Below are 71,584 nucleotides of genomic sequence, written 5' to 3'. Positions count from 1 at the left end.
TTTTGCTTTTTTTGCAGCAGCTCCAGATTGCATTAAATCTCAAATAAAATAAAATATCTGGGTCCATAATGACAATACAGAACCACACAGTTGTTGCAGATTTTTAGCTTGCACATCCATGATGTCACCCAATATCCGTGTCCACTACATCCCAAAGGGGCTCTTTCAGATTGAGATCTGCTGAATTTAAAGGACACTGGAGTAGAACTACTTGTCGTGTTAAAGACAACATTTTGAGATTATTTTATTTCGTGACAAGGTACATTATCCTGCTGGAAATAACTTACGTATCAGAAGATGGGGTACTTAAAAGGGATGGACACACATGATCAGCAATTTTGTAATCCAATGGGAATAGAAAAGGAAGTTAGTAAAGTTTGGACAATAATGATTTTTTTTTTCTTATTAACATCATATACAACAAACATAGTGTCAGCATCAGATGTACACAAATCTGAAAAACCTGAAGAAGCCAATCCAAATTGCTTCCATACTTAGAGAGAGAACGAAAGAAAGAAAAAAAAAGAAAGAAAAAAAATTAGGGGTTTTCCATTAGTTTCAAATTGTTTATCATATTATACAGTTCTGCATCTTGTTCTTTGTCCATGAATTTCAGAGATAAGAAGAGGTGGCAGAGTTCCTTGTGAAAAGTGGGGAAAGATGGTTTGACTTGACAATAATGAAAATAATTAATGGGATAATACAAGAATACGGCATTAAATAATTGAGTTGAAAAACAGTCTTTCTAAAATAAAATAAAAAGTTTACCACCGTTGAATTATTACAGAGAAGTTAAATATCTGACAGCACTCAAGCTTTGATAAATTATCTCAAACAGACTCGTATATTTGATAGGAAAATGTTTTTTTTGTGCGTCGGTCCAGTCTGCACTCCAAACCAGCTGGGGGCAGTAACGCGCTCCCGTTATCCCGTTATGCAAACCGTCCAACAAATATCTAACAGAAGAAGAAGAAGAAGCCACAGCGCTAGCCGAGTAGCATGGATGGTTAGCAGTTGTAGAGTCCACTCCTACCTACGTTTGACATGTAATGCGCCCAGAGGCTGAACTGTGAAGCGCATTTACTGTCTGGCTGTGTGACAGCGCGTTTTTGGCGGCAGCTGGGCGAGAATGAAGGTGAAGATCTGGCAGTGGAGCGGAGTGGCCTCCTGGTCCTGGGTGGCTAACGACGACAACTGCGGCATCTGCAGGATGCCATTCAATGGCTGCTGCCCGGACTGTGAGTACTCCGGGCTTCTCAGCTTCCTTACAACTCATAAAGCTTACCTCTAAATCCTAATTTAACCAGTGTGCGTGTTAGACAGAATTATGTGGCCACGTCCATGTGAGGAACGGCGAGCTTACACAAAAGTAGTACACTAGAAATAACGCTGGGGTAAATATGAAACAACTTGGGCATATTTTTGTAAAATCAGTAAAGTTAAAAACACTGTGCAATCTAAACATTTATAGTGAACTGAGGTCTTTGTGCTTCTCTCGTGTGTTCGTGAACATATTGTGCACGACGGCTCTGAAGTGTTCCACCAGGTAAAGCTTACGTTTAGACCTGTAGGGTGATTTTTAGTTCACTTTTTCAGTTTTTATTTCTTTATGGGCGTATGTCTGCCAGTTGAGGTCAACCCACATTTCCCCTCATCCTTTTCCTGTTACTTTGTGGATTTGAGCTTCTCGATTGCTATTTCAACACCACCACAACATCATTTCAGGTCCTGCCTGCAGTCATCTAATACCTACATTGTGGGCTTCTTTAGTTTTCACACTATGACAGTCATTGTTTCGCCCAGCTCGAAATCTTTCCAGACAGACAAGGAATAACTGATCTAAGCATTGGTGATGTCCTGGGTGAAGAGTCACATCACCCATCGTATAAAAAAAAAGCCAAGGATGTTTGTCAGGATTGAATATATTGGGCCGCACTGCCTGGCACTAATACAGGCTAATGTATCAGACCAGATGTTACACCTCTGTAGCTCGCACTCTGAATGATTTCGTAATACATTTTTTATTTTGCAGGTAAAGTTCCTGGAGACGACTGCCCGCTGGTCTGGGGTCAGTGCTCTCACTGTTTCCACATGCACTGCATCCTGAAGTGGCTGAACTCCCAGCAAGTCCAGCAGCAATGCCCCATGTGTCGGCAGGAATGGAAGTTCAAAGAGTGACTCGGCTCTACCGTGGCGACAAAAAAGACAGACGCTTCACTGAGCTCCTTTTTTTTTGCTTTTCTTTTTTCCTGTAAATTTGAGTTTTCTATTTCTTTTAATGAATATTTGTTATGTTTTCTGTTAAGTTTGTAATAAAATCTTTAACACTCAAGAAATCATTGTGCACTATATCTTAATGATAACCTGGAATAATTTTGAAAAAACAATTAAGGTGTTGTCGATGTTTCTGTGGAAAGTCTACTTTTATATTTGGTTAATTAATTTGACATAAACCTTAATCAGAACACATTTTGGATCATTTTTGGCTTAAAGCTGGACAAACTGAGAAATTTAAACAAACAGACCCAAAAGAACATAACCGTGTAGTTTAATTCAGTCTAATGCACTCCAAATTACTACATGCCAATTTACTCCTTTTATCCTTTTCAGTACTGTCTGTTCCAAAATTGTTAAATGCCATGCAGTTTTAGAATCCCACACTGGATGTCACTGTTGATCTGGTTATATATTAGCCCAAGAGCTGATATCAGGAAAATAGTTGAGTGATTCGAGCACTGGCGTTCTTTTAACAGCAAATTCTGGACGCATATAGAATAAATGAGAGACAACTTCTCTTCAAGTTCAAGAATGTATTAACACAAATAAAATTAACATTCAGAAAACATCATTATAGAATGCGTTTATCTGAATTAACACTACTATTCAACCAACAAATCCTCTCTACTCGGCTAGTGAAACTTGACTAAGACTACTAAGCAAAATTAAGATAAAAAGAAGCTAAGGAACTACGTACACACAAAAGAAACAAAAGACAAAATAAAATGGTTGATCATCATCAGAATAATCCAGTGAATCCTGATTCACTGCAGATCTGCGTTAAAGAACCAAAGTTAATTTTAAAGAATGTGAATTGAGGTTAACTACTTAACTAATTTAGAACAACTTTTGGTATGTGTTTCAACCCATTCACAATGCAAATCCTAAGTTAAACAAACATTATTTAAAAAAATAAGATGTTAAAGAATGATTTTCTCAGTTAAAATCATTAAACTTTAGGAACGCTCGATTTTATCGATGTGATTATACCTCCGGGATGCGAGGGGTTGCTGTAGCAAACGGTTGCTAAAATCGGTTAATCCTAAAGTTATACGAAAACACCATAAAATCGACATTAATACTCCAAATTAATGCAGTAATAACGCGCATAGCACTATCGAACGATGGTGGCGCGAAACGAAACAAACCATATGTTTGAAACTAACCACAGTCGCGTATCCAGGAAGAATGAGCATATCAATAGGCTAGGGGATATTCGGCGCTAATTTTAAAAAGCTTCGGCTTTATTTTGGTCATATGAGCAGACTGGATAACACAAGCATCAATATCCCATCAATGTATAAAACCCTTATGAAAATAATGTTTGTTATAACCCTAAAAACACACTCGAATTACATCAGCCCTGGCATGGTTTGAAGAAGCTAGTGGGAGCTGTCCTAAGTAAACCAATGTAACTCTCCCTGTTTATTTGTCTGCCAAACCTGTCTGTGCCTCTGTGTCAGTTCAGTTCACTTTGGGCATCCTAGTAGCGGCTAGCATGCAGCTCTGCAGCTATGGGCTAGCCGGAACGTGGCGGTCAGAGCAGGCAGCTCCGGATCGTCCTAGAGTCTTTGACCCGGATGCAGCGGGTGATTTCAGCTCAGCTTTTGTTCTCAGGTTGGGAAAACAGGTTCTGGGCCGGCTGCAGGCGGGCCGCTGGAGTCAGTTTCCTGCAACAGCTGAGAAAAACAAAACAAGGCTGGTTTCGGCATAGATGGATTCGTTACTCCGGTGTCTGATCACACAGAAGTTAGACTGCAGACTGAGCTTCGATCCAGCCTGCAGTTTTCCGAGCCCAGCTAGGTCCTTTGGACGAAGGGAATTCCCCCCTTTGTCGCTCCAGGCAGGAGCAGCGGGACTGAGTTTCACAGAAAGCACATTTTACTCAGCTTGGTCGACCCTGCAGATGCCTGTGAGTCTTTGAGTCCCATGCAGCCAGCATGGGTGGCTGGTCTCCCCATCGCAGAACCTCTCCTTGAGAGTCCACAGGCAAGAAGAAAGATAAGTGAGGTGTAGCCTGGCTTCATAGCAGGGCACCGTGCTGTGAGAGGCAGTGTCATGTTTCAACTCAATCCTGATTTTTCCTCATGGCTTGATGGCACAACACCGGAATCCATCCATCCATTTTCTGACCCGCTTAATCCTTCATGGGGTCGCGGGGTGCTGGTGCCTATCTCTAGCATTCACTGGGCGAGAGGCGGGGTACACCCTGGACAGGTCGCCAGTCTGTCGCAGGGCCAACACTGGAATATTAAGCAGCAATGAATTATCACAAATGGATTTGTTGCATTGGTGGCATCCTATCACGATTGCTCCTGAGAGCGACCCATTCTTTCACAAATGTTTGTAAAAACAGTCTGCATGCCTAGGCATTTGATTTTATACACCTGTAGGTATGGAAGTGATTGGAACACCTGATTCCAATAAATTGAGTGGGTGAACAAATACTTTTGGCAATATAGTGCTCTGTTCCTCACACCTGAGAGGAACTGCTTTATCAGTTTCCACGAGCAAGAAGGCAAAGACGGCAGCATCAAGGCACTCAAACCAAATGAAAACAATTATTCAAATCAAAAATTCCAGTGAAACGTTGAAAAATATTTTGTTTTTAGCTTTCAAATTATTCGCTTTACTGTCAATGCTACTAGGACCTATTAAGACTATAAGATGAGTTGTTAAATAAAGGTTTTTACAATAATAAACCTAACTCTTGTTTTCATTCATTTACACTGTCATACATTGTTACCAAAAGGAAACGTCAACAAAAAATAACAAAATATATATATATATATAATTCTCTTGATTATGTTCACTTAGTCTATTTTATGTCTAAAAACATCCCAAACATTTTCTCCCCAACTGGCATCATTATGCATGCCGTAGAGCAGGGGTGTCAAACTAATATTGGTTTAGGGGCCGCATACAGCTTATCTGATTTTAAGAGGGCCACACAAGTTAACTCATTGCAAGATTAAATAGAACTAATAAAAGCGAACTTGTTGTTGATTTTTATATTAAATGAATTTCACTTTTACACAATATATTATGAATAACCTCAGCGTTTTTAAGAAAAGTATGTGCAATTTCAACAATACGTTTACTCAGTTAAACATTTACTTGTGCATTATGCATAAGAACTGATCACAGTGATTGTATAATGTTGAAAAACATTTATTCACATTTTTTTTGGAACTTAAAACACTGTCCTGCATGACAAAATACATCAAACAGATAAAAATTAAGAAATGATTTAAAATCAATATTCCACATGTGAAGCTCAGTGCTACCATCTGCTGATTAAAACATAGCGCCCCTCGTGGACAACATAGGAACTGCAGATTTTTAATTAAAGTACATGTTTTTTTCAATAATTGTTTTATCATTCACTTCCTTTTATCTCCTCTTTCTTTCATCTTTTCTTTTTTTCTTCTTGTTCTTCCTTTCCTCTCCTACTTTCTCATTGGTGTGTCCATATTATTTGAGATATTCCCCGCATGAATCATAATAAAACTATTCACATTTATAAATCAAGCGGAGCACTATGGCAAAAGCAGTACTGCTCCACTTGTGAAAGTCAAATCTGATGAGCTCTTTTTGGCATTAAGACAACAATTCTTATTGTCACATTGCCAGACAGGACACTGGATAAAAAATATTTTTTGTTGAATAATGATAATGCATTTAGCCACTGGGCCGGAACCGGCCCTCGGGCCGTATGTTTGACACTTCTGCTGTAGAGGATTAAAGTTAATTCATCAAATCATACAGCATATTATAACACTAAGTAATGGCTTTTTTCTGGCCGCTCTTCCATAAAGCCCAGCTCGATGGGGCGTATGGCTTATCCTGGTCCTATTGACAGATCCTCCAGTCTCTCCCGTGGATTTTCCGTCTTCATTTGTTTTCATTGCAAAGAAAAACCATAAACTATAATTTACAGGAATACACATAGTAAAGTATATGACTACCAAATATAAAAAAACTAACAACAGACATCGTATGGTGACAATATACACAAGCACTACAAAACATATGATGGTTCTCAGATCATTTAATGAAATAATCCGCATAAAACATTTTTATTTAGCAGTATAGTAAAACATGATGGAAACAAGATGTATTTCACCTGGAGAAAACAATGAGTTTGATGTGTACAAATTATGTATACGTGTGTGAAAATGTCATCTATTTTATCATCAAAAGACATTGTGTGTGAAATGTGCAAAATTTCTTGCATGCTCATGTACGAGATGCAGTATGTAAAGTTACACAGTCAAAACTGAACAAGAATACTGTCATAAAAAATGTGGGTTAATTTTCTTACATCATATTTTCACCATGTCAGTTATACATTTATAAATGTCACAGTTCCAAATTAAACATTTAATTTGAATGTTTAATTTGCTAAATAAATTCAATAGTTAGCAAGCAGTAGGAGCTTATATAGGGGCTCATAAGACCCAGCTTCTGTTTTAGCAGGCCACTTCCTCTTATCGACATGTGAATTTGCATATTAACTAAATATTTAGATGAGCTAAATATTTAGGTCCAAGCTAATTATTTACAAATTAAATGTTTCTTTTGGAAATTAAATATTTAGTTTGCACACTAAACATTTAGTTTCTAAAATAATTATTTAATTTGCAGAAAAATATTTAATTTGTAAACTGCTGTCTTGTAATTAAGTAGTCAATAAAACACTTTTAGAAGTGCAGTTTCAGCACCAAGAAGAGCTTTAAAACCAGGCTGAAACCTTTCAAGAATATTGAGTGCAATTAAAAAGAACTTTCGTAGCACAATTCCTACCCTTTTCCAGATTTTTTGATTGGAAAGGAGGTTTTTAAACAGGCCCATCTGAATTTGATGGGGACAAATGTAAAAGTTTTGTCTCACTATTCTGGAATAATAAAAAAAAAGTTATATCTGACTTGTCAGTTTTACATCAACTACGTCTGGTGGAATCAGAGCAAGTCTACAAGGAAGCTGCAGGTCAGTTGCATGGAAACACCAAGGAAAAAGATAGCAAAGATAATGGTCAAGGCTATTTTTGTCCAGCCCTTAAGAGCCAAAAAAGTAGAGGTCATAAAGTCATAAAGTAGAGGTATATATCCATTCAAATTGTATAAACAATTCAAACTTTGCCTCCTGTACAGAATGGTAATTTTTTTAACCGTCTAGTAACAGCATTCTGTCACTAGATGTCAGTTTTCCCACAACACATTAAAACAATCCAGAAATGTCCAAAAAGAGAACAAGTGATGCAGAATAATGAGACTTTAATGTATAACTCACCCCAGAATCAACTTTTTTTGCAGATAAACTGTATAAACTGGTCTAAGTGTGCTACTTTTATGTTGCCTCTGTCAGTGTGCCCCAGCGCAGCTGTAGCTACTAACATAGCTCACCACCGTCAGGGTGTGAATGTGTGTGTAAATGGGTGAATGACTAAGACTGTAGTGTAAAGCGCTTTGGAGGTCGTCAAGGCTAGTTAAAAGTGCTATACAAGTACAAGCCATTTACCAATTACCATGTTACTGTGCATTTTTTATATTTCTATGTGAACTGAAATGAAATTCTGAAATCAAAAGTATCATCTTACACGTGCAACCAGCCGTTTTAATGACTTGATGATGAAACACATCCTTGTAAATGCAATTTCATTCAATGTTCCACCATTCAATGTTCTATTTACATTACATAATAAATCCAGAATGTGCTACAGTCTTGTTTCGGCTCAGTAGTGCCAGAAACAAACCCAGAAAGCTTGGTTACAATGCTAATTAAATGTGACTGCCGTCAGATTTCTGTCTGAATGGTTCAAGACACCAAAGTGACCTGGATGCACATGTAACAGACAAAAATGTAACTAAGTAGTGGATACCAGCATCTCTGTGTAATTAAGAAGGTATTGAGCAACGGGAGCAGACAATATTAAGACCACATCATAACAAGACGAATAAGAAGAAAGCAGCACAGCTAACTAACAATGTTTTTTGTGAAGCTGTTACAGCTGTAGAGAAGTCTGAGTGCATAGTTAGAGCCAGGAAAAGTGATGTAAACGGTAGATTGCTATCTTGTGAACGTTGTTAGTGTACTTACAAGTATTGAAACCAAATAAAGTGAATGCTAACTGCTCTGCGAACAGTTTCAAAACTTAGAGAGAACAATAAAGTGATGAACAAAAAGTTAGTTCTGCAATCATCTGTTTGTGGACTAGTGCACAACCACTAGTCTGATTCCCTGCCATGTTGATTGGTTTATTTCACAAGCTGTCTGCGCATGCCTGGTGTGTTTTCCTGTGGTAATATCACAGCGCCACCAATCAGCCACATACCTACTACAGTGTTTAAGTTTGGTGCTGCGTCCTCTCTATTTTGTCTTAATCGCTTCTGAAAATTATTGAGTTTCTCTTTGTGTAGAAGAGGGCCTTACTAAGAATGGGGCACATTAAAGGCTAAGGTGTAGAAACCTGGGAGGTTAGTTAGGTATGAAACAATTTAAGTATTGTTTTTCTTTTTTCTTCCCCATTGAGTTTTACTGTTTTGAAGCTAAAACTGAAGCTAGTGCTAGCAGCTCTACAAGCTACCCGCTAGCTATTTTGAGCCTGATGCTAATGTGTTTAGGGTTGTGTTTTAAGATAATGACAAATGTTATATTCATGAGAGTTTTTAAACAATGATGGGATGATGTTTGCATTTTTCAATCCAATAATTACACTGAAATACTGCAATGGATGTGCTCCAACAGCGCCCACTGCTCCGTCTTTTAAAAGGTTCCTTTCCCCATCTTAAGCGTTACAATTAAAATCTATTCTGGAGAAATAACTACCTGATATTAGGTGCCATAAAAGTTACTGATTAATTTGGTGAAATATTATTTTCTCAAATAATGTTTCATCTAACTCTTTGAGTTGCATAGTGAATGAGTTGAACACATATTAATTGTTGTTCTACGTTAACTAAAGCTAAGTTGACCTCATTCTAAAGTCATTAAGATGAACTTAGGTTCTGTAAATTAAACCTCCACACTGAATTTTAAAATCATTGGATTTTTATGATAATAGTTTTCCAGCATTTAAATTTTTGCTTTTGTCCTTTTTTTGTGTACATGATTCATTAGCGTCTTTATCTTAATTTTGTTTAGCAGTTTTAGTTGTTTTACAAACCCAGTAAACAAAAGTTGCTGACTGAATTATATTGTTACTTCATTATTATTTCTGTTAATAAACTCTTATATTTGAAGAGAGGTTGTCACTGATATATATGTACAGAGTCTGCTGTTTGAAAACGATGGAGCTTTTTATCTATTGTCCTAATATGAAAGCCAAATTGGGCTGTTATTCATTGGACACTATATGACAGACCAAGGATTATTTGACTAAAAATGAAACCGCTTAAATGCAACTAATTGCACAACTGTAGAGAGTTCATCTTCTTGTTCCTGGTAATGCTGAATGGTTTTTCTCTTGAAGAATCCAGTCTTAGGAAAGTCACAAAAACAACCATTAGACCAAACACCAAAACATCCAAAACCTTGTCTTAATGACTTTTAGGCTCCAAATATGGCGGCAGAAATCTCACCTTCCACGGGATGATTACGAGAAGCATTATTCCCAGTACCACTACAGTCGAAATGATCAGAAGTCTATTTGGGGGAACTAAGAACTCAACCAGAACGTTCACCTGTTAGCAGAGAAAAAAAGTTATACCTTACATTAAATTTTTTTTGTATTAAATGAACTGTTACTGAGTATAGTTGTACATACCGATTTCTTTACTTTGCCGTTGCCATTCTGTTTATTCTTCTGAAATCAAAGCTCAGATTATGATTACCTTCAAAACAGTCTCTTTGAAATGGTATTACAACAGTCTAGCCCATACATACCTGATATTTGTTAGAAGCCATCACGTATTTACCATCATCATAGTCAACTTTTATAAAGCTCGTAAAATTGAACTCTCCAATGTTTCCAGTGTATTGTTTCAGAAAGGGCATATTCTTTAAAGTAAGAGCAGAACAGTTGAAGGGATGTCACAGATGCGTTGGTCGTATTTTGTCTTTACTTGTTGAAGTACATACCGATGCATGGTGTTGCAGATTTCGGAAATCCACAACTCCTTCCAGGGTAAACTGAACACCTGAATAATTCATCAATGTAAAAGAATCACATTTCATGGCAATGCAGTTCTCTTTTAGAGGGCAGTCCTGCAACAAAACAGCCCCTTTTGTCATTGAGCAATTTATTGTAATAATACAGTGGCATATAATAAGTCAGAAATCTGTTACACCAACCTCAGGTTTTAGGATGGAAATGAATGAGCACCGAGTTTTGTTCTTTAAAACATGAAAAAATGTAAATATTAAAAGCTTGCATGTAAGACCCATAGCAGCAGATGAAATGAGAAGCGTCTTTGCATTTGGACAAATTACCTTCTCGACAATAACTTTATAGTTTTTCAATTCGAAGTTGTGTTCCAGTTTACTTGGGAAGAACAGGGACACATTGATGGGAAAATCCTTAAAACCAGTGTTGTTTATCTGGAAATAACGAAAAAGTCGCATTCACGCTAAATAAGTGGATTTCCATAAAATTTCAGGTATATTTTTTGCTTCAAAGTTTGAAAACTGAATAGTGTTTTAAATCACTAACATCATATATAATAGCCATCCTTTTTGGTTCATGCTTTTCTGGAGTGAAGTCCAGATGAGTGACAGTTGCGTCATTTCTAAAAACAAAACAAAAAACATTACAAAATACAGCAAATTGTTGTGTTAAACAATTTAAATACTAGTAATGTGTGGAATTTACTTACACTGCTATTGCTAATTTGACTGCATATTTTACAGGAGAAGCTTTGGTCACAGAAACTGGCTCGCTGGAGTTTGAATTTTCACTAAGAATGCAAAGGGAAAAACATTGTGAGTAATAAAAATAAACAATAGGTTTAAATCCTTTGCTTCCGTCTGTAATAGATTTAATTTGTTTAAAATAAGTGTTACCTTTGTGCAGAGACCGACATCGACAATGTCTCATTCCACTCAAAGTCTCTGGCAACGCGAAAAGTAGCATTAAACGTGGCCTTACATGAAATAAGAGAAAATAATGTTAGATCTGGCTCTGGGAGCGAGGCAGGCTAGTAAAGATTGTTATTCAATGAGCTTTCAAAACTTCCACTGTGACTGTATGGAGGGTATGCGGCTGTGGTTTGACTCACAGAGGATTTGCTGCGATACACAGGAAGACTGATGCCACAAACAGTTTTGTCAAGCACATCTTCTAGACCAGTGCAGATGTAAGTTAGTTTCTTAGTCTGGTGGGGGAAGAAAAAGGTAAAATCAAGTTTAACTGCTTTAGAGCGTCAGGTTTCAATGCAGACAGAGCTTCAGTGACAGAGTCTGTCATCTTTAATGAAATGCATGTTGCAAAAAGCAAAATCTCTCACATCTATCTCTAAAAGAGACATTGCTTTTTTTATTTTAGTTAGGTTGTAAAAACTCTGCGAAGACAACCTTAGTGGAGTTTGGTATTTCCTCTACTTGTTCGGTGTTACAGAAAATGACGAAGTCAACATCTTGCAAACAGAACAACTAAAATTCTCTTATGCAAAGCCTACTCCTCTGTTTGCTATCTGCTTCTGAATTATGTCACTGGTTCTTTTTAACTTGTATTTGGAAGACTTCTCTGAGAAACTGAAAAAAAAAATGTAACACTGGAGGTTTTATTGGAAATCTTTTAGTGAATCATTATGTATGGAGATGATGTTGTGGTTTTTACTCCATCAAGTGCTAGTCTTCAACAGCTGTTGAATAGATGTACTGTGTATGCTATAGAGCTTGATATCAAGTACCATGCTAAGAGTGCTGTTATAATCTGTTGAAGTAAAGAGGATTCAAACTGTCAGATGATTTAGTTGGTGTGAGAAATTAATGAAATAGCTCGGTATCTTATCACAGCAGACGTGACAGATTATGATATTAGCAGGCAGTGTCGTATGTTGTATGCTCAGGTCAACATTCTCTCGTGTAAATTCAGTTTTTGCTCAGATGAGGTAAAACGTTTTCTTTTTAAAGCAAATTACACATGGTGTTAGTGGTCATTTTATTTCAAAATGGTCATTTTACCATAATAAACTTGATCAAAGCAATTATTAAAACCAGTATTGATTTCATCCACCAAAATAAGTTAAGTAAATTCAAGCTTGTGAGCCAAATCCTGTTTTAAAAATTCATATAGAATAAGTGGTATGTTATATGATTCTTTCACCATGAAAAACTAGACAGTTCAAAAAGCCAGAAAATAATTTGATATATGTTCCCTTTGTACCTTATGTAATCTTCTGATCAGAAATATTGATTATGAATTGTTGGTACGAGATAAACAGAGGAATTTCTCATTTACCCCTGTTAGCTCCATTATTGAGAAGGAGAGGCCTGGAGGATAGTGCATTGTCAGGCTGGTATTGTATGAGTCATCACCAATATTATCCAGCATTATCAACAGGCTGAATACAGTATTTTCTGTTACCAATACTTCCCCATTCCTAAAAGAAGAAAAGTGTTTTTTAACTCAGGATTGATTCAAGCAAAACTACAGCTCTTCTACGATTTTTAGAAATACTTACGTCAAATTAAAATCCACTTTAAGGTCAGCAATGCAGATTTCTTTTTTGGCACAACGCTTTTCAAAAGGAACCTGTAAAAGAAAAAAAATTGCCCAAAGTCCAAGACAAAAATTTCAAATATTTTCTTTATATAACCAAATTTTCATGACCCTTTAGTTCCTGTACCCACCTCGACCACAGCCCATCTTTTGCTGTCCACGTTAAGGATGGCACTTGCTTTCTCAGCATCAGGTTGAGAAAAGTTTAAATTGATGTGCACAGGAGATAATGTGTCTTTTACACATTTCTGAAAAACAGAAACAACAATGTGGTGACTTACTCAAATAAAGATTCTGGTTTTGTCTTTTCAGAGAAACATTTTATTATTATTCATACATTCATGTAGATAGAATAGTTGAAGCATGTTTCTCTGCCAGTCAGCTCATAGGTGTGTGTAGTATTCCTGCTCTTCTCTTTGTTTTCAATGAAGAAACCTCGATACTTTGACCTTGTTGAATCCGCATTGAGCATCACTGAGATGTTGATCCTTTTCTCTGCAGTGGACAAATGGGGCATTAAAATGACAAACAGGCAGTAGCTGTTGGTGAAACTCCCATTTTGAGTCCCCACCTGCTGTGCTGTTTGTTGCTTCTGCCATTTCAAAGCAAGCCCGTACGGTGACCATTGGTAAAATTTCATTCTCCTCCAAGCAGTTTATCTCCTGGATGCTTATCACATTAGGATAAAATGACAGGCTAGTCTTGACATTTAGTACGGACTTGGACCTGAAAGACACCAAATGAAGCAGCTCATACATGGAGGATTTCTAAATGGGAAAACAATTTTGATGCAACTTCCCTCACAGTGGTTATCGTTTTAATTGCCTGTGCAGTTTTACTAAGGCAACATTTTAAATTACTCTTGTATCAGATGTTTCAGTTTGGTAAAAACCACAACTCCTATTAAAGCATCAAATCTCTCTTCATCTAGAACTTTTTTCAAGAAACTAAGAAAATAAACATACTTTTTTCTTCTTTTTTTTCTTAGGAAGTAATGCACATTACAACAATAGAGATGTGTATCCATATGTACATCCTTTTCACATAGGGTATCATAACAATATGTACATATTGGCACCATAAAGGTACTGTGCATCTCGAAGACTTGAGAACAAGGGATATAGTCAAAGTTCCAGGGTGTTTTTGTAAATTAAGTGGTACGAACAGTACACCACGCAACTAAAAGAAAATAAAACTAAATAATAAACATCATAATAATAACAACTAAATAACAATAGATCTTAATAAGCTATAATTAAATATAAATAAAGCCCCTCAGAAAAAAATAAATAAATAAAATTAAATCTAATAAAAAAAAAATCCAAAATTTAATAAACAAAAGCAAACAAACAAAAGGGGGAGGGAGGGGTCAATCAGAAGGAAAGGACTGAGGAGAGCGAAATAATGTAATAAAGGGAAGCCATTTGTCATAAGCTCCGATATTTCACGGAATATCGGATCTTTTCTAGCTTCAGAAAAGACATGGTGTCATTGAGCCATTGTATAATAGAAGGGGCTTTAGTCGACCTCCAGTGCAAAAGAAGGCGGCGTCTGGCCAGTAATGAGGTAAACGCCAAAATATCTAGTTGGTTAGGGGTAAACCGGTTATGGTCCTCTGGGAGCCCAAATATGGCAATGTGGGGGGAGACTTTTATGAACACAGAGAGTATTTTTGACATGGTATCAAAGTAATTCAACAAGAAGGAAGAAAGTAATGGACAAAAAAAGAACGTATGGGATAAATTTGTGACAGTCGAGTTTTAAAAAAATGGAGTCTAAATAGTACTTTAAACTGGATAAGTGTAAGACGGGCGCAGAATGAGCTTGTATAAATTGTCTTAAGAGCAGCGTCCCACCATAAACATACATTTTAACATGATATTTAACTTTAAGAGTGTCATGGCAGTTACAAAGTTATACCTTAAGACAACTGCAGAGCCTTTTGATCCCACCACAATATCTGGCAGCCGATCATCTCCAAGATCAATATCTCCATGAATGGCTTGTCCAAAGAACCTCAACCTAGGGCTGAAATCTGCTCCTGTGATTCTCTGGAAACACAGGGGCTTGAATATTGAAACTGTCAGGGTCACACATTTTTATGCGGTAAATAGGTGGTTACAAAAAACAACAAATGCATTTCCCCCCTTAACATTTACCAAGCACTTTGTAGCAAAGTTGCACCACACAATTAAAATCTAGTCAGAATTAAGATGTCTGAAGGATCTTACCGAGTTCTGATAGGCTTGACCAAGTATGCAGCATGCTCCCCATTACACATGAACAGTTGTGAAGCTCTAGTGGAACAGTCTTAATCTGGTGTAAAGGAGAGCTTTTTGGAGTGTGGCCTTTGCATGTCCTCAAAACGTTTAATTTATTTATTGCATGGATTTAAAAAAGTGATTCTGACACAATGTCATCTGGATTCAGAGCTGCATTATCATATATTATTTAAAATTTTATGACAATTATCTTTACCAGGAGTGTAAGGTTATTTTACTGCTGTCCCCCAAAAAGAAAAAAAGTTTCAATAACAGATTTAAGCAGTGGCTATTCTGCCCGTTTTATACGCCACGCTTTTCCTTAGCGTGCCTTTGGGATTAAAATCTAGAAAATAAGACGCAGTTCAGCACATTTTACTAATTCTTGGTGAGGGAAAAAAATGTTAAAGCTCTTCAAGTAATTTACAGATGATGATTTTTGACCTGAGTGAAGTTGGCCCCCCCACCCTCTTCAAATCAGACAAAATTGGTGCCAAACGTTTGTGCTACGTTTGTGCTGGTTTGTGCAGCAAAAATTTTCGTTTGTGCCGCTATCATTTTAAAGATATAAACAAATGCTTTTAGAGGTCATCAAAGGTCAACCTGCCCCCCCACACACCTTCTTCAAATCAGACGAAATTGGTGTCAATCAACTCAACTCCGTTTGTGCTGGTTTGTGCAGCAAAAAATTTCATTTGTGTTGCTTTGGTTTTGAAGATATCAATGAAAAGGTAAAGGTCAAAAGCCCCCCCCCCCCCTACACACCTTCATCAAATCAAAATTGGTGTCAAACGTTTGTGCTACGTTTGTGCTGGTTTGTGCAGCAAAAGTTTTCGTTTGTTGATTGACACCAATTGACACCAATTTCATTTGATTTGAAGAAGGTGGGGGGGGGGGGGGGGGGCTGGTTGACCTTTGATGACCTTGATTTTTGGGACTTTAGAAATTTTTAAAAAATATTAGATTTTTTTATTTTATAGAATCTTATTTTTTCTGTCACCTGGCTGGAAATGTTGCGTATCCCAACACCTCCATGTCCAAGGTAGATGTAAACTGCTCCTGTGTTATCCTCCTCCAGGGGGGCTCCCACTGCAACATCTCGCAGACCATCTCCATTCAGATCTGAAAGACTGGATATGGTGGTGCCAAATCTACCCATGGATGGTGCTCGCACTTGAAACACCTTTTGTAGTTTCATCTGTAAGTAATAAGGATAATATCCAACTGAACAATAAACTCATGCATAAATAAAACTCAGTCAGACTTTTCTAATGACGCACCTCATCAGATAGAGAGTAGACGTAGATCATTCCCTCCTTTTTCTCCTCGGCCAGGTAAAACTGTGGCGCTCCAACCAGCAGGAAATCAGTGTTATCGTCTGAGTCAATGTCTACAGAGCACAGCTCTGCTCCAAAATAGGAACCAACCTGTAACGTATGGATAAAGAGATGTTTCCTGCGCTTTTTATTTCTGCAACTGCTGACATGATGATTCTGTGCCTATCTCTGATGCTTATCTCTGATGCTTATCTCTTCAGAGGCTAACTGAGGTTTAAAAAATGGGCAGCACATATTTGTTACTCATCTACACAATAGATATTAAAAAATAATTAAAAATAAAGTAAAAGTAAAAAACAAAGCAACTGGACTTGTTTTCCGTAGTTTCGCTTCCTTTCCAGGAAGCTTTCTCAATCACTACAATTCCCAACCTGGTCCTCTGTAATTCTTTGGACTGGTTTCCAGTCGTCGTCATCAGGTTGGAAAACTATAACCTGTCCCATGTGGTTGAAACGTGGTGCACCCGTGAAATATAGAGGTTTGCCATTCCTCTCTCCAACAGAGAGAGAGTATCCTGCAAGTGTGAATAGCAACAGATGTTCAAATTAAATTTTCTTGTACATTACACAATATATAACCCCAACAAAAGTAAACAGTCAATTTGAACCCGATCAAGATCATTCATTGATATCTCAGCTAAAATTAATTGTTTTTGTAAATGAGGAAATAATTAATATACCCATGTAGGAGTCATCTTGCATATTTGGGTCTAAAATCTTTTTATCTTGTTTTTGAGGCTCATTGAGAGCTCCACGCCAGCTGTTTGATCCCACCGAGCCCAGAATCAAGGTGTCCTGTCAACAGAAAGGTCCAATATAAACATAAATTTTTCATATCTGCGATAAATCATCTTTTGATTCTCTGCAAGCATCAAATAAACAAATAAATTTTACTTTAAATAGAAGTTAAATGTTTATATTTAGTTACTCATCCTTTCTATCCAATTCCGAACTTCCTTAACTCTTTTATCAAATTTTCTAAGTGACCTGATCTTTAAATCATTGTCCTTTACAACCATATGTGCCCCACATCAACAGAAATCCCCCTGTATGCATAACAAATGAGCTGGTATACTAAGTTGTGCTTTTTTCCATTGTAAGATATTATTTTTCTTTAAAACTTTTAACCATTTCTGAAATTCTATTTCTATTAGTGGAATTGTTTTTAACTACCAAGCATTTTTCACTGTTTTCTTTTGCTGCTTTGTTCTCTTAATCTGTGAAGCTCAGCAGTTTATAGCAATGAACCCAGAAAAAAAGCTTCAATTCCTCCCCCAAAATTGGGTGCTGCTGGGCTTAACAAGAGGGGTTTCAATTTTGTTACTGTGACAAGGAGACATCAATGCCTCAAATTTCAGGAACAAAGGAGGAACCCAAGGTTGGAGAAAACTGCTGGAAGATAGCCAGATAAATACCAAAACATTAAGTTTACCAACTAAACCAAAGCATACACATCACTGACCTTGTGTGAGACAGCACTGAATCCACTTTGTGACATTTCATTCGTCAGTTTATCAGCTCGACTCACATTAAATCCTAAAAAGTTACAAAAAGTAAAAAGGTGTAAATACAGCATGAACAGGAAAAAAATAATTTAGTGTCATCACTAATCAAAATTTGGGGGGTGGGTGGGGGCACAAAAATCAGACAATATCACCTTCAATAGTAAAGATCTGTTTTTGTAAATTTTCCAGTAATCCTTGGAGTCCCCAATAGTTCTCAATCTGGAAGACGTTCTTTTTTTTTGGCTCTGATGCAAGTTTTTCTAGATTGTCTAAAGCAACATTTTTGACCTGGAATGAAAAGAACATATACATCTTTTCACATCTGATGTCATTAAAACTCCCATTTGGTAGGTGTTGGCAATTGAAACAAAGAAGCAAACTTTCTCCTGTAAAGAGCAACAACTTTGCTTTGCTTGCTTTGGTATGAATTTGTTGATATTTTTGCTCTTCAGTCCCTCTTCTGCCCCTGTTCTCAGGTGTATCTGAAATCACATCCACATGAAGCCGAACAAAGCTGAATTAAGATATACGGCCAGAAAAGTTAGCGTGTAATGATGAAGCCACCTAAAGCCGAACAAGCCGTTATAGGTGTATGCCTCGCCAGTGGGTGGTGCAGCACCAAAGCAAGGGAAGTAAAGATAATCACACTGCGCATGCGCAGAGTTCTCTGCCGATGATCTGATTAACTGTGTAAAATGTTGTTTTCAAACTGCATCTTGCACTGGTGGTGAAAATAGAGGAGCAGAAGATGTTGTAAAGGCCATAGTAGGTTTAAAAGCCTCTGCAGCACAACTGCAACTATGGAGATCGCCATTTTTGTAGGCTTGCATGTAAAAACTCGTCACTGTTTAGCCGGTTATGGGTATAGGGGTTTCTAGATGGTGGTGCCACGGGGGGTGGCTTCAAACATATCCACTCTGGGAGCTGGTTTCAGATGTAGTCAGTTGTGGCTGCTTCATTGTGATGTGACCTCTGACCAAGAAAGAGGCTGGTCATATACACCCAAACTCAGCTTCATCTGGACGGGGCCTGAGAGCAACTCTCGCTGCGGTCTTTTTAAATGCAAAGGAGGCAGTTCACACCCTGACCTCCTACAGGTCACAAAGGCCGTTTCTCAATGCACGAGAACGCGAGTCTGTACACTGGTAAACCTAAGAAAAGTCAGTGCCTACATCTTCTCCATTCCACGCAGCAATGCACATACAGAGCGCGTCTTTTCAATGATGTCCTCAGCTTGGAGAAATGAGAGAAATCGTCTCGATGTAGAAAGTGTCAAGGCAGAGCTACAAACTTGTGTCAACTTCACACTGGAGTGCACAGACATGTACAGGACTTTTCTCTCAAATAAGAAACTATTGGAAGCAGCCAGGAAAGGACACAGATATAAGAAGTAGATCTTCACATCATTGGTGAGTACAACAGTGCCCTACTATGTTATAGGTTTGATATTATGTTTTTATCCTAGTTTTGCTTGTTTTTGAAAAGTGTCCTCCTTTTTGGTGTTATGAAAATGGCTACCCTAGCGAATACGCAGCCAGCAACAGGATACTAACAAGGAATGTACACGCACATTGGCATTATGTGAGCGCATCAGAATGATTGGCATGTGGAACAACCAATAGATAAAGCGGATTCCCCTGGAACTTCAGGGGCAGATGGGAGTGAGAGCAGGACCAAAACTTTTTACAGTCCTGCAGCTCCCACAGAGATCGATTTTTTAACCTCCTTTTCCTGAACACATAATGTATTTACTACTGTCATAATGGAAGGACCATTTCACCCAGTATAACAAAAACTATTTCTGAACAGGATTACCAAGTATAGTTTTCATGTTGCTCAGTTACTCAGGTAATTAGACAGAAACAAATGAATAAGCACATCAGCATCTCTTAGTCAATTAATACAGAAAAACTTACCCCAATGACAATTCGAATGATCTTTTTACGTTCATAGGTTTCAACACTCTTTAGTCTTGTATCAAGATCACTTGGATCTCCATCTGTGATTATCACCACAGCTTTAGTTGCATCTTTTGAGGCTCCTGCTGCTTCGTTTTCCAAGATTTCTGACCTGAAGAAAGGCAGACATTTAGTGTTGCTGAAGATAAACAAAACTTTATCTACAAACACTAACACATACACTTAAAAGACTTTGGCAAAGGACATGGTCAAAGTCTTCTTGTGGTTCATTGCTAAATGCTTGAAATGTAACCAAACTTACAGCGTAAACATGAGGGCTTTGTGGGTGTTGGTGAGATTGTTCATATGCTGTTCTTCATCAAGTTTCTTTATAGCAGTGCCAGCAACATAGTCGTTAAAGTCAAAGACTTTCCTGCAATCTGTCGAGAACTGAACTGCTGCAAACTACAGGAAAAAAGACATTATTGATTTAACATTACATACAAAATATACTGTTGATCATACCCTGACATACAAATACATTTAAGAAATTATTGATGAAGTAATGTACTGACCTTGAAAGTTGTATTTTTAAAGTTCTTCATTACGGTTTTTATGAATATTTTATTTTCGTTAAACTCTGTTGTAACCATGCTCTCGGATCCATCAAACAGAAACACAAGGTCTACTGCCTTTTTTATGCATTCTGAAAGAAGGTACAGAAAGTTAGAATATCACATAAATCAGCATATAAATACTAGGAACAGCATGTATTCTTGAGGTGAGACAACCTTACTTTGGAACAAAGGTGTAAATGAAGACAGCTGCTGAAACTCATTGGTGACGTTATAACACAAACTGTTCAGGTAGACGTTCTCATCGCATGGATGAGCCAGACTTGGACTGCATGCCTAAACCAGAACAAAACATGTCAAACAAATTGGATTAAACTCTTTTTTTAGACATTTGCTTTGCTCTAAAACATTGCAAACTGTGTGTGATTTCTTACAATAAATCGGGTTCCTGTAGAATCTGCAGCTATTGACAAACCGAGATGCCTGGCTGTATGTGGATATGTCTCAGAAGAATCTGTAAAAGACATTTGGTTACAGTTATGGGTTAGGGTGTCTAAAAATTCACAGTAAACAATTGCACAGATTCTTACAATTATTTTTACTTTCTTTTAATCTAAAATCATATGAACCGAAAAATATTTATGTTTGTTTATTATTAGCTTTATTTAATTAATCAATATACCATGCATTCCTGGAATCCGGTTTGGTTTGCTACGCTTTAAAGGGGTCATAACATGCTTTTCAATTCTTCCTTTTCACATTTAAGTCATTCAGTTGTGGTCCATATAAAGTGGAATTTCAATGTTTTGGTCTAAATACATCGTTATTGTTGCCCCACAGCTCCTTTTGTGTGCCTGTTCTGAGGTTCACCTGAGAGCAAGTCGTTAACGCTTCTTTAAATCTAAATGAGGAACTTTACACCCTGCCCACCTCCAGATCACAGATCATTCCACTCCACCCTGTTCATAGATTTTTGGAGTATGCCGGAGGGCGGTGTAATGAACTATATGGGTAAATACACCCAACATCCAAACATTTTGACTTATCCACTTGTAGCTCCGGCATTCTTGAGCTTGCCCTACTTGTTTTGGGGTTGGGTGAGGTGTGTGTGCGTGTGTGTGTGTGTGTGTGGGGGGGGGGGGTTCTCTGTTCAAAGGCATCCTAGCTGTCAACCGCACAGGCTCATTTTTGTTACAGCAATGTTTATGTGTAGACTTTTAATCACAATCATCAGAACAAGTCGAACTGTAACTCGCAATAAGAATATATATTATTTTTTTAATGTTTATTTCTCTGTGCTTATCAGTGGTAAAGTGTGTTATTAGTAAAATAAATTGCTTGCCCTCATCGTTGAAGTTCACACATCTGCGGTGGTGAAAATGCACAGGCTAACTGTCACCTGTCATCGCTATTCAAGTCATTTTATTTTAAAATGTATTTATTTTATTTATTTATTTATTTATTTGTATGCACCATCAACAACACGTCAAATTCCTTGTAAGTGCAAACCTACTTGGCAATAAACTTGATTCTAATTCTGATTTATCAGGAATGATGGACATTAATAAAAGCAACTGCTTTATGAATACTGACCACAACAAAAGTAAATCATATACACTGGCGCAAGGACACAGTTTGGCGCTATGGTGCAGAAACAAACCTGTGGTGTTCTTTATTATTGTAATTTGTAAGAAAGAGGTTATGTAGGCATATCTGTATTTTTGAGCGTGAAAGAGTGCATCGCATGGTGTGCATTGGGCCATTAAGTGGGTAAGATGTGCTGTTTGTGGGCTCCATGCCCATTGCTCTCATATGGCATACTTGTATGGTTGTGGAGGTCAGGAGCTTGATGAAATACATGTTGCTATTTTTTTTTGTGCACCACGCGTATGACGCGCGTTGGAGTAGTGTTTGTGTGGGTCAGGTGCGATGATGGTTTTGTGCGCACCCTCCGATAAAATCCTGAAGGCGCCAAGATATAAGTATAATAGTTAAAGGCATACTATGCAACCGGAGTTGATTTTCCAGCGAGGCTCCCCCCAGAGGGCGAAAGTAAAAGTGCACTGTCGTAAATATGCTCAGCTGTTCTCCTGGTTTCTCCCTCAAGCCAGGTGCGGTGTTTTGAGCTTTGAGCAGACATACAATCATACAAAAGTCGAAAAAACTGCAGTACAAACAATGACTAACAGTGAAAGTATGAACATGCACACAGAGAGAGAGAGAAACCATTCGAATGTTACTTACAATCGCATCAGCAGAAACGCGAGGTCCGCGTCAGCTTTGCAGCCTTCTTTTTCTTTTAGCTCTCGCAGTGTTTCCCGCAGGAATTTGTTTAGGCGAGGCGGTGAGTAGTTGGCCGGAACAAGTTTTGCGCGGACGACTCGCGGAGCGGGGGGGCTGTTTGTTCCCTGCCAATCACTGTATGCACGCACGAAAGCAACAACAAACACTGTCTCGCACTGCGGGAAACACTGTCTCGCCATTCGGAAAAAGCTTGCCCGATGTTCACCCGTGTACGACTCCTCTCTCTGTCCAGAGCCCTTTTCCTCTTTCTTGCCTGCTCAGACATGGGCTTTCGCTGTTTTCTCACTGGTTCCGCCATGATAACTGAACAAATATTGCCACTGCGCTAGCAACGAGCACGCCTTTCACTGGGGGCGTGTAGCAGTTCTCGCCGTAAAGCTAGACCGACTCTCGCGATGCACACGAGACTTCTGAGCCTGTGGGTGCGGGCCGAGGGCTCCTGCAATTACGGCATTTCCCCTACAGACCACCAGAGCGGCCGAGAAAACCAGTGTTTGACCTGAAATGACTCATTTATTCATCCAAATCGGTATGGAACACATTAATTAACTGAAAAATGTTGCATAGTATGCCTTTAACAACAAACTTTACTTTGAGGGAAAAATCAAGAAAGTGAACACAAGCATTTATTCGTTTCAATAACCGACTTCCCATTACTAATCGGGTGGTTGACTAGCACTGAGTCGCTAATATCCCCCCAGCCTGTAGGGTTCGCGTGGCTTTTAGAAGTGGAGCAATAAACAGAGACACAGATATGGAGCCAAGTTAGATCACACATTCTTAAAACAATTGAAACTTTGTCAAATTTGCAACACAGCAAGAAAATTTAAAGTAACATTTATTTCTGCCATTTGTAAGTATTTAACTTATTAGTTGATGTGAGAAGTGACTTGTGAAGTTGTGAACTCTTATACAACATTTATACAATGTTGTATAAACCATTTCATGTAATTGATATTGCTTCATATGTAAATTCTCCCAAGAATTTTCTAACCTAAAGCTTGTTGTTTGTCAGACCAAATGTCCCTCCTCAGTAAAAGGGTTGTTTGCGGTAATATGTGGTTCTACTTGGTTGACTCTGATTGGCTACAACCAACACTGCGCGTTTTGAAGCTTTCTGTGCGTTTCGTGCTGCAAATGTGGTTTGACGCGCGTTAAGTGCCTCTAAAGCAGGTGACACAAGCTGGACGCGTGGCATCAACCAATCAGAGAGACTCCACTATGTGACGTAGTGGAGGATTTTCCGACAGGACAAATATTTTTACTTCGGATCACTGATAAATGTTAACATTGAGCCAGCTCAATGTCCATTGATGGACATTGGGCTCTTCAGCTGAAATGGGGCGCCTGTAGTTGGTGTCCTGGTGGGAGATGGGAGCACCAATGTGGATCAGTAGGTTGTCAAATTGGTTGTCAAATGCGTCAGACATGCTAGTGCGACTCGCGACACTGGGGACAGGAGGGGAGTGGGACGGCTGTTTGTTTAATGGTGCGCTCTGGTTGGAGAATACAACTTAGGTAGAAAGACAACTTACGTAGAAAGATAACCTGTTTTTTGATCTGACTGTTTTTGAGCAAAGCAACAAATCTGACCACCCCTGAACACGTCCTTTGATATTCAGTTTTGTTATCATCAGTGCCCAACAGACCATATTATACCCCCAAAACCTCAGAAAAATGAAATTTGTTGTCATGGCTCCTTTTACAAGTCCGAAATTAACCAGTACGACAATAAAACAAGTTCTGTGTTGTTGGAAGCCATTTTCCTTTTCTTCTATAATGCAGTAGTGGTTAAATTTGAAATGTGGGTATACCATTAGGACTGAACCACTTTTCAGTTTCATCCTGGTCATGCTTGAATATTCCACCTGATCCATTTAGCCGCAGCGGCGCGGTGACAATGATCCTGTGAACCATAGTAATGTCAGTGAGATATCAGGAGGAACATAAAACAAACAGAAAAGGGTTTGCTCTCATATGATGAAACAGCAAAACAGCTTAAACCACAAACAGCTCTAAAGTTAGATGTCTAAAAATCTATATAACTTCATCAATGTTAGTGTCTCTGCATGTATGTCATTCATACATTTTGGCAGAACCAGCTAACTAGAGATGCAAACTCACCCTTTATTCCTGGAGGACATGTACTGAAGCACTTTGTACCCAAAAAAATCTTCAGGGTCTCCAGAATGAACAGTAGGGTTTGCTGTGTCAATGTTGAAGCCTGAAGAAACTGGGATGGTTGTTGCTGAAAAGCATGAAAGATAACTTTTACAAACTCACAAAAGAAGCATGACGAGTATTTTTGCCTTGCCCCTGTCGGTCTCTCCTGTTGGTTTCTGTTTCTCTCCTGTCTGCCTCTGTCCATTTGGAAACCTCTGCCTTGATGTGTGCCTTCTTGTGTATGACCCAAACCTGGACTACGGATTCCCTTTTTGAGTCTCTGCCTCACACCTAATCTGCCTGAAACGGATCATTTATTCAGTGATTCAGATCGCTCAGGTGGAGCCCTCCGACCCACTGATCAAGACCAGTGAAACCTCCCGGCTTCTGAAAAGTTTAGTGGCTTTTATTAGGTACACGTATAACACAGAGTTGGTCTCCGCCACTAGATTTGTTCTCCTCCTTGCAGTAGTTCCTGAGTGCGCTCCAGTCAGTTCCTGTTCCAGCAAGTATTTAAATAAACCTTTTGAAACCATTCCTGTTGGCTGACTTATCGGGTCTCCAGGTTCTGAATTATTAATTACATTAATTTGTTTGGATGGATACAAACTTATGACAAAGTCTGTTACAATTTCCGACTGATGGGACCAATCACCATGATGCAATATTATCTGTCAATCTAACACTTATTTGCATTGATATCGACTCACAAAAACCTTGTATTTGCTCTCAAGAGGAAATCTATTCCTCTTCTTTCACAGGTCATGCACCCGCCACATTGTCTTTGACCTTGCTTCTTTAAAAAGCCCAAAGTTGCCCGTGCAGCCCGCTGTAGCCTGGATTTCTTTATAATTTTTCCCATTGTTGTTTTTGCAACAATTTTCCTCTCTCTGTCATTTTTTTGAATTTTTGTATTTATTTCTGATTTCGACAACAATTGATACTTGTAATGTCTCCTTACAGCGTTAAGTGTCAGACGGCACAGCAGTGTGTTCACAGTAGTATGTGGGGATTTTTTTTACCCCTGCCATGCATTGCCATCTCTTTTCATGTTTTTCTTTCCCTTTTTTCTCTCTTCAACATGGCCTTTAGATTTTCAATCTCATTTTAGAAGTCTTCTACTCCCTTGCCTTACATTTCTCCTTCTAACAACATATTGACTAATACAGAAAAAGTATATAGTCAACATGTAAAAGTACTGTACGGATGTATCCAACAATTCTTCATCATGGGTTAGTGATCATTGGCACATGGGTTCTCCTAGCTCTGGCACTATCACTCTGTTTTCTTTTCTTTTCTCGCCATTCTTTTGTTTGCACTCTGTTCTCCCTTTCACCGAGGCCTTTCCTTCTCTGTCCCTTTGCCACTTTCCTTTTTATTTTTTTTCAATAAAAAAATAAAATGACGAGCCCTGTAGCCTTTCAGCTTTTTTGCAGCAGACAATGCCATAACCTGACAAACACATTTATATTTCTCGATTAATATTTTTTTATACTGCAAATGATGGACAAATTTATCATAAAATTGCTGTAAACAATAATTTTTGGATGAAACACAATTTCTAGACTGACTAAATTATCAGCACATTCTTCTTGTTCTCAGTATTAAAGCGTTTACATAAAATGCAGAAAAAAATAAATGTTATGATATAACAAAGTGGTCAACAGTGCACCATTTCTGAATTATCACCACATTTAAACTTCAAATAAGAGATGCTTGAACAAAAATGGGGAACTTTAGTAGCAAGCACAAGCTCTTGCCAGAGAGTCTGTTGGGTAAATCCACGAAGGTGTCATTCTGTCAGTGGAAAAGAAATTCAGGGTTCACTTTAGTGAAAACCGCTGATGCAATGTTGTACAAGCTCTGCTCTGAATATGTAATTGATTTTTTAAATCTCTTTGATTAAACTATAATGTCCTGCACAAGAAGAGAGGAACTGTCTCCCTCTGTATATTTGTGTTAAACGAATGTTCAGATTAACCAAAAGGCGCACATTAGCACATATTGGAGATTTAAAATGACATGACTTTTGTAATAAATGTTTACAACAAAAAAACACACATTTTCCAGAACCCTGTCTGCATCATTGCAAAGTATACAGAAATATTCTCATATTTTAACAAACATCACTAACCATTTAAGACCAACAATCTAATTGGTGGTAAGCACTGTAACACACAAACACACGACTTGGTGGCAGGGTCTGAAAAAGAATTGCTGGACAAAAGAAAATAGCTCTTCTTGCGCATAGTTTTATTCACAATGCCTTCAGCTGCAAATGTAATTCAATATAGCCTTTGCACACTACTTTGTTATTGTTGAGTACTACCAAAAAACTGGAAGTCACAGAAAAAAAACATATTTTTTTTTTTGACAGATGTTGTTTTATTTTGTGCTACTTAGTATTTGTGTTTAAAAAAGCACACAAAGTCTGCAATGTACCCATGGATTACACCCTTTTGTGGTGAACATTTTCAATATTTTAAATTCTATAATGTTTCCTTTCAGGCTATTAAGAGAAATCAAATATAAAAGTATAATCTATAAAAATCTGAGACTAAACCATTCATATAATTTTAAAATCAAAGTAAGTAGTGATTACGTCAAGTGTTCTGTGCTCTTCACGTGATCTTTACACATTCTGATCAAAATCCTAATTTACCCCATAGTTATGTTTTAGGTTAATCATATCAAATAAAATACTGCAGATGCCTATATATTTTTTATTTACCTGCCAAGGCCATGTAGAAAAGCAGGTAGAAGCGCTGTGGGTCGTACATCTTGACATGAACTCAGACTGAAGGCAATGTGTCTCAGTGTAAGTGTGCAATGATGCACGTTAGAAAAATGAGGGTGTGTCTTTTGAAAAGGGAAATCCTGCCTATTATCCGGAGTCAAATAATGAAAATAACAGTCACAGAGCTTGTAGTATGGAGAATTAAAAGGGAGGGGGGGGAGTGGGGGAGGCGGCTGAGATATTTCCTGGTCCTGACCTTTTCTGACTCTGAAACTTACTTGTGAATAATTGAAACTTAAGATAACCGTTTCACCTTAGTTGTTTTTTCTGTTTCATATTATTTTAACACCCACCAGAGTGCTCTGGATGTGATGAATCCTGAAGTCAATGCCCATCGTCACTTCAGGGGGACACAGAGGGAAGGGAAATGCATCACCCTGATAACCAGATCCAGCAGTGAAGTTCCTGTAGAACAGAAAACTAAACAGAACTGTGAGTCAAAAGACCCGCCCAGAGCTTCTGACTTCTCTCCTATTTGAGACCATGAAATGAGAAACAAGCCAGAGACTGTTAAAATGTGCTCAAAGCTGTGGGGAGAGGTAGGAGACATGGCTGTGGCAGAAGAAAACAGAGTCATATGAACCCAGATGTGTTTTCGCTGGTGAGAAAACGAAAGTTGGCAAGAGGAATGTTCAGTACCTGCAAAATATTGACTTACTGGGAGAGTGGAGGATGATCACGTTCTCAGCGTAACTTTAATAGTGCATAGAGCGTAAACAAAATACAAATCAGAGGTAGTTTGTATGAGTGGCAGAAGTATGAAAGTGATTGACAGCCTGCTGTAATGTTTCTGACTGAAAGAAGACTTAGACTATTGTCATTTAGCTGCACATTCGCAACGTGCATTTGAGCAATATTTCGTTGCAAGGCTCCGTGTAGAAACAGAAGACAAAAAGAAACATATGAATATTAGTATTTCTCAATTGTCAGGAATGTAAAAGCAAACTAAAGGAGACATTCTGTATGTACAAAAAAGTTATTTTTAAGGCAATAAGAATAGTGCAAGTATGCTTAGCAGCAGGATGTATTGCAATCATGGAAGGACCACCATATGATGGTGCAGACAGTAGTTACTCTGTGCAAAAGGGTTCACAGTGTCCATGTAAAGTGACTGATGTATGTATGGGTTTGTCAGTCTTATAAAGTGTGGAATGAAGCTCCAGTGGAATCTGGTTGTTGCATTTGAAGCTGAGCTCTCACTAGAGGCCAGCAGGTCATGTCCCTTTGTATTTTCTCCCCCGTTGCATTTGCAGAGTCCAATTTATAACCTCAATACGTAAATGGTAAATGGACTGAACTTATATAGCGCTTTTCCTGTCATGCTGACCATCCTACGTACCTTCCCATGTGCCATAACATATCTCCTGAAACCTCCCAGGACAAAGCTCCGTACAATGGGAGATCAGGCGCTCTGCTCAGCTGCTCCCAGTCTGTGGGATCATCTGAGGACGCCACAGACAGTGGATGCGTAACGCTTAACGCATCCACATACATACATACATACATAACGCTTGTGTGAGTAATGAACGTCTCTCATGCGTCCAGAAATCGACCCGCCTGGTGCTGTTGTGTATGAGAGTCCAGAACAGAAGCTGTAAACAGCCCTCTGTCTTGTTGGATTAAACATGTTAAAGATAGTTTCTGTTTCAAGAGTCTTTTTTTTATTTATTTTTTTGTTACTACAGAAGTCACTGAAGTCTACAATTAGAGAACACCACATTCTTCAGGTAAAGAACCTCAGAGAACCACAACAGGTTGCGGTCAGTTCTCATCAGTTGGTAAAATGTGAGTCTGCAGTGCTTTAGATGTCGTTCTGGGTTCTTTTGGATTGGAGTTGTTCTGAGTAATTTTGATGGATCAGACACTCCTACGAAGGTTCAGCACTGCTCCATGTTTTCTGCATGGGGAAAAACTGCCGTTCACTTAAGTCCCAAACCATAGAAATGTTTCTCTAACCTTTTCCAGATCAAGGTCTTGCATGTGTGGCAGCGTGACAGAGCTGGAAAAGGGAGGAATGACTGCGCAGCAACCCGCCTCCCAGGAAGCCAGCTCCCCCGCTGACTCCAACAGTCACCCCTCTTCATCAGCCACCACACCCCACAGGACACATCCAACAGCCCCCACTCCCACTAGGTGATGGTGCTGACCAAAGGAGCCCAGAGAGATTGATCTGATGTGGAGGCAGATGCTGTCTCAAGACTAATATGATCCAACAATAGTTCTCTATACTCATTGCTTCTGAGAATTGTTTTTCTTTTCCAATTCATGAGGATCGTTTTCTTAGCGATACGTAGGGCAGTGAAAGCCATGCAAACTGATTTTGTTTCCAAAGTGTTTTTATAACAAAGTTACCCAGATAGCAAACTGAGGGCGAAGGTGAAATTTTATATATCATGGACTGTGGGAGGAAGCCAGAGAACCCATGCATGCACAGCGAGAACATGCAGACTCGATGCAGAAAGGCCCAGGGTTGGATTTGAACCCAGAACCTTCTTGCTGCAAGGCAACAGTGCTACCCACTGTGCCACCGTGCAGCCCATGGTGCAGACTATTAATTTATTGTGAAATATTAGTCTTTTCTGGTGGTATTTTTTCAACTTGGACAAAAAATGCTTGTCTTCACTGCAACGCCACCTCTCCCCATGTGGGGTCACTCTAGAGCTGCTGCAGAACAGTATCAAAAAGGAGCAGTTGGTGTTGCTTAGCAGATTAAGTGCTAAAAAAGCCTCTTAGTCTAATTTTTGAGCAGAAACGTTGTTGTTTACTGGGCAGGGGTAGCGGTCAAGGTAGGTGATTCCTGGAGGAATGACTGCTTTAAGAAGACCTGGCCATGGCCGGTCATGTTTTCCAGGACAAGGAGGGGCTGCTTTAACAAGGATTACTCTGACATGCATGATTTAAGCAAAACACCACTTTGGGTATGATTTTAATGAATGAATACCATAACATAGCTAAAAGTATTAAAGTTAATTTTGCATGACATTGAAACCTCAATTCATGACAAAAAATCAATCAGGTCTGTTCTTACATATATCTTGGGGTCAACCTAAATAATCTTTTCAGCTTGGAAATGCATGTTAAAATGTATGATAACTTTCATAAATATGTCGTACTTACAGGAGACGTTGCATTTTTTTATGTAGACCTGGGGTCTTTGGGGCTCACCAGAGGCTTGTTTTTTATTCTATCAGGCCATACTGGAAAGCATCATCAGGTATTGCATGTCAGCGTGGTATGGTAAGCTGGTCAAGTAATTGCAACTAGAATCTAAACTTATTCGTCTGGTCCAGACAGCAGTGAGGGTTATAGGGATGCCTGATGACTCCCCCCTGCAGTCCATTTATGAGGAGTCTGCCCTCAGACTTGCACACAGAATACGGTCTGATTCCGCTTATATCCTCAATTCACAGTTTGAATTAATACCATCTGCCAAGCAGTATAGAGTGCCCATTTGCAAACTTAATAGATTTTAATTTTCATTTGTCCCTACCTCCATCAGATTAATAAATATGGTAGGCAAATAGTATGAGGATGCAATACTGGCATGTTGATGTTCAAGTCTGATCTGTTGGCTTGTTTTTTGTTTGGATTGCATGTGGTCAGGTGCAACATGTGTTTTATTGAGCCGTATGTGTATTTTATGCATTCATTTTGGTGTAATTGCACAATATGTGTATTTATACTATTTTATGGTGGCAGTTCTTTCTAGCACATGTCTTGGGCAAATTTCTCCTACAGGGAAGGAAACTATATATTTATCTGTCTACCCCTAACCATTACCAGTACATACTTAACCCTAACCTAAACTCGATTCACACCATGGTCCTAAACCTAACCCCTAGCCCAAAAAAAGCAAGGACCAGGAAAATGTTCTCACTTTGCATAAAATTTCCTCAATTTGCTGGTAAAATACAAAAAATGGGTTCTCAGTCAGATACGAGTAATTGTACACACACTGACATAAATTTTCAATCTTTATTTGTTTACAATGGAAGGAGATACAATAATCTATCATTTACATGTATGCACATATTATATAATATATGACCCCAAAAATCTAAAACGTGTGACATTATAAAATGACATTATATACCAGCATGTCATGAAAAAGTCATATAACTGTTCTCACTTCATTTAATCAGATAAATATGTTAAAACATTTTAACTTGCAGTATAGTGGAACGTGAAGCAAACAAGATGTATATTTGAAGAAAAGGAGGAGGTTCATGTGGAAGCAGTTTTCTAGAAAATGCCTGTACAAACAAGAAGGTAACGAGAACCAAAACCCAGCTCGTGACTAAAATTTGTGCGTTTCCACATTACTGTTGGGAAATCTGCTGCATTAAAAGATATTAAGTTCTCTTAAAAAGGGTATTTCTGTTTGAAACCATGTATATTTGTGAAAAAGCCATCTATTGTATTGTCAAACGATATTGCGTGTGTGTTTGTGTGTGAAATGTGCAAAATTAGTTGCATAGTCATACTGCATGGTTCTTGGTGGTCGTATCAAAAACTAGAGCTGGTTAATGCAGAGTTATTGACCTTCAAGAAAAAAACATATTTTTACAGATATTGTAAGTACTGATTTTGGCAATATACATGCATGAATAACATATTATTCATGTTCTTTGTATAATTTTTTCGTTATTGTCATAAGTCCACTCTTTCTGTTTTTTTTTATCCTGATGTCATTCAAGAAGCAACCTTAGACATTAAACACAGTTTAAATTCTACTCTTTGGTAAGACTCTACTTAACAAACAGCTGTTAAGCTTTCCTTTTAGAAAACTGGAGTTAGCAGATTTGGTGGGTTTCATTATAAAAAGAAAACTAGCAGCCCAAGTAAAAGGGGAAGCAAGCCAAACAAGAACCATCAACAGTCACCAACTAGCATTTTAGAGGACACATAAGGCTGAAGAAGTCTGACAGATACCCAGGTTCAATAACAATAAAACTTTAAGATCACTTCTAAAACAAACAAGAAGCGGGTGAACAGAAACAAGGATGTAACAAAAGCATGGATCACCTGGTCAAAGTTTTTAGATGAAAAGGATTTCACTTTAGATAAAAGCATCAAAATAAAAAAGAAGATTGCAGTACAATTGAACAAATCTGTTTTTCAAAGGTCAGATTAGACTAAAATATCCATCCATTCATGATCTATACCCAATTTTCTGTGCAGTGTTGTGGGGATAGTCAAACTTAACCCCCAATGTATTAAGGTGCAACTTCAGGGTCAAACTTAAGTATTTCAGTCTTGTTATCATGAAGTTAAGGATATTATGCCATTTAGGCTTTGACTTCAGTGAAACACTGGTTGTCAGCCTATGAATGAAAATAAATATATTTTCTGAAAATTAAATATAAAGGTAACTTATGATTAGAAAATAAAACAGACACAGATTCTCCATGGTTCAAAGAAGACTCCTGTCACACCAACTACTCTATTTCAGCACCTTTGACACCAGAACACAGCAATTCAGAGCTTAGGATGCTGTGGTCCACAGTGCCAAAGGCAGCTGTTGGATCTAAAAGAACAGCAGTCTTCTGATTAAGCAGTCAATAAAATATAAATAAAACGTTTAAAGTGTAGCTCTGAAGAGCTTTAAAATCAAAAATGTTAACTTTTCAAGAACATTGTGTGCATTTAAAAATATTTTGCACAAATACTATCCATTCTTTCCAGATGTTTTTTTAGGAAAGGAGGTTTTGAGACAGGCCTTAAGCTTGAAAGATCAGGAGAGTCAAAGTTAGTTTTTTTTTTTTTAAGTATAGCCTGCACTGTCGATTTTTTAAAAACAGGCTGGCACAAAACCTAAATTGAAAATACTGTTAAAATTCATGCAAATGTAGATAAACTTCTGAATTTTAAAAATCAGTTAAAGATTTCTCAATATTGTGGATTTTTTAAAAATTAAGACAATTTTGGTAATACTAATTGACCTAAAACAGGAAAAGTTTAGTTGGACTTGTCTATACCCTCTCATCCATGCAGGATCTTGGTGGTAATTTCTATTACATAATAAATCCAGTGTGCCACAGTCTCATTTCCTGCCTCAGGTAATACATCTCTAAGAGCTCACAGGAAAGGCTTTGTTCTCCGTTGTAGTCTCCTCAGAGTCTAAGGTCAAGTCAAACCTAAAGTTTACTTCATCACTTTAACTCAATCTGTATAAGAAGCAGAACCAATATGCTGGTGAAGATTCTCAGTAATCCAGGTCGTGGTCATTCCAAAAAGAGTAAAAAAAAACAAAGCAACTGGACTTGTTTTCCGTAGTTTGAAGACGTTTCGCTTCCTCTCCAGGAAGCTTTCTCAATTCAAAAAGTCTGAAGTAATGTGGAGCATCAAGCTTTATACTACTGCCCAACAAAGGCCTTGTAATGGCTTAGATAACATGCAAATTCAACAGAATTTAAGGGGGTGGACCTGTTTCTGTTGAATTTGCATGTTATCTAAGCCATTACAAGGCCTTTGTTGGGCAGTAGTATAAAGCTTGATGCTCCACATTACTCCTGACTTCTTGAATTGAGAAAGCTTCCGGGATAGGAAACGAAACGTCTTCAAACTACGGAAAACAAGTCCAGTTGCTTTGTTTTTTTACTCTTTTTGGAAAAAGCAGAACCAAGTTCTCTCTCCGTCTTTCTCATACTATGCTATACTGTATGTGTGCGTGTGTGTGGGGGGGGGGGGGGGGGGGGGCACACTTCCAACACAGGATAAAAAATATGCTCCTTTTTCAAAAAAGTTTAAATTGAGCATCCCCTTTTCATGCCAAATCATGTGATTCTATTAGAGCCTCTTTAACACTTACAACATCAACAGATGTTTAATAAATGAAGCCAGTGCCACGTCCCAAAAGAATACTTCACAATGATCCACAGTCCTGGGAGGTTGTGGTTTCTATTTGTGCCTTAAAATCTAAAAGCATAAAAACATTACCCTAACTAGAACACTTCCTCCTGTCGTCTTCACAGAGGCCCAAAAGCACAAACCCTTGATTTAAAGTGCATCACAACAAAAAGTTACCAGAAAATATGAACAAGAAGAGTTTAGACTTGGATGCGAGAAATATAATCCAGATAATATTCCTACATTGAGAAATGCTGTGCACCCTCCTCCCACAAGCTCCACTCCAAAGGTTCATGGGGTGGAGCTCCTACCTCCCTTCTGACACTGTTTTGTGGGGTACGTTTCTACTCTACAGTGGAAATGAAGAGAAGTAAATAATGGCTCTAGTAAAGTAACCCTGGTTCATAGAAAATGTTGCCTAAGTAGAAACTATGCCTAAAGTCCTGATTCATATAGTTGAGCAAATTTATGCCTCAGTTTTTTAATTAAACAAATCCGATCATTGCAAATCTGACAAGTTTACTAAATTATTCATTCTCATTTCACTTTAATAGTTAAATTTTACTCCCAACCTCCATGTTTGAATTGGTTCTCCCCAAATGATCGTGTGTTACATGGCCTCATTCTGAAATAGTTAAGAGGCTGTCCTTTTTCTCGTCTTCGTTAAGAGGCTCTTTCTCCTCTTCAGCTTGCTCGGGTTTGTTCGCGGCTTCGTTAAGAAGCTCGTTTTCCTCTTCAGCTTGTTCGACTTCATGAGATGACTCAGACAGACATCCATTCTGAGCAGAGAGTTCAGCTTCTTGTTCCTCGTAATCCTGAATGGTTTTTCTCTTGAAGAAGCCACGCTGAGGACAGTCACAAAAGCAACCATTAGCCCAAATGCCAAAGCAGCCGAAACCATGGCTTAATTCCTGACAGTCTTCAGACTTTAGGGCTCCAAATCTGGAGGTAGAAATCTCACCTTACACAAGATGAATATGAGTAGGATCAGAAGCATCATTCCCAGGATCACTCCAGTCAAAATGATCAGCAGTTTATTTGGGGGAACTATGAACTCAACCAGAACTGACGCTTTCTAACAGAAAATAAAAGGTAAGCCTCACATGAAACAGATTAATATGTGTATAAACAGGTACTGAGAATAGCTGTACATACCGATTCCTTCACTGTGTAGCTCCCCTTATTGTTCTGAAACCAAAACTCAGATTATAAACACCTTCAAAACAGCCTCTTTGAAACAGTATTACAACAGTCCAACCCATACATACCTCGTTTTTGTGAGAAGTCACTATGTATTTAGCACCATCGTAGTGAACTTTTATGAAGCTCTTAAAACTGACCTCTCCTCCGTCTCCAGTGTATTGTTTCAGAAAGGGCGTATTCTTTAAAGCAAGAGCAGGACAGTTGAAGGTATGTCACAGATACGTGGGGCGGATTCAGTCTTTACTCATTGCAGTACATACATGGTTTTTCAGATTTTGGAAATGCACAAGTCCCTCCAGGGTGAACTGAACTCCTGAATAATTCTTCAGTGTAAAAGTATCACACTTCATGGCAATGCAGTTTTCTTTCAGTGGGCAGTCCTGCAACAAAACAGCCCCTTTATGTCAATGAGCAATTTCTTTTTAGAGTTATATTTTTTAAGCCATAAAGCTGTTACACCAACCTCAGGTTTTAGGTTGGAAATGACTGAGCACTGAGTTTTGTTCTTTAAAACATGGAAAAATGTAAATATTAAAAGGTTGCAGGTAAGACTCATATCAGCAGATAAAATGAGAAGCATCTTTGCATTTGGACAAATTACCTGCTCGACAATCACTTTATAGTTTTTCACTTCAAAGTTGTGTTCCAGTTTACTTGGGAAGAACAAGGATACATTGATGGGAAAATCCTTAAAACCAGTGTTGTTTATCTGGAAATAATAATAAATAGGTGGATTTACATAGAATTTCAGGTGTATTTTTTTGCTTCAAAGTGTGACAACTGAATAGTGTTTTAAAATCGCTTACATTATATATAATAGCCATCGTTTTTGGTTCATGTGTTTCTGGAGTGAAGTTCATATGAGTGACAGTTTTGTCATTTCTAAAAACAAAAAGCAAATATTGCAAAAGATTCAGAAAAATGTTGTTTTATACAATTTAACTACTGGTAATGTGTGGAATTTACTTACACTGCCATTGCCAGTTTGACTGCATATGTTACACGAGAAGCTTTGGTCACAGAAACTGGCTCGCTGGAGTTTGAATTTTCACTAAGATTGCAAAGGGAAAAATATTGTGAGTAATAAAAATAACAAACTAGTTGATCGACAAATCCTTTGCTTCCGTCTGTAATAGATTGTTTATAATAAGTGTTACCTTTGTGCAGAGACCGACATCGACAATGTCTCATTCCACTCAAAGTCTCTGGCAACGCGAAAAGTAGCATTAAACGTGGCCTTACATGGAACAAGAGAAATTATGTTAGATCTGGCTCTGGGAGCGAAGCAGTAAAGATTGTTATTCAATGAGCTTTCAAAACTTCCACTGTGACTGTATGGAGGGTATGCGGCTGTGGTTTGACTCACGGAGGATTTGCTGCGATACACAGGAAGGCTGATGCCACAAACAGTTTTGTCAGGCACATCTTCTAGACCAGTGCAGATGTAAGTTAGTTTCTTAGTCTGGTGGGGGAAGAAAAAAGTTAAATAAAGTTAAACTGCTTTAGAGCTCCAGGTTTCAATGCAGATAGAGCTTAGGTGACAGAGTCTGTCATCTTTAATGAAGTGCATGTAGCAAAAAGCAAAATCTCTCAGATGTGTCTCTAAAACAGACATCGGTTGTTTTTGTGGTTGTAAAAACTCTGCACAGACACCCTTAGTTGAGTTTAGTATTTGCTCTACTTGTTGGGTGTCACAGAAAATGATTAAGTCAACATCTCACATACAGAACACTTTAAATTTTAACAGATTATGATGATATTAGCAGGCAGTGTTGACCAGAAATATTTATCATGGACAGTTGGTGGAAGATAAAAAGGAAGAATTTTTTATTTACCCCTGTTAGCTCCATTATTGAGAAGGAGAGGCCTGGAGAGTAGTGCATTGTCAGGCTGGTATTGTACGAGTCATCACCAATATTATCCAGCCTTATCAACACGCTGAATACGGTATTTTCTGTTACCAATACTTCCCCTTTCCTAAAAGAAGAAAAATACTTTTAAAAGCACAGGCCAAAGCAAAACAATAGCTCTTCTAGGTGTTTTAGAACTACTTACATGAAATTAAAATCCACTTTAAGATCAGCAATGCAGATTTCCTTTTTGGCACAATGCCTTTCAAAAGGAACCTGTAAAAGAAAAAAAAAAATACCCAGAGTCCAGGACCATGGTAAATATGTCAATTTTTTTCCCCACATATCCAAATTTTCATGACGGTCCCCAGAACCCTTTAATTCCTGTACCCACCTTGACCACAGCCCGTGTATAGCTGTCCACGTTAAGGATGGCACTTGCGTTCTCAGCATCAGGTTGAGAAAAGTTTAAATTGATTTCTACAGGAGATAATGTGTCTTTTACACATTTCTGAAAAACAGAAACAACAATGTGGTGACTTACTCAAATAAAGATTCTGGTTTTGTCTTTTCAGAGAAAGTCTAAGTTCAGTACACGTTTTATTATTATTCATACATTCATGTAGATAAAATAGTTGAAGCATGTGTCTCTGCCAGTCAGCTCATAGGTGTGTGTAGTATTCCTGCTTTTCTTGTTTTCATTGAAGAAACCTCGATACAGCGACCTTGTTGAATCCACATTGAGCATCACTGAGATGTTGATCCTTTTCTCTGCAGTGGACAAATGGGGCATTAAAATGACAAACAGGCAGTAGCTGTTGGTGAAACTCCCATTTTTGAGTCCCCACCTGCTGTGCTGTTTGTTGCTTCTGCCATTTCAAAGCAAGCCCGTACGGTGACCATTGGTAAAATTTCATTCTCCTCCAAGCAGTTGATCTCCTGGATGCTTATCACATTAGGATAAAATGACAGGCTAGTCTTGACATTTAGTACGGACTTGGACCTGAAAGACACCAAATGAAGCAGCTCATACATGGAGGATTTCTAAATGCGAAAACAGAAGCAACATTTCAAATGACTCTTGTATCAGATGTTTCAGTTTGGTAAAAACCATAACTCCTTTTAAAGCATCAAATCTCACTTCGTCTACAACTTTTTTCAAGAAATTGAGAAACTAAATGTACATTTTAACATGCTATATAACTTGTGTCATACCACAGTAACAAAGTTATACCTTAAGACAACTGCAGAACCTTTTGATCCCACCACAATATCCGGCAGCCGATCATCTCCAAGATCAATATCTCCATTAATGGCTTGTCCAAAGAACCTCAACCTGGGGCTGAAATCTGCTCCTGTGATTCTCTGGAAACACAGGGGCTTGAATATTGAATCTGTCAGGGTCACACATTTTTATGCGGTAAATAGGTGGTTAAAAAAACAAAAACAAATGAATTTCCCCCCTTAACATTTACCAAGCACTTTGTAGCAAAGTTGCACCACACAATTAAAATCTAGTCAGAATTAAGATGTCTGAAGGGTCTTACTAAGATCTGATGGGATTTACCAAGTATGCAGCATGCTCCCCATTACACATGAACAGTTGTGCAGCTCTAGTGGAACAGTCTTAATCTGGTGTAAAGGAGAGCTTTTTGGAGTGTGGCCTTTGCATATCCTCAAAACGTTTCATTTATTTATTGCATGGATTTAAAAAAGTGATTCTGACACAATGTCATCTGGATTCAGAGCTGCACTATCATATTTTATTTAAAATTATATGATCATTATCTTTACCAGGAGTGTAAGGTTATTCTACTGCTGTCTAGAAAAAAAAAGAAAAAAAAAACTTTCAATAACAGAAGTAAGCAGTGGCTATTCTGCCCATTTTATACGTCACCTAATTTCCACGCTTTTCCTTAGCATGTCTTTGGGATTAAAATCTAGAAAATAAGTCGCTGTTCAGCAAATACATTTTACTAATTCTTGGTGAGGGAAAAAAATGTTAAAGCTCTTCAAGTAATTTACAGATGATAATTTTTGGAACTTTAGAAAATTTGAAAAATATTATGGATTTTTTTTTTTTTATAGAATGTTAACTTTTTGTGTCACCTGGCTGAAAATGTAACGCATCCCAACACCTCCATGTCCAAGGTAGATGTAAACTGCTCCTGTGTTATCCTCCTCCAGGGGGGCTCCCACTGCAACATCTCGCAGACCATCTCCATTTAGATCTGAAAGACTGGATATGGTGGTGCCAAATCTACCCATGGATGGTGCTCGCACTTGAAACACCTTTTGTAGTTTCATCTGTAAGTAATAAGGATAATATCCAACTGAACAATAAACTCATGCATAAATAAAACTCTGTCAGCGCTTTTCTAATGACGCACCTCATCAGATAGAGAGTAGACGTAGATCATTCCCTCCTTTTTCTCCTCGGCCAGGTAAAACTGTGGCGCTCCAACCAGCAGGAAATCAGTGTTACCGTCTGAGTCAATGTCTACAGAGCACAGCTCTGCTCCAAAATAGGAACCAACCTGTAACGTATGGATAAAGAGATGTTTCCTGTGCTTTTTATTTCTGCAACTGCTGACATGATGATTCTGTGCCTATCTCTGATGCTTATCTCTGAATGAAAACAAATACCTTCAGTGGCAGACTGAAGTTTAAAAATGGGCAGCACATATTTCTATTACTTATTTATATAATCCACTAAAAAGATCACTACAATTCCCAACCTGGTCCTCTGTAATTCTTTGGACTGGTTTCCAGTCGTCGTCATCAGGTTGGAAAACTATAACCTGTCCCATGTGGTTGAAACGTGGTGCACCCGTGAAATATAGAGGTTTGCCATTCCTCTCTCCAACAGAGAGAGAGTATCCTGCAAGTGTCAATAGCAACAGATGTTCAAATTAAATTTTCTTGTACATTACACAATATATAACCCCAACAAAAGTAAACAGTCAATTTGAACCCGATCAAGATCATTCATTGATATCTCAGCTAATGTTAATTGTTTCTGTAAATGAGGAAATAATTAATATACCCATGTAGGAGTCATCTTGCATATTTGGGTCCAAAATCTTTTTATCTTGTTTCTGAGGCTCATTGAGAGCTCCCCGCCAGCTGTTTGATCCCACCGAGCCCAGAATCAAGGTATCCTGTCAACAGAAAGGTCTGATATAAAAATAATTTTTTCACATCTGTGATAAATCATCTTTTGGTTCAGAGACTCTGCAATCATCAAATAAATAAATACATTTTAGTTTAAGTAGAAGTCTTTCTATCCAATTCCTAACTTCCTTAACTCTTTTACCACATGTTCTAAGTGACCTGATCTTTAAATCATTGTCCTTTATAACCATATGTGCCCCACATAAGCAGAAATCCTCGTATATGCTTTACAAATGAGCTGGTATTCTAATTTGTGCTTTTTTTCATGGTAAGATATTATTTTACTTTAAAACTTTTAACCATTTCTGAAATTCTATTTCTATTAGTGTAATTGTTTTTAACTACCAGTCATTTTTGACTTTTCTTTTGCTGCTTTGTTCTCTTAATCTGTGAAGCTCAGCAGTTTATAGCAATGAACCCAGGAAAAAAAGCTTCAATTCCTCCCCCAAAATTGGGTGCTGGTGGGCTTAACAAGAGGGGTTTCAATTTTTTTACTGTGACAAAGAGACATCAATGTCTCAAATTTCAGGAAAAAGGGAGGAACCCAAGGTTGGAGAAAACTGCTGGAAGATAGCCAGATAAATACCAAAACATTAAGTTTATCAACTAAACCAAAGCATACACATCACTGACCTTGTGTGAGACAGCACTGAATCCACTTTGTGACATTTCATTCGTCAGTTTATCAGCTCGACTCACATTAAATCCTAAAAAGTTACATAAAAAGTAAAAAGGTGTAAATACAGCATGAACAGGAAAGAAATCAAATAATGTCATCATTAATCAAATTTTGGGGGGGGGGGGGGGGGGAAATCAGACAATATCACCTTCAATAGTAAAGATCTGTTTTTGTAAATTTTCCAGTAATCCTTGGAGTCCCCAATAGTTCTCAATCTGGAAGACGTTCTTTTCTTTTGGCTCTGATGCAAGCTTTTTCAGATTGTCTAAAGCAACATTTTTGACCTGGAATGAAAAGAACATATACATCTTTTCACATCTGATGTCATTAAAACTCCCATTTGGTAGGTGTTGGCAATTGAAACAAAGAAGCAAACTTTCACCTGTAAAGAGCAACAACTTTTAATTGGTCTGAATTAATGGTCTGATTTAAAGGGGACATGTCAGGCTTTTTAATGCATTCCTTTTAACATTAAAATCTTTTAGTTGTGGTCTTTATATAGTGGCACTGAAATGCTTTGGTATGAATTTGTTGATATTTTTGCTCTTCAGTCCCTCTTCTGCCCCTGTTCTCAGGTGTATCGGAAATCACATCCACATGAAGCCGAACAAAGCTGAATTAATATATACGGCCAGAAACGTTAGTGTGTACTGGTGTAGCCACCTAAAGCCAAACAAGCCGTTATAGGTGTTGTAATACGTATGCCTCGCCAGTGGGTGGTGCAGCACCAAAGCAAGGGAAGTAAAGATAATCACACTGTGCATGTGCGGAGTTCATAATTTTACACAGTTGATCTGATTAACTGTGTAAAATGTTGTTTTCAAACTGCATCTTGCACTGGTGGTGAAAATAGAGGAGCAGAAGATGTTGCAAAGTCCATAGTAGGTTTAAAAGCCTGTGCAGCACAACTGCAACTATGGAGATCACGATTGTTGTTGTTGCTGTCTATGTCGGCTCGCATGTAAAAACTCGTCACTGTTTAGCTGGTTATGGGTATAGGGGTTTCTAGATGGTGGTGCCACGGGGGGCATCTTCAAACATATCCACTCTGGGAGCTGGTTTCAGATGTAGTTGGTTTTGTGGCTGCTTCATTGTGATGTGACCTCTAACCGACAAAGAAGCCGGTCCTGTACACCCAAACTCAGCTTCATCTGGACGGGGCCTGAGAGCAACTCTCGCTGCGGTCTCTTTAACTGCAAAGGAGGCAGTTCACACCCTGACCTCCTCCAGGTCACAAAGGCCGTTTCTCAATTCACGAGAACGCGAGTCTGTACACTGGTAAACCTAAGAAAAGTCAGTGCCTACATCTTCTCCATTCCACGCAGCAATGCACATACAGAGCGCGTCTTTTCAATGATGTCCTCAGCATGGAGAAATGAGAGAAATCGTCTCGATGTAGAAAGTGTCAAGGCAGAGCTACAAATTTGTGTCAATCTCAAACTGGAGTGCACAGACATGTACAGGACTTTTCTCTCAAATAAGAAACTATTGGAAGCAGCCAGGAAAGGACACAGATATAAGAAGTAGATCTTCACATCATTGGTGAGTACAACAGTGCCCTACTATGTTATAAGTTTGATATTATGTTTTTATCGTAGTTTTGCTGGTTTTTGAAAAGTGTCCTCCTTTTTGGTGTTATGAAAATGGCTACCCTAGCGCATACGCAGCCAGCAACAGGATACTAACAAGGAATGTGCACGCACATTGGCATTATGTGAGCGCATCAGAATGATTGGCATGTGGAACAACCAATAGATAAAGCGGATTCCCCTGGAACTTCAGGGGCAGATGGGAGTGAGAGCAGGACCAAAACTTTTTACAGTCCTGCAGCTCCCACAGAGATAGATTTTTTTTAACCTCCTTTTTCTGAACACATAATGTATTTACTACTGTCATAATGGAAGGACCATTTCACCCAGTATAACAAAAACTATTTCTGAACAGGATTACCAAGTATAGTTTTCATGTTGCTCAGTTACTCAGGTAATTAGACAGAAACAAATGAATAAGCACATCAGCATCTCTTAGTCAATCAATACAGAAAAACTTACCCCAATGACAATTCGAATGATCTTTTTACGTTCATAGGTTTCAACACTCTTTAGTCTTGTATCAAGATCACTTGGATCTCCATCTGTGATTATCACCACAGCTTTAGTTGCATCTTTTGAGGCTCCTGCTGCTTGGTTTTCCAAGATTTCCGACCTGAAGAAAGACAGACATTTAGTGTTGCTGAAGATAAACAAAACTTTATCTACAAACACTAACACATACACTTAAAGGACTTTGGCAAAGGACATGGTCAAAGTCTTCTTGTGGTTCATTGCTAAATGTTTCAAATGTAACCAAACTTACAGCGTAAACTTGAGGGCTTTGTGGGTGTTGGTGAGAGCCTTCATATGCTGTTCTTCATCAAGTTTCTTTATAGCAGTGCCAGCAACATAGTCATTAAAGTCAAAGACTTTCCTGCAATCTGTCGAGAACTGAACTGATGCACACTACAGGAAAACAGACATTATTGATTTAACATTACATAATAATAATAAATAATAATACATTTAATTTATACTGCACTTTCTATCAAACGATCTCCAAGTGCTACAGGGAAAAAAAAATATATATATAAATAAATAAATAAAAAAAATAAATTTAAAAAAATAAAAGCGTTAAAAAGCATTAAAAATAAAACATCTAAAGGGGACCAAAAGCTTTGCTAAAAAGAAATGTTTTAAGGTCCTTTTTAAAACACTCAGTGGACTGAGGTGCCCTCAAGGTGTCAGGGAGGGCATTCCACAGATGCGGGGCAGCAGCACAAAATGCCCTATCTCCCATTGTCCTGAGTCTGGTTCTGGGAATGTGGAGGAGGTTTGAGTGAGTGGAGCGAAGGGACCGGGTTGTGTTCTGTGGGTTGAGAAGTTCTTTGAGGTATACAAAATATACTGTCGATCTTACCCTGTCATACAAATACATTTAAGAAATTATTGATGAAGTAGTGTAATGACCTTGACAGTTGTATTTTTAAGGCTCTTCATTACGGTTTTTATGAATATTTTATTTTCGTTAAACTCTGCTCCAGTCATTCTTTCGGATCCATCAAACAGAAACACAAGGTCTACTGCCTTTTTTGTGCATTCTGAAAGAAGGTACAGAAAGTTAGAATACCACATAAATCAACATATAAATACTAGGAACAGTATGTATTCTTGGGGTGAGACAACCTTACTTTGGAACAAAGGTGTAAATGAAGACAGCTGCTGAAACTCATTGGTGACGTTATAACACAAACTGTTCAGGTAGACGTTCTCATCGCATGGATGAGCCAGACTTGGACTGCAAGCCTAAAGCAGAACAAAACATGTCAGAGAAATTGGATTAAACTCTTTTTTAGATATTTGCTTTGCTCTAAAACATTGCAAACTTTGTTTGATTTCTTACAATAAATCGGGTTCTTGTAGAATCTGCAGCTAATGACAAGCCGAGATGCCTGGCTGTATGTGGATATGTCTCAGAAGAATCTGTAAAAGACATTTGGTTACGGTTATGGGTTAGGGTGTCTAAAAATTCACAGAGAAAACTTGGTTTGAGAATGAAAGGCTAGTAAACAATTGCACAGATTCTTACAATTATTTTTACTTTCTTTTAATCTAAAGTCATATAAACTGAACAATATTTATGTTTGTTTATTATTAGCTTTATTTAATTAATCAATATACCATGCATTCCTGGAATCCGGTTTGGTTTGCTACGCTTTAAAGGGGACATAACATGCTTTTCAATTCTTCCTTTTCACATTTAAGTCGTTCAGTTGTGGTCCATATAAAGTGGAATTTCAATGTTTTGGTCTAAATACATCGTTATTGTTGCCCCACAGCTCCTTTTGTGCGCCTGTTCTGAGGTTCACCTGAGAGCAAGTCGTTAACGCTTCTTTAAATCTAAATGAGGAACTTTACACCCTGCCCACCTCCAGATCACAGATCATTCCACTCCACCCTGTTCATAGAGATTTGTAGTATGCTGGAGGGCGGTGTAATGAACTATATGGGTAAATACACCCAACATCCAAACATTTTGACTTATCCACTTGTAGCTTCGGCATTCTTGAGCTTGCCCTACTTGTTTTGGGGTTGGGTGAGGTGTGTGTGTGTGTGTGTGGGGCGGGGGGTTCTCTGTTCAAAGGCATCCTAGCTGTCAACCGCACGGGCTCATTTTTGTCACAGCAATGTTTATGTGTAGACTTTTAATCACAATCATCAGAACAAGTCGAACTGTAACTCGCAATAAGAATATATATTTTTTTAATGTGAATGTACTCTTTTTCCACAGAAAGGAGCGGAAAGGTATTTCTCTGTGCTTACCAGTGGTAAAGAAAGTGGTTCCGCCTCTCTGCCTACTCGGACGCTCTTTTCTCTGCTCCCTGCTTGCTTGCATTTTCCTCCCCTTTTTATCTCCTTTTTATCTCTTAACCAAAATTACAGAAAGTTGGATTTAGTTATTTTATTTTATTTATTTTCTGTGATTTATTTTTGATTTAGATTTTTTCCCCGTGTGGACTCTTTTAGTTTTCAGCTAATCCACACAAGATGCCTCTTTACAACAGCCCAGAGGAGGCAGTTCTCAGAAAAAATGCTCTTATGGAAAGACTTCAACATGAAGCGGATATGAAGGAGAACCACCCGATTCAAAGGATACCTACCTTCACCACAATGGACTTTGACAAGCTTTTACAGAAGATAGCTTTTATGGAACTGAAAATCTGTCGACTCGAAGTGAATTATGATGTAAACGCCACGCATGGAAATGAAACAACCCTGCCTGTGATTCTGAATGGTGACCACCAGCCCAGCGACTCGGCGAACAAACAGTCCCCGGAGGAAAATGAGAATCCCTGGATCACTCTGGGTGCAAGACCAATGGATAAACGAACCCCGCACCCAGACAAAGAAAACTGGCCGAGACTACAGAGAGATGTCCCAAGACAAATGAAACAACAACGGGCTGTTCTCAAAACAAATGATAGGAGTAAACCTGCTGGAAATGCAGGAATTCCATTACGAAACAGATTCGCTCCGCTCCAAAATGTGACCAGGGAGGATCACGACAACAATCAGAGGTATGTCAACGATTTTCGTTCTAAGACATCACAGAAAAGACATGCCACGGGGCCAAGGACCCTGATATTATGCAATGGATCTGTAAGGGGGATTAAACATTTCTGTAACAAAAAAAAAACACAGAGGTGTTGATTTATAACCCTTCGAACTTTGGCCTGGTGTCTGAAATATCAGACAACCTTCAGAGGATCTTGAAAGAACGCCCGACCTTGGAAAAACTCATAATACAAGCTGAAGCCCTGGGCGACATCACCCGGATAAGAAAATCAGAAGTATTGAAAGAGGATTACATTCGTTTGTTGAACTTAGTTCATGGCCTTAATGTCAAGGTTTTTCTTAGCGGGCCTCACGCACCAGTTAACTGTGGAGACGAGATTTTTTTCCAGAATTCTGATGTTAAACAAATGGCTGGAAAAAACATGCAAACAAACAACTGTAACCTTCATAGACAACTTTAACATCTTCTGGGAAAGAAGAAATCTATTTAGCAGCAATGGCTTCTCTCTAAATAGGTCAGGTGCAAAACGGCTGATTTCAAACATCTTCTATTCTGTGAACCATACGCCATCAGCTTTGTCCCAAAACAAAGTACATCCAGTGCCTAAACAAAAGATAAGCCCAGTGCAGCCCGAACAAGCCAAGATAAACATGGCCAGAAAGATGACACAGAAAGAGGCTTCGTCAGAGCTACAGGAGGATCCATCCCAGATCTCAGCAGGACAAAGAGAGGACCAAGAAAATCCATCATCACGAACACCGGTCCGGACTACACCCGCATCGCCTTCCTCTCCACAAAGCCCAGAGGTTCCTTTTCTGGAATTTTCTCCCAACATGAACAAAGTATTTAAGATTGGCCTACAGATGACATCCTCTCCATATAGCCACAGCTCTGTGACTAAACCAGCATCTTCCAAAGGCCGCAGAGCCCCAGATCCTCCTCTACGTATCACGGAACATGCCTGTCCTCAAGACCTTCAGATTACTTCGCTGTGATACACAGCGGGCCCTCGCTGCACGTTTATCAGACAAGACAGTTTTGAGAATCAACTTGGGTCTTTTCCCGGGAATTACGGAATATCTGTGATGATTCGTGGCAGAAAAAAGAAAAACAAAAGGATAAACAGGAACTTTATGCTGGTGAAGATTCTCAGTCATCCAGGTCATGGTCATTCCAAAAAAAGGTAAAAAACAAAGCAACTGGACTTGTTTTCCGTAGTTGAAGACGTTTCGCAAATTCAACCGAAAATTCGGTTGAATTTGCATGTTATCTAAGCCATTACAGGCCTTTGTTTGGAATGGTATAAAGCTTGTTACTCATCATTACTCCAGACTTTTTGAATTGAGAAAGCTTCCGGGAGAGGAAGCGAAACGTCTTCAACTACGGAAAACAAGTCCAGTTGCTTTGTTTTTTACCTTTTTTTGGAATGATAAACAGGAACAAATACTTGAAAGTCATTAACTGTCAGATGCAACCTGCCACAGAGACATCATCAACCACCAAATCATATAAACTAGGTTTATTAAACATTAGATCTCTGTCAGGAAAATCCCTTTTAATTAATGACTTTATTATTGACAACAATCTTGATGTTATGTTTTTAACAGAAACATGGTTACATGAATCTAATGAAGCAGCCATTCTGCTGGAGTCGACTCCTCCAAACTACAATTTCCTTTGTGAGAGCAGACAGCAAAGGAAAGGTGGAGGAGTAGCAACATTGTTTAATGATTCACTAAAGTGTAAAAAGGTGTTTTTGGGAAAATTTGACTCTTTTGAACATTTGGCTCTCAAGGTAAAGAGCCCGGTATGAACTATGTTTCTGAATGTTTACAGGCCTCCTAAGTCCACACCAAACTTTTTTAAGGATTTTAGTGACCTCTTGTCTGTGATATGCGTTGATTATGACTGTTTAATTATTGTGGGAGACTTCAACTTTCACGTTGACAACCCTGAAGACAGAAGTGCAAAAGAACTGTGTGACACACTTAGAAACTTTGGTTTAACTCAGAATGTTAAACAGCCAACACACAAGCAGGGGCATATTTTAGACTTAATCATCACTAAAGGTCTAAACATTTCACAGGTCAATGTAACTGATGTTGCCTTATCCGATCACTTCTCCGTTACCTTTGAATGTATCATTACCAGTGACTCATTTAGCCAAAGGGACATCGTAAGAAAACGCACCTTTAACGACAATGCCACTGAAACTTTTATTCAAGCTTACTCTGCTACTTCAACCATGGGCTGCAACTCAGTAGATGAGCTAGTAGATAACTTTCAGTCTAAAGTCTCAGACATCATTAACTGCATTGCTCCAGTTAAAGTGAAAGTTGTTTCCGGGAAGAAAAAATCTCCTTGGAGAAATGCTCCAGCAGTTAGAAGTGAAAAAAGGGAATGTCGGAAAGCTGAACGCAGGTGGAGAAAGAATAGACTCCTGGTTCACTATGACATCTATAAAGAGAGACTTAACAGATATAACTTACAATTGAAAAATGCAAGAGAATCTTTCTTCTCTGAGATCATTAAGAAAAACATTAATAATGCTCGTGTCTTATTTTCCACAGTCGACAGGTTAACAAATCCTCCTGTGTCCGTGGCTTCAGAACTCCACTCCACCAGGGCCTGCAATGAATTTGCAAACTTCTTTACTGAAAAAATCCAAAAGATTAGAGGATCTGTTTGTACATCCATACTAAGTTCAGTACCAACATTGTCTCCTACCAGAATTGATTTTGACCAAATGTCCCAATTCAGCCAAATAAACTCCAAAAGCTTAGAGCAGATAATTCAGCAGTTAAGTTCCTCCTCAAGCTGCCTTGATGTTCTCCCCGCAGCTTTCTTTAAAAAAGTTTTACCTGTCATAGCGTCTGATTTGACTCAGATAATAAACGCGTCCCTTCTGTCAGGTGTTTTCCCCCAGTCCCTAAAAACAGCAATTATCAAACCACTGCTGAAAAAGAACAATTTAGACAAACTTCTACTCCAGAACTACAGGCCCATCTCAAACCTCCCCGTTATCAGTAAGATCATTGAAAAAGTTGTATTTCAACAATTAAACACCTTCTTAACTACGACCAGCCGCTTTGATGGTTTCCAGTCAGGTTTCCGTGCTCACCACAGTACAGAGACCGCCCTTATCAAGGTGTTTAATGACATCCATATAAATACAGACTGTGGAAGAACCACCGTGCTGGTTCTATTGGACCTCAGTGCAGCATTTGATACTGTTGATCACTCCATCCTGTTAGAACGCCTGGAGAACTGGGTCGGCCTTTCTGGTACAGCTCTCAACTGGTTTAAATCCTACTTAAAGGACAGGGACTTTTTTGTATCAGTAGGTAACTTTACATCAGAGATGACAAAAATCACATGTGGGGTTCCCCAAGGGTCCATCCTGGGTCCCCTCCTATTCAATATCTACATGCTCCCTCTAGCTCCAGATAATAAAAAACAACAACATCAGCTACCATAACTATGCAGACGACACACAGCTCTACATCACCATGTCACCAGGTGACTATGAACCAATTCAGGAACTAAGTAAATGCCTAGAAGAAATCAATGCATGGATGTGCCAAAATTTTCTCCAATTGAATAAAAACAAAACAGAAGTAATAATATTTGGACCAATACAGGAAAGATCCAGAGTTAGCTCACAGCTTCAGTCGCTTCAGCTAAAAACCACCAATCAGGCCCGAAATCTGGGAGTAGTGATGGACTCAGACCTGAACCTTCAAAAGCATCTAAAGACAATTACAAGGTCAGCTTTCTATCACCTGAGGAACATTTCTAGGATTAAAGGACTGATGTCTCAGCAGGATCTGGAAAAACTAATCCATGCGTTTATTTTTAGTAGAATTGATTACTGCAACGGTGTTTTCACAGGACTTCCTAAAAAGTGGGTCAGACAGCTGCAGCTGATCCAGAACGCTGCTGCCCGCGTCCTCACTAAGACTAAGAAAGTAGAGCACATAACCCCAGTTCTAAAGTCCTTACACTGGCTCCCTGTATCTCAGAGAATAGACTTTAAAATACTTCTGTTAGTCTATAAATCCTTAAATGGCTTAGCACCTAATACATCACAGACTTGTTATCAGTGTATCAACCCTCCAGACTACTAAGGTCTTCTGGCTCCAGTCTACTCCACATACCTAGACCAGAACTAAACATGGAGAAGCAGCATTTAGTTCCTATGCTCCGCTTATCTGGAACAAACTTCCAGAAAACTGTAAAAGTGTGGAAAGCCTGAGTTCTTTTAAATCAAGATTAAAAACACATCTGTTTAAAATTGCCTTTGACTGTTCTAGTTAAACAGTTTTACTGTTTTTAATGTTCTTTTTTGTTACTACATTCTATCCCTACTTGCTTTTATTCTATTTTCTATCTACATTTTATTATTTTGGTATATCTTAATCATGTAAAGCACTTTGTATTGTCTTGTACTGAATTGTGCTATATAAATAAATTTGCCTTGCCTTGCCTTGCCTTGCCTAAAGTGTGTTATTAGTAAAATAAATTGCTTGCCCTCTGATCGTTGAAGTTCACACATCTGCGGTGGTGAAAATGCACAGGCTAACTGTCACTTGTCATCGCTATTCAAGTCATTTTATTTTAAAATGTATTTATTTTATTTATTTATTTATTTTATTGTATGCACCATCCACAACACGTCAAATTCCTTGTAAGTGCAAACCTACTTGGCAATAAACTTGATTCTAATTCTGATTTATCAGGAATGATGGACATTATTAAAAGCAACTGCTTTATGAATACTGACCACGACAAAAGTAAATCATATACACTGGCGCAAGGACACAGTTTGGCGCTATGGTGCAGAAACAAACCTGTGGTGTTCTTTATTATTGTAATTTGTAAGAAAGAGGTTATGTAGGCATATCTGTATTTTTGAGCGTGAAAAAGTGCATCGCATGGTGTGCATTGGGCCATTAAGTGGGTAAGATGTGCTGTTTGTGGGCTCCATGCCCATTGCTCTCATATGACATACTTGTATGGTTGTGGAGGTCAGGAGCTTGATGAAATACATGTTGCTATTTTTTTTTGTGCACCACGCGTATGACGCGCGTTGGAGTAGTGTTTGTGTGGGTCAGGTGCGGTGATGGTTTTGTGCGCACCCTCCGATAAAGTCCTGAAGGCACCAAGATATAAGTATAATAGTTAAACGTATACTATGCAACCGGAGTTGATTTTCCAGCGAGGCTCCCCCCAGAGGGCGAAAGTAAAAGTGCACTGTCGTAAATATGCTCAGCTGTTCTCCTGGTTTCTCCCTCAAGCCAGGTGCGGTGTTTTGAGCTTTGAGCAGTCATACAACCATACAAAAGTCGAAAAAACGGCAGTACAAACAATGACTAACAGTGAAAGTATGAACATGCACACAGAGAGAGAGAGAAACCATTCAAATGTTACTTACAATCGCATCAGCAGAAACGCGAGGTCCGCGTCAGCTTTGCAGCCTTCTTTTTCTTTTAGCTCTCGCAGTGTTTCCCGCAGGAATTTGTTTAGGCGAGGCGGTGAGTAGTTGGCCGGAAAACAAGATTTGAGCGGACGACGGAGCGGGGGGGGCTGTTTGTTCCCTGCCAATCACTATATGCACGCGCGAAAGCAACAACAAACAACCGCGTGTTAACGTCAAATAAACATGCAAGCATACACAGTTTTTTTTGGGGTTTTTTTTGGAATGTTAGCGAGGTGGTAGCGTGAGTTTGGCGGGGCTGCCGCCTCGCAAAGATAGCGCTGCGGGAAACACTGTCTCGCCATTCGGAAAAAGCTTGCCCGATGTTCACCCGTGTACGACTCTTCTCTCTGTCCAGAGCCCTCTTCCTCTCTCTTGCCTGCTCTGACATGGGCTTTCGCTGTTTTCTCGCTGGTTCCGCCATGATAACTGCACAAATCTAGGAACGAGCATGCCTTTCACTGGGGGCGTGTAGCAGTTCTCGCCGTAAAGCAAGACCGACTCTCGTGATGCACACGAGACTTCTGAGCCTGTGGGTACGGGCCACTTTTACGGCATTTCCCCTACAGACCACCAGGGAGGCCGAGAAAACCAGTGTTCGACCTGAAATGACTCATTTAATCTCATTTAATTTTTTTTTTTTTTTTATGTGTTTGCGGCTCTTGTGGCACGCATTTTATTGACAGTGAGCTGACAGGAAGAGGGGGGAAGACAGGCGGCAAAGCGCCGCGGGTCGGAGTCGATCCCGGGCCGACCGCGTTGAGGACTAATAGGCCTCCTTATATGGTTAGCGCTAACCGCTAACCGCTCCGGGGCGCGTCTGCGTTGCGCGTCCTCGCCCCGGAAAACAAAACTTGCCAAATCCAGTCGGGAGAAGGGCGAAAACATGGTTTCTACCAACAAAAGCCTTCAGAGCCGTTCTCTGATGTTCTTTTAATGAAACAATATCAGATAGATTGGACAACACAGAAGAAATAGCAGCATCAATGCTAACGCTTGCTTCCTCGATGCGAGCCGCCATTGTTGTTGGAATCTCACGGTCACTTCTCCACTACGTCACATCCAGGAAACACCCGCCCTGCGTCCTGATTGGCCAGACCATAAATTTGGTTGGGGAAATCACTTTCAATGAGCAGTGTCCCAGATGTATGTGAGTGGAGCTAGGCGGAGCGATACATGCAGCTGGCTGTTGTCAGGTTAATGGAACACATTAATTAACTGAAAAATGTTGCATAGTATGCCTTTAACAACAAACTTTACTTTGAGGGAAAAATCAAGAAAGTGAACACAAGCATTTATTCATTTCAATAACGGACTTCCCATTAATAATCGGGTGGTTGACTAGCACTGAGTCGTTAATGTCCCCCCAGCCTGCAGGGTTCGTGTGGCTTTTAGAAGTGGAGCAATAAACAGAGACACATATATGGAGCCAAGTTAGATCACACATTCTTAAAACAGTTGAAACTTTGTCAAATTTGCAACACAGCAAGAAAATTTAAAGTAACATTTATTTTGTAAGTATTTAACTTAATAGTTGATGTGAGAAGTGACTTGTGAAGTTGTGAACTCTTATACAACATTTATACAATGTTGTATAAACCATTTTTAATGTAATTGATATTGCTGCATATGTAAATTCTCCCAAGAATTTTCTAACCTAAAGCTTGTTGTTTGTCAGACCAAACGTCCCTCCTCAGTAAAACGGTTGTTTGCGGTAATATGTGGTTCTACTTGGTTGACTCTGATTGGCTACAACCAACACTGCGCGTTTTGAAGCTTTCTGCACGTTTCGTGCTGCATATTTGGTTTGACGCGCGTTTAGTGCCTCTAAAGCGGGTGACACAAGCTGGACGCGTGGCATCAACCAATCAGAGAGACTCCACTATGTGACGTAGTGGAGGATTTTCCGACAGGACAAATACTTTTACTTCGGATCACTGATAAATGTTAACATTGAGCCAGCTCAATGTCCACTGATGGACATTGGGCTCTTCAGCTGAAATGGGGCGCCTGTAGTTCGTGTCCTGGTGGGAGATGGGAGCACCACTGTGGATCAGTAGGTTGTCAAATTGGGCTCAGGTGAGGCGTAAATGCGTCAGACATGCTAGTGCGACTCGCAACACTGTGGGCAGGATGGGAGCGGGACGGCTGTTTGTTTAATAGTGCGCTCTGATTGGACAATACGACTTAGGTAGAAAGACAAGTTACGTAGAAAGATAACATGTTTTTTGAACTGACTGTTTTTGTGCAAAGCAACAAAGCTGATCACCCCTGAACACATCGTTTGATATTCAGTTTTGTTATCATCAGTGCCCAACAGACCATATTATACCCCCAAAACCTCAGAAAAATTACATTTGTTGTCATGGCTCCTTTAACAAGTCCAAAATTAATCAGTACGAAAATAAAACTTAGAACAAGTTCTGTGTTGTTGGAAGCCATTTTCCTTTTCTTCTATAATGCAGTAGTGGTTAAATTTGAAATGTGCGTATACCATTAGGACTGAACCACTTTTCAGTTTCATCCTGGTCGTGCTTGAATATTCCACCTGATCCATTTAGCCGCAGCGGCGCGGTGACAATGATCCTGTGAACCATAGTAATGTCAGTGAGATATCAAGAGGAGCATGAAACAAACAGAAAAGGGTTTGCTCTCATATGATGAAACAGCAAAACAGCTTAAACCACAAACAGCTCTAAAGATAGATGTCTAAAGATCTATATAACTTCATCAATGTTGGTGTCTCTGTAATGATTTGAGTTTTTGTTATGGTTTGATTGTGTTGTTTTGTTATCAGTCAGGGTTCTGTAAGCTTTTAGGTTGGTTTACCTGCCAGGCCACTTAACTGTCTTAGTTTGTTTTGGGCCATAGTGTGGGCTCTGGGGTTATTCGGTATGTTGTGTATGTGATCAGTTTTATTTACTGTCTGCCATGTTTTTCTGTTTTGGTTTCTAGCTTGCTTCTGTTTTCTGTTGGGAACTGGGCACTGATGGCTGAGTTGATTGTTCTCTTTACACACCTGCTCTGCTCCACCCCTCCTGCAATTACCTTTGACTGCCTGTCACGCCTGGACTTGTACTCGGGATATTCCTTAGTTTTAGTTTACCCTGTTTTGGGTTGTTGTGGGTTTTTTTTCCACTCTGACCCTCCGTCCAGTACCTCCCTCCACCCACCCGGTCTGGGTTGTTTTTGTTTTGGACTCGTTTTTAAGGGTGTCTGGAATCCACCCTTGAGGGAGGGGTTCTGTAATGATTTGAGTTTTTGTTATGGTTTGATTGTGTTGTTTTGTTATCAGTCAGGGTTCTGTAAGCTTTTAGGTTGGTTTACCTGCCAGGCCACTTAACTGTCTTAGTTTGTTTTGGGCCATAGTGTGGGCTCTGGGGTTATTTGGTATGTTGTGTATGTGATCAGTTTTATTTACTGTCTGCCATGTTTTTCTGTTTTGGTTTCTAGCTTGCTTCTGTTTTCTGTTGGGAACTGGGCACTGATGGCTGAGTTGATTGTTCTCTTTACACACCTGCTCTGCTCCACCCCTCCTGCAATTACCTTTTACTGGATTCACCTGGCCTCAGCTCTATATAAGTCCTGTTCAGTCAGTCATCAGTGCCAGTTCGTCAGCTCTTGTTTTTGGTGAGTCTGATCCAGCATTTATAGTTAACTGTTAATCCTTTTTATTTTGTTCCAGCATTCTGAGCCATTCTGTTACTTAATTCCTGTTTACCTGATCTGATTCTGTTCCTGTCTAGTAGTGCTCATCTGTTCCCAGTCCTGCTGCTTAGTTTATTTGTTGCCAACCTTAGACCAATTCTTGGATGCTGCTTTTGGATTCTGGTTTGGACACTCTTGCTATTTTTGATTTTTCTGTTTTTTGACCCTGGACTGATTTTTGGATTGGTTTCTTGTTTTTCCCTTATTGTGATCTGACTGCCTCAGTTGTTTTGGTTCCTGTTCCAAAATAAATATCTTCTGTCGGCACTCTATTTGTCTGGCTGAATACTGGGTCCACGTTCTGAATCATTACAGTCTCTGCATGTATGTCATTCGTACATTTTGGCAGAACCAGCTAACTAGAGATGCAAACTCACCCTTTGTTCCTGGGCGACATGTACTGAAGCACTTTGTACCCAAAAAAATGTTCAGGGTCTCCAGAATGAACAGTAGGGTTTGCTGTGTCAATGTTGAAGCCTGAAGAAACTGGGATGGTTGTTGCTGAAAAGCATGAAAGATAACTTTTACAAACTCACAAAAGAAGCATGACGAGTATTTTTGCCTTGCCCCTGTCGGTCTCTCTTGTTGGTTTCTGTTTCTCTCCTGTCTGCCTCTGTCCATTTGGAAACCTCTGCCTTGATGTGTGCCTTCTTGTGTATGACCCAAACCTGGACTACGGATTTCCTTTCTGTCTCTGACTCACATCTAATCTGCCTGAAACGGATCATTTATTCAGTGATTCAGATCACTCAGGTGGAGCCCTCCGACCCACTGATCAAGACCAGTGAAACCTCCCGGCTTCTGAAAAGTTTAGTGGCTTTTATTAGGTACACGTATAACACAGAGTTGGTCTCCGCCACTAGATTTGTTCTCCTCCTTGCAGTAGTTCCTGAGTGCGCTCCAGTCAGTTCCTGTTCCAGCAATACTAGTATTTAAATAAACCTTTTGAAACCATTCCTGTTGGCTGACTTATCGGGTCTCCAGGTTCTGAATTATTAATAATATTAATTTGTTTGTATGGATACAAACTTCACCCATATAACAAAGTCTGTTACGATTTCCGACTGATGGGACCAATCACCATGATGCAATATTATCTGTCAATCTAACACTTATTTGCATTGATATCGACTCACAAAAACCTTGTATTTGCTCTCAAGAGAAAATCTATTCCTCTTCTTTCTTTCATAGGTCATGCACCCGCCACATTGTCTTTGACCTTGCTTCTTTGAAAAGCCCAAAGTTGCCTGTGCAGCCCGCTGTAGCCTGTATTTCTTTATAATTTTTCCCATTGTTGTTTTTGCAGCAATTTTCCTCTCTCAGTCATTTTTTGGAATTTTTGTATTTATTTCTGATTTCGTTAACAATTGATTCTTGTAATGTCTCCTTACAGCGTTAAGTGTCAGACGGCACAGCAGTGTGTTCACAGTAGAATGTGTGGATTTTTTTTTTTACCCCTGTCATGCGATGCCATCTCTTTTCATATTTTTCTTTCCCTTTTTCTCTCTTCAACATGGCCACCGTGCTGGTACTATTGGACCTTAGTGCAGCATTTGATACTGTTGATCACTCCATTCTGTTAGAACGCCTGGAGAACTGGGTCGGCCTCTCTGGTACAGCTCTCAACTGGTTTAAATCCTACTTAAAGGACAGGGACTTTTTTGTATCAGTAGGTAACTTTACATCCCAGACGACAAAAATCACATTTGGGGTTCCCCAAGGGTCCATTCTGGGTCCCCTCCTTTTCAATATCTACATGCTCCCTCTAGCCCAGATAATAAAAAATAACAACATCAGCTACCATAACTATGCAGACGACACACAGCTCTACATCACCATGTCACCAGGTGACTATAAACCAGTTCAAGCACTGAGTAAATGCCTAGAAGAAATCAATACGTGGATGTGTCAAAATTTTCTTCAGTTGAACAAAAACAAAACAGAAGTAATAATTTTTGGACCAATAGAGGAGAGATCAAAAGTTAACACACAGCTTCAGTCGCTTCAACTAAAAACCACTAATCAGGCCCGAAATCTGGGAGTAGTGATAGACTCAGACATGAACCTTCAAAAGCATCTAAAGACAATTACAAGGTCGGCTTTTTATCACCTGAGGAACATTTCCAGGATTAAAGGACTAATGTCTCAGCAGGATCTGGAAAAACTAATCCATGCGTTTATATTTAGTAGAATTGATTACTGCAACGGTGTTTTCACTGGTCTGCCTAAAAAGTGGATCAGACAGCTGCAGCTGATCCAGAACGCTGCTGCCCGCGTCCTCACTAAGACTAAGAAAGTAGAGCACATAACCCCAGTTCTAAAGTCCTTACACTGGCTCCCTGTATCTCAGAGAATAGACTTTAAAATACTTCTGTTAGTCTATAAATCACTGAATGTCTTAGCACCTAAATACATCACAGACTTGTTATCAGCGTATAAACCATCCAGACCACTCAGGTCTTCTGTCTCCAGCCTGCTCTGCATACCTAGAACCAGAACTAAACAAGGAGAAGCAGCATTCAGTTCCTATGCTCCACTTATCTGGAACAAACTTCCAGAAAACTGTAAAAGTGCAGAAAGCCTGAGTTCCTTTAAATCGAGATTAAAAACACATTTGTTTAGAATTGCCTTTGAATGTTCAAGTTAAAATGTTTTACTGTTTTCAAATGTTCTTTTTTGTTTCTATACTATCCCTACTTGCTTTTATTCTGTTTTATTTTCCTATATTTTAATCATGTAAAGCATTTGCATTGTCTCTGTACTGAATTGTGCTATATAAATAAATTTGCCTTGCCTTGCCTTGCCTTTAGATTTTCAATCTCATTTTGAAGCCTAGCTCTGGCACTATCGCTCTGTTTTCTCTTCTTTTCTCGCCATTCTTTTGTTTGCACTCTGTTCTCCCTTTCACTAAGGCCTCTCCTACTCCTTCCTCTCTGTCCCTTTGCCACTTTCCTTTTTATTTTTTTTCTCAGGTATTGGTGTGTTCTTTCAGGGTCTGTGTCACGATGAGCCCTGTAGCCTTTCAGCTTTTTTGCAGCAGACAATGCCATAACTTGACAAACACATTTATATTTCTCGATTAATATTTTTTTATACTGCAAATGATGGACAAATTTATCATAAAATTGCTGTAAACAATAATTTTTGGAGGAAACACAATTTCTAGACTGACTAAATTATCAGCACATTCTTCTTGTTCTCAGTATTAAAGCGTTTACATAAAATGCAGAAAAAATAAATGTTATGATATAACAAAGTGGTCAACAGTGCGTACCATTTCTGAATTATCGCCACATTTAAACTTCAAATAAGAGATGCTTGAACAAAAATGGGGAACTTTAGTAGCAAGCACAAGCTCTTGCCAGAGAGTCTGTTGGGTAAATCCATGAAGGTGTCATTCTGTCAGTGGAAAAGAAATTCAGGGTTCACTTTAGTGAAAACCGCTGATGCAATGTTGTACAAGCTCTGCTCTGAATATGTAATTGATTTTTTTAAATCTCTTTGACTAAACTATAATATCCTGCACAAGAAGAGAGGAACTGTCTCCCTCTGTATATTTGTGTTAAACGAATGTTCAGATTAACCAAAAGGCGCACATTAGCACATATTGGAGATTTAAAATGACATGACTTTTGTAATGAATGTTTACCACAAAAAAACACGCATTTTCCAGAACCCTGTCTGCATCATTGCAAAGTATTGTACCTTACTTGATAAGGTATATGCAGAAATATTCTCATATTTTAACAAACATCACTAACCATTTAAGACCAACGATCTAATTGGTGGTAAGCACTGTAACACACAAACACACGACTTGGTGGCAGGGTCTGAAAAAGACAATTGCTGGACAAAAGAAAATAGCTCTTCTTGCGCATAGTTTTATTCACGATGCCTTCAGCTGCAAATGTAATTCAATATAGCCTTTGCACACTACTTTGTTATTGTTGAGTGCTCCCAAAACACTGAAAGTCACAGAAAAAAAAAAAACATAATTTTTTTGACAGATGTTGTCAGCCTAGTTTTATTTTGTGCTACTTAGTATTTGTGTTTAAAAAAGCACACAAAGTCTGCAATGTACCCATGGATTACACCCTTTTGTGGTTAACATTTTCAATATTTTAAAGTCTATATTCAGGGTATTAACAGAAATCAAATATAAAAGTATAATTTATCAAAATCTGAGACTAAACCATTCATATAATTTTAAAATGAGTGTTCTGTGCTCTTCACGTGATCTTCTCACTTTCTGATCAAAATCCTAATTTACCCCATAGTTGTTTTTTAGGTTAATCATATCAAATAAAATACTGCAGATGCCTATATATTTTTTATTTACCTGCCAAGGCCATGTAGAAAAGCAGGTAGAAGCGCTGTGGGTCGTACATCTTGACATGAACTCAGACTGAAGGCAATGTGTCTCAGTGTAAGTGTGCAATGATGCACGTTAGAAAAATGAGGGTGTGTCTTTTGAAAAGGGAAATCCTGCCTATTATCCGGAGTCAAATAATGAAAATAACAGTCACAGAGCTTGTAGTATGGAGAATTAAAAGGGAGGGGGGGGGAGGCGGCTGAGATATTTCCTGGTCCTGACCTTTTCTGTCTATGAAACTTACTTGTGAATAATTGAAACTTAAGATAACCATTTCACCTTAGTTGTTTTTTCTGTTTCATATTATTTTAACACCCACCAGAGTGCTCTGGATGTGATGAATCCTGAAGTCAATGCCCATCGTCACTTCAGGGGGACACAGAGGGAAGGGAAATGCAGCACACTGATAACCAGATCCAGCTGTGAAATTCCTGTAGAACAGAAAACTAAACAGAACTGTGAGTCCAAAGACCCGCCCAGAGCTTCTGACTTCTCTCCTATTTGAGACCATGAAAAGAGAAACAAGCCAGAGACTGTTAAAATGTGGTCAAAGCTGTGGGGAGAGGTAGGAGACATGGCTGTGGCAGAGGAAAACAGAGTCATATGAACCCAGATGTGTTTTCACTGGTGAGAAAACGAAAGTTGGCAAGAGGAATGTTCAGTACCTGCAAAATATTGACTTACTGGGAGAGTGGAGGATGATCACGTTCTCGGCGTAACTATAATAGTGAGGTGTAACACACACACAAACATAGAACATAAACAAAATACAAATCAGAGGTATTTTGTATGAGTGGCAGAAGTATGAAAGTGATTGACAGCCTGCTGTAATGTTTCTGACTGAAAGAAGACTTAGACTATTGTCATTTAGCTGCACATTTGCAACGTGCATTTGAGCAATATTTCGTTGCAAGGCTCCGTGTAGAAACAGAAGACAAAAAGAAACATATGAATATTAGTATTTCTCAATTGTCAGGAATGTAAAAGCAAACCAAAAGAGACATTTTGTATGTACAAAAAAGTTATTTTTAAGGCAATAAGAATAGTGCAAGTATGCTTAGCAGCAGGATGTATTGCAATCATGGAAGGACCACCATATGATGGTGCAGACAGTAGTTACTCTGTGCAAAAGGGTTCACAGTGTCGATGTAAAGTGACTGATGTATGTATGGGTTTGTCAGTCTTATAAAGTGTGGAATGAAGCTCCAGTGGAATCTGGTTGTTGCATTTGAAGCTGAGCTCTCACTAGAGGCCAGCAGGTCATGTCCCTTTGTATTTTCTCCCCCGTTGCATTTGCAGAGTCCAATTTATAACCTCAATACGTAAATGGTAAATGGACTGAACTTATATAGTGCTTTTCCTGTCATGCTGACCACCCTACGTACCTTCCCATGTGCCATAACATATCTCCTGAAACCTCCCAGGACAAAGCTCCGTACAATGGGAGATCAGGCGCTCTGCTCAGCTGCTCCCAGTCTGTGGGATTCAATTCAATTCTATTCAATTTTATTTATATAGCGCCAAATCATGAAACATGTCATCTCAAGGCACTTTACACAATCAAGTTCAATCAGATTATACAGATTGGTCAAAAAATGCCCTATATAAGGAAACCGGTTGATTGCATCAAAGTGCCGACAAGCAGCATTCACTCCTGGGGAACCGTAGAGCCACAGGGAGAGTCGTCTGCATTGTACATGGCTTTGCTGCAATCCCTCATACTGAGCAAGCATGAAGCGACAGTGGGAAGAAAAACTCCCCATTAACGAGAAGGAAAACCTCCGGCAGAACCGGGCTCAGTATGAACGGTCATCTGCCTCGACCGACTGGGGTTACGGAAGACAGAGCAGAGACACAACAAGAGAGACAAAAAAGCACAGAAGCACACATTGATCTAGTAATCTGTTCTACATTAGATGGAAGTAGCGGGTGATCTGTCTTCTCTGGATGATGTCACAGTTAACAGAACGCCAGACCAGGTGTACCTACTATGAAGAAAAAGAGAGAGAGCAAAAAGTTAAAAGCTGAAATGACGACAGTCATTTCAATGTAATACAATGCAAAACTGGAGAACAGTAGACTGAAGAACAGTAGAAATCAGTAGAGTGAGAAAATTAGACCCTGATGTCCTCCAGCAGCCTAGGCCTATCACAGCACAACTATAGAGATAGCTCTCAGGGTATGAGCCACTCTAACTATAAGCTTTGTCAAAAAGGAAAGTTTTAAGATTAGTCTTAAAAATAGATAGGGTGTCTGCCTCACGGACCAAAACTGGGAGTTGGTTCCACAGGAGAGGAGCCTGATAGCTAAAGGATCTGCCTCCCATTCTACTTTTAGAGACTCTAGGAACCACCAGCAGACCTGCAGTCTGAGAGCGAAGTGCTCTGTTAGGAACATACGGGGTAATCAGAGCTCTGATATATGATGGAGCTTGATTATTAAGGGCTTTATACGTTAGAAGGAGAATTTTAAATTCTATTCTTGATTTAACAGGAAGCCAATGAAGGGAAGCTAAAATTGGAGAAATATGATCCCTTTTGTTGATTTTCATCAGAACTCTTGCCGCAGCATTTTGAATCAGCTGAAGACTTCGAACTGCATTTTGTGGACTTCCTGATAGTAAAGAATTACAATAGTCCAGCCTTGAAGTAACAAATGCATGGACTAGTTTTTCAGCATCACTCCTGGACAGAATGTTTCTAATTTTGGCGATATTCCGGAGGTGAAAAAAGGAAACTCTGGAAACCTGTTTAATATGGGATTTAAATGACATGTCTTGGTCGAAAACAACACCAAGATTTTTAACTTTATTACCAGAGGCCAAGTTAATGCCATCCAGATTAAGTGATTGATTAAGAACTTTATTTTTTGAAGACTCTGGCCCAAAGATTACACCTTCTGTCTTGTCAGAATTTAAATGCAGGAAATTTAAAGTCATCCAGCTTTTGATGTCATCAAGACATGACTGCAGTCGAAGTAACTGATTGGATTCATCAGGATTTATGGATAAATATAGCTGAGTGTCATCAGCATAACAGTGGAAATTAATCCCATGCTGTCTGATCATTTTGCCAATCGGAAGCATATATATAGTAAATAGAATTGGTCCAAGGACTGAACCCTGTGGTACTCCACAAGTGACCCTAGAGTTTGAGGAAGATTTATTATTAACATGAACAAACTGGAATCTGTCCGACAGATAAGATTTAAACCAGCCTAATGCTTTTCCCTTAATCCCTACAGTATGCTCAAGTCTTTGTAGGAGAATATTGTGATCAACTGTATCAAATGCAGCACTGAGATCTAACAGGACAAGTATAGACACAAGTCCATTATCTGAGGCCATGAGAATATCATTAGTGACCTTCACCAGAGCTGTTTTAGTGCTATGATGAGCTCTGAAGCCTGACTGAAACTCCTCAAGTAGGTCATTACTTTGTAAATGTTCACATAGTTGATTAGCAACTACTTTCTCAAGAATTTTAGATAAGAAAAGAAGATTAGATATAGGTCTGTAATTTACTAACTCATCTCGATCAAGAGATGGTTTCTTAAGTAAAGGTTTAATAACAGCTACTTTAAAAGCCTGTGGTACATATCCATTTACCAAGGATAGATTAATCATGTCTAAAATAGGACCACTGATCAGAGGGAATACCTCCTTAAACAACTTGGTTGGGATTGGGTCTAACATACAGGTAGAAGGTTTAGATGAAGCTAAAATTTTAGATAGCTCAGAAAGCTCTACTGCTTTTAAACAGTTCAGACACTGCGCAGGTTCTAAGGATTCCTCCAATGTTGCCTCACTTACTGAGGACGAGGTAATCATGTTTGGGAGGATGCCAATTATTTTATTTTTAATGGAATCAATTTTATTTATGAAGAATCCCATAAAATCATTACTGCTAAGAGCTAAGGGAATGGATGGATCAACAGAGCTGTGGCTCTGGGTAAGTTTGGCAACTGTACTGAAGAGAAATCTAGGATTATTCTTATTCTCCTCAATTAATGGTGAAAAATATGCTGCTCTAACTCTGCGAAGGGTCTTGTTATACAACAATAGACTGTTCTTCCAGATTAGGTAGGATTCCTCTTGGTGTGTAGAGCGCCATTTTCTCTCCAATTTCCTAACATTGTGCTTCAAGGAACGCAGCTCTGAATTAAACCAAGGAGCCAGCTTCCTGTGAATAATCACCTTCTTTTTCAAGGGAGCTACATTGTCTAATGCAGAACGCAATGACGAAGTCATACCGTTTACAAAGACATCTATTTGTGAATTGGAAGAAACAACATTGCTGCCATCTACAGGGCATTTCTGCAATACGGAGGATATTAAAAAGGGGACAGACTCTTTAAGTTTTGATACAGCATTATCCGATAAAGATTTACTATAATGGAACCCTCTTTTGGGGGTGGAGAACTCAGTTAGATTAAACTCAAATGTTATTAAAAAATGATCAGATAGGACAGGGTTGTGAGGAAATACTGTTAATTCTTCACAATCAATGCCATATGTCAGCACAAGGTCTAAAGTATGGAGCCAAGAGTGCGTCGGTTTATGCACATTTTGAGCAAAACCAATTGAATCTAGGATAGTTTTAAAGGCTACACTAAGGTTATCACATTCTGTGTCAACATGGATGTTAAAATCACCCACTATAATAGCCTTATCAGTATTTAACACCAAATCAGATAAGAAATCTGACAACTCATCCAAAAACTGAGTGTAAGGGCCTGGTGGACGATACAAAACAACAAACAGAAGAGGTTTTATTGCTTTGCAGTTTGGATGAGGGAAACTGAGGGTTAAATGTTCAAAAGAACTGTAGTTATTAATTGGCCTGGGACTAATTAATAAATCAGACTGAAAGATGGTTGCCACTCCTCCTCCTCTTCCCACAGATCTGGGAATGTGGAAATTTGAATAATTGGAGGGAGTTGACTCATTTATACTAACGTAGTCCTCTTGTAGCCAGGTTTCTGTGAGACAAAACAAATCAATCTGTTTATCAGAAATCAATTCGTTAACTAACAAAGTCTTTGGAGGGAGAGACCTTATATTTAATAGACCACATTTAATTGTTTTATTTTTAGGTTCAAGGTGAACCGTATTGATTTTTATTAGGTTTTTATGATTTGTTCCTTTTAGATAAGTTTTTGATCTGTTAAGTTTTGGCCGTGGGAAAGACACCATCTCAATAGGATAATGGATGGGTAACAGTACAGAAGCTGCAGAGAGGTGTGTTAAACTACGGCTCTGCTTCCTGGTCTGGACCCTGGGTTGTCAGCATTTAGGAGGACTAATAAATCCGGCCAGATTTCTAGAAAGAAGAGCTGCACCATCCAAAGTAGGATGGATGCCGTCTCTCCGGATCAGACCAGGTTTTTCCCAGAAAGTTCTCCAGTTATCAATGTAGCCCACGTCGTTTTCAGGACATCATCTGAGGATCATCTGAGGACGCCACAGACAGTGGATGCGTAACGCTTAACGCATCCACATACATACATACATACATAACGCTTGTGTGAGTAATGAACGTCTCTCATGCGTCCAGAAATCGACCCGCCTGGTGCTGTTGTGTATGAGAGTCCAGAACAGAAGCTGTAAACAGCCCTCTGTCTTGTTGGATTAAACATGTTAAAGATAGTTTCTGTTTCAAGAGTCTTTTTTTTGTTACTACAGAAGTCACTGAAGTCTACAATTAGAGAACACCACATTCTTCAGGTAAAGAACCTCAGAGAACCACAACAGGTTGCGGTCAGTTCTCATCAGTTGGTAAAATGTGAGTCTGCAGTGCTTTAGATGTCGTTCTGGGTTCTTTTGGATTGGAGTTGTTCTGAGTAATTTTGATGGGTCAGACACTCCTACGAAGGTTCAGCACTGCTCCATGTTTTCTGCATGGGGAAAAACTGCCGTTCACTTAAGTCCCAAACCATAGAAATGTTTCTCTAACCTTTTCCAGATCAAGGTCTTGCATGTGTGGCAGCGTGACAGAGCTGGAAAAGAGCTGTGCTGTGCACAGCAGGTTGCTGTGCACAGCACCCCTGGGTCCACCAGATCCTCCAGAGAAGCACCCAGTTCGGCGAGTACCACCACCTGTAGATGCCTGGATGACGGTACTCCAGCGGTACTTCTGTCTTTCCAGGACCCAGCATGAGGATCTGCCACCCTGCGTTGGGGGACAGATCTCCAGGACACAAACTAAAGGCGTCTTCAGTCAGTAAGTCCACTTCTTGATAGAAATACAGCCTAAAGGTAATGTCTAAATATGACACATTAAAAAAACAACACATTTTCATGCCTAAAGTGTAATGTGACACGAATTGAATGAAAAGATTTATAATGTTATAGTGTTAAGAACATGATATACATTACATTTTAATGAGTGCAGTAGCAGAGGGATAGAAGCTGTTCTTGTGGCAGGATGTTTTGGTACTGATAGACTAGAGGGGAGAGTCCCAAAAAGCCCATGTCTGGGGTGGAAGGGGTCATCGTGATTTTTTTTGCTGTGCACAGCAGGTTGCTGTGCTGACTGCACAGCAACCTGCCCTCCCAGGAAGCCAGCTCCCCTGCTGACTCCAACAGTCACCCCTCTTCATCAGCCACCACACCCCACAGGACACATCCAACAGCCCCCACTCCCACTAGGTGATGGTGCTGATCAAAGGAGCTCAGAGAGATCGATCTGATGTGGAGGCAGATGCTGTCTCAAGACTAATATGATCCAACAATAGTTCTCTATACTCATTGCTTCTGAGAATTGTTTTTCTTTTCCAATTCATGAGGATTTCTTAGCGATACGTAGGGCAGTGAAAGCCATGCAAACTGACTTTGTTTCCAAAGTGTTTTTATAACAAAGTTACCCAGATAGCAAACTGAGGGCGAAGGTGAAATTTTATATATCATGGACTGTGGGAGGAAGCCAGAGAACCCATGCATGCACAGCGAGAACATGCAGACTCCATGCAGAAAGGCCAGGGTTGGATTTGAACCCAGAACCTTCTTGCTGCAAGGCAACAGTGCTACCCACTGTGCCACCGTGCAGTCCATGGTGCAGACTATTCATTTATTGTGAAATATTAGTCTTTTCTGGTGGTATTTTTCCAACTTGGACAAAAAATGCTTGTCTTCACTGCAACGCCACCTCTCCCCATGTGGGGTCACTCTAGAGCTGCTGAAGAACAGTATCAAAAAGGAGCAGTTGGTGTTGCTTAGCAGATTAAGTGCTAAACAAGCCTCTTAGTCTAATTTTTGAGCAGAAACGATCATGGTCTGTCTTACATCGTTCGATGTTGTTTACTGGGCAGGGGTAGCGGTCAAGGTAGGTGATTCCTGTAGGAATGACTGCTTTAAGAAGACCTGGTCATGGCCGGTCATGTTTTCCAGGACAAGGAGGGGCTGCTTTAACAAGGATTACTCTGACATGCATGACTTAAGCAAAACACCACTCTGGGTATGATTTTAATGAATGAATACCATAACTTTGGTAAAAGTATTAAAGTTAATTTTGCATGACATTGAAACTTTAATTCATGAAAAAAAAAATCAATCAGGTCTGTTCTTACATATATCTTGGGGTCAACCTACATATTCTTTTCATCTCGGAAATTCATGTTAATATGTATGATAACCTTCATAAATATGTCGTACTTACAGAAAACGTTGCATTTTTTTATGTAGACCTGGGGTCTTTGGGGCTCACCAGAGGCTTGTTTTTTATTCTATCAGGCCATACTGGAAAGCATCATCAGGTATTGCGTGTCAGCGTGGTATGGTAAGCTGGTCAAGTAATTACAACTAGAATCTAAACTTATTCGTCTGGTCCAGACAGCAGTGAGGGTTATAGGGATGACTGATGACTCCCCCCTGCAGTCCATTTATGAGGAGTCTGCCCTCAGACTTGCACAGAGAATACGGTCTGATTCCGCATATATCCTCAATTCACAGTTTGAATTAATACCATCTGCCAAGCAGTATAAAGTGCCCATTTGCAGACTTAATAGATTTAAATTTTCATTTGTCCCTACCTCCATCAGATTAATAAATATGGTAGGCATATAGTATGAGGATGCAATACTGGCATGTTGATGTTCAAGTCTGATCTGTTGGCTTGTTTTTTGTTTGGATTGCATGTGGTCAGGTGCAACATGTGTTTTATTGAGCCGTATGTGTATTTTATGCATTCATTTTGGTGTAATTGCACAATATGTGTATTTATACTATTTTATGGTGGCAGTTCTTTCTAGCACATGTCTTGGACAAATTTCTCCTACAGGGACAGGAAAGTATATATTTATCTGTCTACCCCTAACCATTACCAGTACATACTTAACCCTAACCTAAACTCGATTCACACCATGGTCCTAAACCTAAACCCTAGCCCAATAAAAGCAAGGACCATGAAAATGTTCTCACTTTGCATAAAATTTCCTCAATTTGCTGGTAAAATACAAAAAAATGGGTTCTCGGTCAGATACGAGTAATTGTACACACACTGACATAAATTTTCAATCTTTATTTGTTTACAATGGAAAGAGATACAATAATCTATCATTTACATGTATGCACATATTATATAATATATGACCCCAAAAATCTAAAACGTGTGACATTATAAAATGACATTATATACCTGAATGTCATGAAAAAGTCATATAACTTCATTTAATCAGATAAATATGTTAAAACATTTTAACTTGCAGTATAGTGGAACGTGAAGCAAACAAGATGTATATTTGATGAAAAGGAGGAGTTTCATGTGGAAGCAGTTTTCTAGAAAATGCCTGTACAAACAAGAAAGTAACGAGAACCAAAACCCAACGTGACTAAAATTTGTGCGTTTCCACATTACTGATGGGAAATCTGCTGCATTAAAAGATATTAAGTTCTCTTAAAAAGGGTATTTCTGTTTGAAACCATGTATATTTGTGAAAAAGCCATCTATTGTATTGTCAAACAATATTGCATGTGTGTTTGTGTGTGAAATGTGCAAAATTAGTTGCATAGTCATACTGCATGGTTCTTGGTGGTCATATCAAAAACTAGAGCTGGTTAATGCAGAGTTATTGACCTTCAAGAAAAAAACATATTTTTACAGATATTGTATGTACTGATTTTGCATGAATAAAATATTATTCATGTTCTTTGTATAATTTCTTCTTTATTGTCATGAGTCCACTCTTTCTGTTTTTTTTTTTATCCTGATGTAATTCAAGAAGCAAACTTAGACATTAAACACAATTTAAATTCTACTCTTTGGTAAGACTCTACTTAACAAACAGCTGTTAAGCTTTCCTTTTAGAAAACTGGAGTTAGCAGATAAAATCACTTTCACTTTGCCATTTACTTAGAATTTGGTGTGTTTCCTTATAAAAAGAAAACTAGCAGCCCAAGTATAAGGGGAAGCAAGCCAAACAAGAAACATCAACAGTCACCAACTAGCATTTTAGAGGACACATAAGGCTGAAGGAGGTCTGACAGATACCCAGGTTCAATAACAATAAAACTTTAAGATCACTTCTAAAACAAACAAGAAGCGGGTGAACAGAAACAAGGATGTAACAAAAGCATGGATCACCTGGTCAAAGTTTTTAGATGAAAAGGATTTCACTTTAGATAAAAGCATCAAAATAAAAAAAAAGATTGCAGTACAGTTGAACAAATCTGTTTTTCAAAGGTCAGATTAGATTAAAATATCCATCCATTCATGATATATACCCAATTTTCTGTGCAGTGTTGTGGGGATAGTCAAACTTAACCCCCAATGTATTAAGGTGCAACTTCAGGGTCAAACGTAAGTATTTCAGTCTTGTTATCATTAAGTTAAGGATATTATGCCATTTAGGCTTTGACTTCAGTGAAACACTGGTTGTCAGCCTATGAATGAAAATAAATATATTTTCTGAAAATTAAATATAAAGGTAACTTATGATTAGAAAATAAAACAGACACAGATTCTCCATGGTTCAAAGAAGACTCCTGTCACACCGAAAAGACATCAACCACTCTATTTAAACACCTTTGACACCAGAACACAGCATTTCAGAGCTTAGGATGCTGTGGTCCACAGTGCCAAAGGCAGCTGTTGGATCTAAAAGAACAGCAGTCTTCTGATCAAGCAGTCAATAAAATATAAATAAAACGTTTAAAGTGTAGCTCTGAAGAGCTTTAAAATAAAAAATGTTAACTTTTCAAGAACATTGTGTGCATTTAAAAATATTTTGCACAAATACTATCCATTCTTTCCAGATGTTTTTTTAGGAAAGGAGGTTTTGAGACAGGCCTTAAGCTTGAAAGATCAGGAGAGTCAAAGTTAGTTTTTTTTTTTTAAGTATAGCCTGCACTGTCGATTTTTTAAAAACAGGCTGGCACAAAACCTAAATTGAAAATACTGTTAAAATTCATGCAAATGTAGATAAACTTCTGAATTTTAAAAATCAGTTAAAGATTTCTCAATATTGTGGATCTTTTTAAAAAATTAAGACAATTTTGGTAATACTAATTGACCTAAAACAGGAAAAGTTTAGTTGGACTTGTCTATACCCTCTCATCCATGCAGGACCATGGTGGTAATTTCTATTACATAATAAATCCAGTGTGCCACAGTCTCATTTCCTGCCTCAGGTAATACATCTCTAAGAGCTCACAGGAAAGGCTTTGTTCTCCGTTGTAGTCTCCTCAGAGTCTAAGGTCAAGTCAAACCTAAAGTTTACTTCGTCACTTTAACTCAATCTGTATAAGAAGCAGAACCAATATGCTGGTGAAGATTCTCAGTAATCCAGGTCATGGTCATTCCAAAAAGAGTAAAAAAACAAAGCAACTGGACTTGTTTTCCGTAGTTTGAAGACGTTTCGCTTCCTATCCCGGAAGCTTTCTCAATTCAAAAAGTCTGGAGTAATGTGGAGCATCAAGCTCTATACTACTGCCTAACAAAGGCCTTGTAATGGCTTAGATAATATGCAAATTCAACAGAATTTAAGGGGGTGGACCTGTTATCTAAGCCATTACAAGGTCTTTGTTGGGCAGTAGTATAAAGCTTGATGCTCCACATTATTCCAGACTTTTTGAATTGAGAAAGCTTCCGGGATAGGAAGCGAAACGTCTTCAAACTACGGAAAACAAGTCCAGTTGCTTTGTTTTTTTACTCTTTTTGGAAAAAGCAGAACCAAGTTCTCGCTCCGTCTTTCCCGTACTATGCTATACTGTATGTGTGTGTGTGTGTGTGGGGGGGGGGGGGGGGGGGGGGCACTTCCAACACAGGATAAAAAATATGCTCCTTTTTCAAAAAAGTTTAAATTGAGCATCCCCTTTTCATGCCAAATCATGTGATTCTATTAGAGCCTCTTTAACATTTACAACATCAACAGATGTTTAATAAATGAAGCCAG

At 38.9% G+C, this 71,584-nt stretch overlaps 3 protein-coding genes across 3 annotated transcripts; 1 reads left to right on the top strand and 2 right to left on the bottom strand.

Moving 5' to 3' along the window:
- Nucleotides 1-950: 950 nt before the first annotated feature.
- anapc11 (APC11 anaphase promoting complex subunit 11 homolog (yeast)) lies at nucleotides 951-2,204 on the top strand. Its single transcript, XM_012882626.3, has 2 exons — nucleotides 951-1,238; nucleotides 2,033-2,204. Exons 1-2 carry the CDS (start codon nucleotides 1,130-1,132, stop codon nucleotides 2,176-2,178), a joined length of 255 nt encoding a protein of 84 aa, XP_012738080.1. The 5' UTR covers nucleotides 951-1,129; the 3' UTR covers nucleotides 2,179-2,204.
- Nucleotides 2,205-6,157: 3,953 nt separating this feature from the next.
- LOC105924023 (integrin alpha-L) lies at nucleotides 6,158-27,788 on the bottom strand. The gene is made up of 32 exons (XM_036137092.1): nucleotides 27,711-27,788; nucleotides 24,941-25,064; nucleotides 24,631-24,722; nucleotides 20,947-21,026; nucleotides 20,734-20,848; nucleotides 20,513-20,643; nucleotides 20,260-20,402; nucleotides 19,956-20,109; nucleotides 18,192-18,327; nucleotides 17,997-18,070; nucleotides 17,215-17,329; nucleotides 16,907-17,049; nucleotides 16,479-16,625; nucleotides 16,199-16,396; nucleotides 14,858-14,988; nucleotides 13,509-13,663; nucleotides 13,275-13,432; nucleotides 13,069-13,185; nucleotides 12,900-12,970; nucleotides 12,677-12,818; nucleotides 11,493-11,588; nucleotides 11,278-11,357; nucleotides 11,091-11,171; nucleotides 10,928-11,003; nucleotides 10,708-10,815; nucleotides 10,570-10,611; nucleotides 10,357-10,482; nucleotides 10,162-10,275; nucleotides 10,043-10,081; nucleotides 9,858-9,959; nucleotides 9,593-9,756; nucleotides 6,158-7,288 (listed from the first exon to the last, which is right to left on the bottom strand). The coding sequence occupies exons 1-31, from the start codon at nucleotides 27,757-27,759 to the stop codon at nucleotides 9,655-9,657; spliced, it is 3,441 nt and encodes a 1,146-aa protein (XP_035992985.1). The 5' UTR covers nucleotides 27,760-27,788; the 3' UTR covers nucleotides 6,158-7,288; nucleotides 9,593-9,654.
- Nucleotides 27,789-34,457: 6,669 nt separating this feature from the next.
- LOC105924536 (integrin alpha-L-like) lies at nucleotides 34,458-60,241 on the bottom strand. Its single transcript, XM_036137093.1, has 31 exons — nucleotides 60,164-60,241; nucleotides 56,202-56,325; nucleotides 54,611-54,702; nucleotides 44,967-45,046; nucleotides 44,755-44,869; nucleotides 44,534-44,664; nucleotides 43,887-44,029; nucleotides 43,583-43,736; nucleotides 41,680-41,815; nucleotides 41,486-41,559; nucleotides 40,725-40,839; nucleotides 40,417-40,559; nucleotides 40,069-40,215; nucleotides 39,788-39,985; nucleotides 38,913-39,043; nucleotides 38,527-38,681; nucleotides 38,295-38,449; nucleotides 38,073-38,189; nucleotides 37,884-37,954; nucleotides 37,664-37,805; nucleotides 37,195-37,290; nucleotides 36,986-37,065; nucleotides 36,799-36,879; nucleotides 36,635-36,710; nucleotides 36,430-36,537; nucleotides 36,292-36,333; nucleotides 36,089-36,208; nucleotides 35,894-36,007; nucleotides 35,781-35,813; nucleotides 35,587-35,700; nucleotides 34,458-35,470 (listed from the first exon to the last, which is right to left on the bottom strand). The coding sequence occupies exons 1-31, from the start codon at nucleotides 60,210-60,212 to the stop codon at nucleotides 35,246-35,248; spliced, it is 3,561 nt and encodes a 1,186-aa protein (XP_035992986.1). The 5' UTR covers nucleotides 60,213-60,241; the 3' UTR covers nucleotides 34,458-35,245.
- Between the last annotated feature and the right edge of the window lie 11,343 nt (nucleotides 60,242-71,584).

The sequence above is a fragment of the Fundulus heteroclitus genome, chromosome 5 (genome assembly GCF_011125445.2).
Source record: "Fundulus heteroclitus isolate FHET01 chromosome 5, MU-UCD_Fhet_4.1, whole genome shotgun sequence".
NCBI classification, from domain to species: domain Eukaryota; kingdom Metazoa; phylum Chordata; class Actinopteri; order Cyprinodontiformes; family Fundulidae; genus Fundulus; species Fundulus heteroclitus.
Note: the sequence above shows the minus strand (reverse complement) of the source record. Positions and strands in the feature narration are given on the sequence as shown.

Bases quoted from the DNA above. Each gene is read 5' to 3' on its own strand.
- anapc11 (XM_012882626.3), top strand. From the start codon at position 1,130: ATGAAGGTGAAGATCTGGCAGTGGAGCGGAGTGGCCTCCTGGTCCTGG. The intron at 1,239-2,032 runs GTGAGTACTCCG...TTTATTTTGCAG, and splicing joins CAATGGCTGCTGCCCGGACT to GTAAAGTTCCTGGAGACGAC.
- LOC105924023 (XM_036137092.1), bottom strand. From the start codon at position 27,759: ATGTACGACCCACAGCGCTTCTACCTGCTTTTCTACATGGCCTTGGCA. The intron at 20,403-20,512 runs GTCAGTACATTA...TTTTTCCTGTAG, and splicing joins TTAAAAATACAACTTTCAAG to TTTGCAGCAGTTCAGTTCTC. The intron at 17,330-17,996 runs GTCAGTGATGTG...TTCTGTTGACAG, and splicing joins TCAGTGCTGTCTCACACAAG to GACACCTTGATTCTGGGCTC.
- LOC105924536 (XM_036137093.1), bottom strand. From the start codon at position 60,212: ATGTACGACCCACAGCGCTTCTACCTGCTTTTCTACATGGCCTTGGCA. The intron at 56,326-60,163 runs GTAAATAAAAAA...CATGCTTTTCAG, and splicing joins TTTCTACATGGCCTTGGCAG to CAACAACCATCCCAGTTTCT. The intron at 43,737-43,886 runs GTAAGTTTGGTT...GTCTTTCTTCAG, and splicing joins AAAGCCCTCAAGTTTACGCT to GTCGGAAATCTTGGAAAACC.